This window comes from Chironomus tepperi, unplaced genomic scaffold, assembly GCF_022539635.2.
Source record: "Chironomus tepperi strain 1889 unplaced genomic scaffold, CSIRO-AGI_Ctep_v1 contig_81, whole genome shotgun sequence".
Classification (NCBI taxonomy): domain Eukaryota; kingdom Metazoa; phylum Arthropoda; class Insecta; order Diptera; family Chironomidae; genus Chironomus; species Chironomus tepperi.
In genome coordinates, this window is record NW_027226203.1 from 139080 (window position 1) to 210918 (window position 71839).

General features: G+C 32.1%; 7 protein-coding genes across 7 annotated transcripts; 5 read left to right on the top strand and 2 right to left on the bottom strand.

Moving 5' to 3' along the window:
- Window positions 1-5388: 5388 nt before the first annotated feature.
- LOC139085706 (leucine-rich repeat-containing protein 15-like) lies at window positions 5389-6431 on the top strand. The gene has a single exon (XM_070633835.1). The coding sequence runs from the start codon at window positions 5428-5430 to the stop codon at window positions 6352-6354; it is 927 nt and encodes a 308-aa protein (XP_070489936.1). The 5' UTR covers window positions 5389-5427; the 3' UTR covers window positions 6355-6431.
- A 9540-nt stretch (window positions 6432-15971) lies between these two features.
- On the top strand, window positions 15972-17282 carry LOC139085708 (TNF receptor-associated factor family protein DDB_G0279745-like). The gene is made up of 2 exons (XM_070633837.1): window positions 15972-16010; window positions 16063-17282. The coding sequence occupies exon 2, from the start codon at window positions 16357-16359 to the stop codon at window positions 17152-17154; it is 798 nt and encodes a 265-aa protein (XP_070489938.1). The 5' UTR covers window positions 15972-16010; window positions 16063-16356; the 3' UTR covers window positions 17155-17282.
- An 11417-nt stretch (window positions 17283-28699) lies between these two features.
- Window positions 28700-30259, top strand: LOC139085714 (leucine-rich repeat-containing protein 15-like). Its single transcript, XM_070633843.1, has 2 exons — window positions 28700-29672; window positions 29741-30259. Exons 1-2 carry the CDS (start codon window positions 28700-28702, stop codon window positions 30049-30051), a joined length of 1284 nt encoding a protein of 427 aa, XP_070489944.1. The 3' UTR covers window positions 30052-30259.
- A 6154-nt stretch (window positions 30260-36413) lies between these two features.
- LOC139085715 (toll-like receptor 13) lies at window positions 36414-40250 on the top strand. The gene is made up of 5 exons (XM_070633844.1): window positions 36414-37253; window positions 37402-37743; window positions 38182-38195; window positions 38891-39734; window positions 39893-40250. The coding sequence occupies exons 1-5, from the start codon at window positions 36437-36439 to the stop codon at window positions 40204-40206; spliced, it is 2331 nt and encodes a 776-aa protein (XP_070489945.1). The 5' UTR covers window positions 36414-36436; the 3' UTR covers window positions 40207-40250.
- Window positions 40251-41004: 754 nt separating this feature from the next.
- LOC139085700 (leucine-rich repeat-containing protein 15-like) lies at window positions 41005-42986 on the bottom strand. Its single transcript, XM_070633830.1, has 2 exons — window positions 41558-42986; window positions 41005-41409 (listed from the first exon to the last, which is right to left on the bottom strand). Exons 1-2 carry the CDS (start codon window positions 42372-42374, stop codon window positions 41087-41089), a joined length of 1140 nt encoding a protein of 379 aa, XP_070489931.1. The 5' UTR covers window positions 42375-42986; the 3' UTR covers window positions 41005-41086.
- Window positions 42987-51896: 8910 nt separating this feature from the next.
- Window positions 51897-53314, top strand: LOC139085710 (uncharacterized). Its single transcript, XM_070633840.1, has 3 exons — window positions 51897-52092; window positions 52916-53042; window positions 53119-53314. The coding sequence occupies exons 1-3, from the start codon at window positions 52007-52009 to the stop codon at window positions 53257-53259; spliced, it is 354 nt and encodes a 117-aa protein (XP_070489941.1). The 5' UTR covers window positions 51897-52006; the 3' UTR covers window positions 53260-53314.
- A 1820-nt stretch (window positions 53315-55134) lies between these two features.
- Window positions 55135-58471, bottom strand: kraken (serine hydrolase like 2 kraken). The gene is made up of 4 exons (XM_070633833.1): window positions 58308-58471; window positions 58173-58244; window positions 56903-57034; window positions 55135-56842 (listed from the first exon to the last, which is right to left on the bottom strand). The coding sequence occupies exons 1-4, from the start codon at window positions 58366-58368 to the stop codon at window positions 56130-56132; spliced, it is 978 nt and encodes a 325-aa protein (XP_070489934.1). The 5' UTR covers window positions 58369-58471; the 3' UTR covers window positions 55135-56129.
- Between the last annotated feature and the right edge of the window lie 13368 nt (window positions 58472-71839).

Here is a 71839-nt window from a genome sequence, read left to right on the forward strand (position 1 = left end):
ACAAGTGAAAATGACACAATTACACTATCGACTGTCGAATGGTTCAGTCCGCATGGATGTAACACTCCAAACTTAGTCAAACTCAACACATTCAACAAGACATCAATGCAATGGTCCACAAAACTCGAAAATTATGAAAAGTTCCTTAACTACCATGGATGTGAGCTAGTCATGATGTTGCCAGTACCTAAAAATGACAGCACAATTGATATTGTTTGTGGATTTGCAATTTATGTCAAAGAAAATTCAGAATTTGAAGTCATTGGAGTTACACCAGTTATTTTTAGACTGGCAGCTAAGCTTTATAATTTTAAACCTGAATTTCAATTAGCTAATATTAATTATCATTGGTTTGAGACGATAGTTCCGCGTGCTGTTCCTTTATTGATGATAAATGGTAAGTTTTTGGATGTTTGTAACATGTAGTTGTGGATCGTAAGACATGGATGTGGGACAAAAGGGGTTTTTGGGGTCAAAATTGTCACTTAACACGTAAATTGATTCAATTTTCTAGGATTTTTTGGGAATTTACAAACGCTTCTGTCTTAAGGTCAGAACAAGATCTAGAATTTCAGTTCTTCCTTTAACTAAATTGCAATAAATCGGTAAATCAATCTGTTCCAAGCCGGTGTGACTCTGGTTTAATGCTAGATTCTCTGTAGGGTCGGTTAAGACCCTACTCCATGCCTTTGTGACTCTGACTAAGTGCCTTTTTCGGTTGAGATCCAACTCCAGGTCGGTGTGATCCTCGCTTGATACTAGATTCGGTTTAGATCCGTCTCGTAGACAGTTTGATGCTCCTTTAGTGCTGGATTCGATTTATATCTAGCTCCAGATGGGCGTGACTATGACTAAACTATGACTAAATAACGGATTAGGTTCAGATCCGACTCCAGGCTGGTATGATTCTGACTTAGCGGTTATATTAGCTTAGTGCCGTATGATTGAGTTTAGATCCATCTCCAGGCCAACGATCCGGCTCTAGACATGGTTCCGACTCTGATCTGGTACCGACTTTTGGATTTATTTAACAACTTGTACTATTCAGGCCAATTCTGTTTCAATAAATCTCCCATTTTTCATTCCTCAGGTACCAAACGAACTCCAAATGTATATTTTCAAATTCAAGCCTTGCAAACCATCCATCCATTATTCATAAGAACATCTAGCGTTGTGGTAAATCTACATTCACATATGTTTGTCACTCCAGCTGAAAAGTACACGCCATATGAGAAATTTTTCTTGCCATTTGATTTAGAGACTTGGATCCTGTTGAATATAACGTTCATTATGACATTTCTATGCATTTTCATCATCAATCGACTGTCAAAATCGGCTCGAAGTCTTGTTTATGGACACAGAATTCACACACCATTTTGGAATGTTGTCAGCATATTTTTTGGAATTTCACAGACAAAATTGCCAAATAAGAATTTTCCAAGATTCATCCTGATCATGTTCGTCTACTTCTGCTTGGTTTTTCGGACATGCTTTCAAAGTAAATTCTTCGAATTTATGACAAGTGAACCAAGACGAGCACCACCAAGGACTATTGATGATGTAATTGAGAGAAACTACACAGTAGTAGCTACAAGAGGCACACACTATATTTCAAAGAGTGTTGATAGGCTGGCAGCATGGTAAGTTACATATTTTGTGATTAAATTGTCTTAATTTCATGAATAATTCTTAAAAAACAGGCAAAAATTCAAAAATGTCTCATTAATGGACTTTAAAATAGCATTTCGTACTCAATCTCAAAATGTTACAGCCAAGCTTGCACTTTGTGTCGATGAATTTAATAAAAATTTTATGGAAGCTGAAATGAGAGCGAATAACGATTGGAATCAATTGGAAGACGTCCTGTACACGCATCATGAAGTTTTCATGTTTTGGAATCAAGTTTATTATTTTCGGATGTTTAATGCTCTTATTAGAAATCTTATACCAACTGGAGCTATGCAGTTCTTAATCAGAAATCACTACACTAAAACATGGAAATTTGAAAAGACTCAAATTGGTCCAAAAGTGCTGACTGTTAATGATCTGCTGTTTGGTTTTAAGATTTGGCTTGGATGTTGTTTGACTAGTGGCTTAGTATTTATAATTGAACGAATTATTTATGTTAGGAAGTCCAAAAAAGTCAAATTTCTTAAAATTCATCCAGCAATTGAGAAAAATGGTGAAATGATCTTATCTCATGGAGTGTTAAAAGCGGAACTGAAGGCTAAATTTAGGGTTAAACATAAAAAATTAAAAAAGTTATCGATTATATTGAGTGACTTAAGTGCATTCTTGCCAGCAGCATATTTACAGCAAGATTTAAATGCATGATCTAGTAAACTATAAGACGCTATAAGAAGATTGTGGTGTCTGAGCAGAGTTGAATTTTGGGGTATCGAGTCATATAGACAAATCTGCTACTGTTAGAGTAAGGCCTCTGTGGCCGATGGACATGGCAACAAACCAGAAATCGGTATCTTTCGTTTATAAGTATGTGTGTTCGATTTTCTCCGGAGACCGATCACTCAATATATAAAGTTCTATCCAGAGTTGGCAGGACTCCAATGTGGAGGCGACTCCACTGGAGTCTGGACTCCGGACTTAAAACTTGAGTTCTATCAATTCATAAAACAAGGTTCAGTAAACTATCCTACCATGAAACAAGTTCTAGTAAGATTAAAGTCAGTAGGATACTTCGTTCGAATAAAGTTCTTACAAGTGGGAATTGATAGAGGAAGGGCGAAGTGCTTTGAACCTCTGTTAAAGACACAGTCATATTAATTTAGCATAACAATCTTCTTTAGCCCTAAAAGTTCACGACAGTAGCTTTAAATATCAATAAATCCAAGCTAAATCACAAATTAAAAGACAGTTTTTTGCTAAATCTTAATTTATTGAGCCTCATGATGAATGGTGGATGAGAGATTTCTTTATAAACAATAAATCAGCTCAGTCATGTATGCTAAAGCATATTTACTTTCAGTGGTGACCTTTTCCTTTTTTGTGATGATGATGGTGTCCATGATTATGTTTATGTCCATGTCCGTGTTTTTTGTGTTTTTCTTTAAAATTCAAAATATTTATTAGAAGTCATTGTCTGAAAAATATGTATAATAATAATACTTACTGTGTCCTTTAAGATGCAGCATTGGAAAGTAAGAAAATAAGAAATAAATAAATTTAATTGCATGTGAAGTATCCATAGATACAATAGTAGATACAAAATGATTACAGCTTAATTAATTCAATTTTCAGATTCACAAACTCATTAAAATATTGTCAGGCACTTACCAGGTTCTCTCTTTTGACGCACTAAATCAACAATCTGATCATCTAAACTACCATCAGCTTCTAAAGCAACAATAGTTAATGGTGAATCCACTTCGGATTTTTGATCGACTTCATCGACGGGAATTGCGTATGCAATAGCAACAAACAATGCCAATACCAAAAACAACTTCATGATTACTTCTTTGGATTTTAAGCTTCGATTACAAGTTTATCTAATGTGTCTGAAACTCAAAATGAGACTGATAATGTTTTGGAAATAGTCAATATTTATATTATTGGATAAAGCATTTAAGACCGGAATAAGTCAACTATTGGTGACCAGGTGCTAAACTAATGAAGAATGGTGCGGAGGGGGAGAATAGATTAACAAAAAACTGGAATTAAAATTAAGTACAAATCAAGTACAAGTGTCATTATTGAAAATTAATAATTTTATTTGGGTTTATGTCACAAAAGACTGCATTCTTGTGTGTAAATAAACAGCTTATGAAGAAAGGTCTAGGTCGTTAAAACCTGAAATTTGGGTAATAATTATTAACAGCTTAAAACCATTAAGGTAATTGCGAAATTGTTAAAAAAGATATTGTAAATGAAAATATTATAAACTAGAGTATCGGGAGTGCCCGTGGCGCCCATCGTAAGAATTTTCAGCTTCACATGGCTTTTGTTCTTGTATCAGAAAAGGAATTGGGTGTTTATAATATAGATGATTAGACTGGAATGTTAAGAAACGCTTACAAAGAATGAGAAGGAGCTCACAATTTTGTTCACAAGTCGGACAAATGAAGTTACACGCGTGGAAGTTGGTGGCTTTCTATCTAAGTCGTGTTTCTTATTTATCGATTCTTTGCACAGTTTCTTATCTTAAGAATATGATAAGATTTGTAGGTTTAAAAGCCAATCTGCGTATCTATGCCGAGCAGCACGTTTAAATTTTTGATTTTTTTTACAACTTGACAATTGATAAATGGAACTTGATACCTGGCAGACAAAGAGCGTTATCTCGAGAGCAATTTGCAAACTGAAAGTAAAGCTCATCTGGTAAAGTTCCTTCAATTTTATTTCGGGACATAATAACGATAATAATAATAATAATATCCATCTAGTATATTAAAGGTGATCAGCTATAGAGAGCATACTATTTAGATGTTAGGGATACCTTCCGTCGACAAGTTTTCTGGATCGTTCCGGAGAAAATGTCATTAGACGACCTTAGGTCAATTTAAAAAAAAAAAAAATAATAATAAAAAAATAAACATTAGCATTTTAGACCTTAAGGTCCATAGCTGCGCGTTTATATGCGTTTCAAGTTAATAACTAGACATTATGTTAGATGTTAATCTGACATTACTCGTTTATATGCGCTTTATGGCTATTGATAGTTTAACGAGTGAGGATTAAGCCATAATAAGCATATAAGCATAAGAAAATAGTTTATTTTACTGTCCTTAGACAGCAAGTTGAACCTTGAATTGCCAAGAATTAATGACGAAATCATGTCGGATTTCATTACATCCATCAACAACGTATGTTCACAAGTCAAACTTCATCTTTAATCTTATCAGGAATTTCCCATAAACATTCCTAATTTCATGTATCAATCACTACCTCAATTCAATTTTTATCTTTTTAAATGCCTTGTTTACTAAAGATAGTAGCACAACGTGATACGGAAATTGACTAACTTATGACTTAACGCTTATTACCTAAATTTTGATAACTCTTTCTTAGATTGGCAAGAAAAATAACACAAAAATGAATCATGTGCGAATTGTGTGACTTTCTTTTTAAATCATACGATAGTGTTCAATTAGTATCAATTCTTATCATTGGAATTTGGACACTGGTTGCGAATAGAAACTTCTAGAACAAACGTTTCTTATCATTAACACGCATTAATGACATCACGCGCTAAAACAGCTCATGGTGCAAAATAAAAAACTACTCAAAATCGATAAGAAAAACTGTATAAAAACGAATATAAATCCAGTCATAAGCATCCATTCATACAATAGTCGTCAAATTGACAAAAACATAGTAAAAATGAATCAAAAAGTTTTAATTTTAATTGCTTTAATTTCCATCAATTTCCACTTGATCGTCGGTCAGCAGGGGAAGGTCAGATGCTCGTACATGGACAGCATAGAGCATGGCTACACTTGCATCTTGAATGTTGATAAGAATATCGATGGCATTGAAGGTGAACACTTGCCTGGAAAGACTGATGAGCATGTGAGGAGAATTGAAAGCCACGATCAAGCTTTGGTCAACATTCCACCTGCAATCTGCAATATATTCATCAACATAGAAGAAATCGATCTTAATCGATGCTTAATTGAGAAAATCGACAACGATTCCTTCAAAGGATGTAAGAAGTTGAAGTCCCTAAAACTCGAGAGGAACCAAATCAGCCAAATAGACGAAAATGCATTCATCCAGAATCCTGATTTGGAATATATCGAGCTATGGTCCAACCAGTTGACAACCTTGCCTGAAAATGTATTCATCAGCCAGCAAAAGTTGCAGTATTTAGCTATAGACAGCAACAGAATTGTCAGCTTACCCAGCAATGTCTTCAAACCATTGAAAAGCCTAAAGACGATCAACTTGAGCAGCAACAGAATTTCAGCACTTAATCCTGAATGGTTCGAGACACTCTACGGTTTAGAGAACCTTTATCTCCACTTCAACCAAATCGAGGAACTACCAGAAGGAATCTTCACCCACCTGTCTCAATTGACACAATTTTCCATGTATTCCAACAGACTTCGTGTCATCCACTCAAATTCCTTTGGTTATCATCCTAATCTACAATTCGCATGGCTACAAATGAATCAAATTGAAGCTATTGATGAGCGATTTATACTTAATACAAGTGTGAGTGAGATAAGTATGAACTTAAATGTGTGTGCTCATGGGACTATTGTGGATACTACAAGGTCGAGGACGAGAATGAGGATGGCATTGAGATTTTGTTTTGAGAATTTTGAGAATTTGGAGGCTGACTCGTTGAAACAACTGCTGATTGATAGGATTCAAAGTCCAAGGATTAATGTTTAAAATTGAGAGTTTGGAAGTGATCTTATGGTGATTTAGTGATTAAGGGGAAGTGGGGTTGAATGATTGTTGAGTGTAGAGGGTCAGAGGGGGGTCTAAGGACCTGAACCCCCTTAAAATTGTAAATAATCTTGTAAATATTTGTATATATTATTAATTAAGTTTTTAACATTTAAATTGAACAATTTTCTATATTTTATTAATAAATTTGAACTTATTAAGCTAAATTTTGAATATAAATTCCATTAAAACTCACCTTTAATTCCAGTTCCACTCCAAAATCCCACACAAGTAACAAAATTCAATTATATAAATTCACATTTGCCTACACTCTTATTTATCTGTCTTAATCATCATCCATAAATCACCGCTGAAGAGGAAATGAAAATTTTTTAAGAAATCTGAGAATCTCTTTCAACTTCTACATCCACAAAAAAACTTTCTTTTCTTTCCTTTCACTTACATAATTAACTTTCCATTTATACTTTTTTTTTTTCATCTTCGTGCCAAGACTTGTTCCACTTTGACTTTATGTTTTTTTTTAGAAAAAAAAGGAAGTTAATTCTTAAAAGAAAATATCAAAGACGAATGGAAAATGTTTATCGACAAACTAAGATCAAATTTTCGAATTAAATTTATGGCGCTTAACGATAATTTTATTCGCAATGAATTTAATCTCTGTGAAAGGAAGCAGAAATAGCATGTTTTTTGGGGGACACGTTGGAAGTGGAGAAGGTTGGTTGGTGTGATTATTAAACGCATAAAGTAGAGGAAATTCGGGTTATAAAATAAGACTGACTGTTTCCAAGAATTACAGTTTGAGGACTATGATGCATAAGCTTAATGCAGCTTAGTCTGAAAAAATTGGATACACAGTCTAAGTATAGCTTTGCGGAAAAATAAGACAAGTTAATTTAAGGGGAATTTATTCATAAATTGCGATGAAGTGCTTAAAAAGCTCAGCTTTAAATGAAGACACTCAGCTTTAAAGACGTTTAACATTGAAATTCAGAAGCTTAGCCTAAAAGGAGCTCAATCTGAGAAATAAATTGATCAAAAAGTAAAGCGTACAGCTTTTTTGAAGCTCAGCCTTGAAAAAAATAGGACGCTCAGCTTAAAAGACGCTTAGCCTTAAAATTAGGATGCTCAGCTTTGAATAAGCTCAGCCTTAAAAATAAGATGCTCAGTCTTAAAAATAAGATGCTCAACTTAGATAGAAGCTCAGCCTTAGAAATTAGACGTTCAGCTTTATTGAAGTTAAGCCTTAAAGTAATTAGACTTTCAGTTTTAAAGAAGCTTTAGAAATGAGACGCTTAGCTTTAGAGAAGCTCACCGCCAAACAGAATTAGACGTTTAGCGTTAAAGAAGTTCTGCCTTAGGAATGAGAAAAAACTTTGGCACATTTTTTTGTGTGAATTTTCCGGAAGTAAAAAGGAAAATTCAATTTAGCAATTTTTTATTCGTAAGTATTTGTGCTTATTTATGTACATATATTGGTGATTTCTTCTCTTTAGGGTAAGAACTTTTTCCACAGCAAAGAAACATTTTTTTCCTTTTCACACATAAAAAAAAGAAAATTCCTTCCTAAAGATGTCGCCTAAAGAAATAAGACGCTCAGAATTTAAAGAAGTAAAGCCTTAATTATACGATTCTCAGCTTTGATAGAAGCTCAGCCTGGAAAGGCAGTACGAAAATTCAATTCACAATTGAGTGTAAAGCGGGTGAGAGAATACAATGAACACCTAAAAAACATTTTCATTATCCTTTTTAGCGCAATTTCAACTTTTCTTTTGCCAAACAGACTTCTTGACATCCTTCATTAACCAATTTGGAGATAAACAGCAAGACCGAAATAATAGAAAAAAAAACTTTACGATGCGACATTTTTAGTTCTTGTGAAATTTTCCGGAAGGAAAAAGGAAAATTCTGAACTTATTTTGTGAGCAATTGACATTTACTGGATCCTACCGTAAGTATTTGTGCTTATTTATGTACATATATTGGTGATTTCTTCTCTTTAGGGTAAGAACTTTTTCCACAGCAAAGAAACATTTTCCTTTTCACACATCAAAAAAAAAGAAAATTCCTTCCTGAACATGTCGATAAAGAAAAAAGCAAGAATATAAAGAAGTAAAGATTGTTATCAATTCCATCTTGATACATTAAGGATGGAAAAACGAACGAAAATTCAATTCACAATTGAGTGTAAATGCGGGTGAAGAATTCAATTTTCAAAATAACATTTTCATTTACTTTTTATCGGAATTTCCTTTTCTTTTGCCGTACTTTTTTGCTTCTTGAGATTTTCTTTTCATTTGGAGATAAAGAAGACGAAATAATAGGAAAATGTTTTACGATGCGACATTTTTAGTTCTTTTTAATGAAATTTTATGTAATGAGATTGGAAATTTCAAACTTATTTTGTGATAAATTGACATTTACTGGATCCTACCTGAAAGGTATGTACATGGTTTTAACACAAATTAACTAAGATATATTTTTTGCCAAAAATAGCAAAAAAAGGATTATTGATCCGGTTTTGTTTGAAATTGATACTTCACATAAAACGATAAGAAATGACTCTTTGAATAAATCAAATACAACGGCCTTTTTGAATAATGCATATTCGGCTCTATCGCTATTTTTTTGTCATATGCGAATATATTCGAATATATTCGAATATTTGCCCAACCCTAGTCATTATCGACAAATTCCTTTCAAGTGATCTTCAGTCGTCCATGAGTTATTTTACCATCTACACAGAAGGATTTCAAGACTTTGTTTAATGAAGCTTCTGCAGGTCTTTTAATAACATATCCAGCCATTCTATGGGCTGTTTTACCTGAAAAAGTATTGTTCCGATTAACATAATCTATCCCTACAATTTCTGGTCGCAGGTTCCTACCACCGAACACATTATTCTAATACAATTTATATTCTCATGCATATCAATGAATTAAATCTGACTATTTATCCTACCACCGAGCTATCAGGAATTACTCCACTATACGAAAAAGTTAAATAAATGAATTATAAATCTTCTGTACAGTTACAGGAAGTGGAGCTTAAGCTGTAACAAGAGATATGACTCAGATAGATGGCTCTTTATTTGATTTGCATGCAAAAACTAACTTATTAAAATATACAAAAGTTTCTGTCACATCAATGGTTCTCCCGAGCAGCACACCATGTTTACTTGGGCATACATAGCTGCGTCAGCGTATTAACAGTAAGACGCAATGTTGCATCACTGTGCACTATGGCAGCACTGTGAAAGCACTGTAACAGCTGATTTTGACTCATTTTTACGGCGTGAAGTGCAGTTTGCCACATTGTGCTGCTCGTGTCTTCCTTTGTCACACTTCTCACTAAGTATCTCAAGCTCAAGCTCAAATTCTAAATCTCTTGCATGCAAGAATCACATTAATATTATAAAATTACGTTCAATAATGCCATAATATCCAAAACTTTATGCATCCAATATCCACTTCCTACCTTAAGGTGAGAAAAATAAAACTCAAATTAGCATAAATAGAAGATTTTCTGCTAGTTACAAAAAAAGAACTGGAAAGTTCGATTATTAAAAACTTTCTCTACATCCAATTGATTTCCTTCCCATCGTAACTGCTCACTTTAGAGAGAAAAATATTATTTTTTATAAATACATAAGTTTGATATAATGTTGGAAGTTGAAAGTTCTTTATCCTGACAATGCAATCTGATAAGTCTTACAATTTAATGCATATCGAAAAGTCCTTAAAAAGTGAGCAAATGGGATGGAGTTAGAGGATATTAGATGTGAAAGTATTGCACAACTTTACTTTGTGCATTCAACAACTTAAGTCATTAGGAAAGTTATTTTTGTAGTTTTTCTAGATTTTTACTTTTGATGGGAAGAAAAAATGCTTTTTTGGGACTTATTTTTATGAGAAGGTGGTGCTTTGGCTGCAATTTGGTTTACAGGCTGAGCGTTATTCTAGTTGTAAATTTTTCAGGCTATGCTTCATTCGAACTGTGTATTTTTCAGGCTCAGCATCATTCAATATCTGTTTTTCAGACTGAGCGTCATTCATGCTGCCTGTTTTCAATCTAAACTTCATTCTTGCTGTGCAATTTACAGGCTGAACGTCATTCAAGATGAACACTTTTCAGACTGAGCGTCATGAACGCTGTTCACTTTAAGGCTGAGCATTCAAATTACCTACATTTTCAGGATGAACGTCATCCTTTTTGTACACTTTCCGGCTGAGCTTCATTCATGATGTACAGTTTTTTTAGACTTAGCGTTCCCGAGTGGATAAAAATGCATCAGTACTAGACATCGACTGAACATTGACTAACCATTAACTAGTTACATTTTTGTCTACTCGGGATCATTCAGGATGTGTCAGTTGAAGGCTAAGCGTCAATCAAATTGTGCACTTTTCAAGCTGAGAGTCAACCACGCTGTACATTTTTCAGGCTGAGCGTCATTCAAGTTGTACACTTTTGAGATTGAGCATCATTAATGTTGTGCAATTTTCAGGTTGAAAGACATTCAAATTATTCATTTTTCAGGCTGAACATCAGTAAAATTGCATGCTTTTGCGGCTGAGTGTCATTAAAGCTGTGTCCTTTTCAGGCTAAACGCTGATCATTTTTCAGGTTTAGCATCATTAAATTTGTACTACATTATGGCAGAGCGTCATTCAGTCTGAGTATTTTCAAGTTGAGAATCATGCAAGATATGTAACATACTTACTTACTTACTTTCTTGGCTTGGTACACAAAGGCCGATTGTCACGCGTAATGAATGTCTTAGAACAGTTCTATCCTTTGAAACTATCTGCCAGTTCGAGATATTAAGGATTGTAGCGTCGTTTCAACTGCTAAATTGCGTCTCAATCTTAAACACCCTTTAACACCACCATTACTTCCTACCTTAGCTAAGGTAAAGGAAAAACTTATTAAAACAAGATTAAGCTTTACTTCTCGTTCCAAAACATAAAGAACAAATTCTTTTTTTTTTCTTCTTTCCTATTCAGCTTTTGTCCAGCATGTACACATGAAATGGCTTAAAGTTATGCTGTGAATCAATAATAATAAAATATTCTTCACATGTGCATTGAGTTGTAAGGCAAAATTATGCTAACTAAATATGTAGAGATTGCAGTGCATTGCAATTATCCATAAGAAAAAGTATGGAAAATATTTTAAAAAATTCTTCAAGACTATTTTTCGTTGAATAAACAGATTGTCTTCATTGTTATTTCTATTCTATGGAATGATGAAGACAATGTAGTTGTTTGTTGGGGAAGTAGGATGGAATTGAAGGATTTTAGAGCGAATTTTGAGGAGTTTTTGATGTGAAATTGAAGGATTCTCCAATTTATTAAACAGACTCAAAATTGGCATGATTTGTTCAACTACTAATGAGCCTGCACACCAAGATCCATATCCAGACCCTTCCACAAAATCTCCACTTCCTCCTCAAGACAATCCACAACCAAATCATCACATTTTTCATCAAAAATTCAGTTCAATAAAAAAACATTCCTCATTCATTCATGAATATGTGTTCATGTATGTTCGAATGCTATTTCCGTATAAGTAGAGTATAAGAATTTTGCATGCATAAAATGAACTTCAATATTATCTCAAACTTTTTCACTCAATTTGTTTTTCTTCGTCTTATACCATTCATGTAGATTGTATATTGAGGATCCCTTGTGGGGGTTTTGAGGGGAAACAAACTTGATTTTTAGTTACTTACTTCCTTGGCTTCCAAGGCGCACTTCCAGGGCCCATTGCCGCATTTAGTGTTCATCGGAAGCTGGATCTGTCTTTAGATGGATTCTGGCAGTTCCTAATTCACAGCAATCAAGGGGTGAGAGCTCTACTCTACTCATTGCAATTTATTGCACTTGACCGTGATTTCACTGCACTTTATTGCAAATTCAGCACTTTTCTCTACTTTAGCGTTGCACTTTATTGCACTTTGTTGCACTTTATTGCACTTTATTGCACTTTGTTGCACTTTATTGCACTTTGTTGCACTTCATTGCACTTTGTTGCACTTTATTGCACTTTGTTGCACTTTATTGCACTTTGTTGCACTTTGCTGCACTTTATTGCACTTTTCTCTACTTTGTTGCACTTTAAGACTTGGTTGCACTTTATTGCACTTTGTTGCACTTTTCTGTACTTTGTTGCACTTTATTGCACATTTCTCTACTTTTCCACTTTGTTGCACTTTTCTCAATTTTGTTGCACTTTGCTTTCTTTGTTCACAAATTCAGAGTTGCATATTGCACTTCGTCCCTCAGAAACCAAGCGGTATCGACGGTATTTCAATATTGTATTTTCTAAGATTTTTTCTTTCTTACTTGGGAAACCAAGGTGGAAAATAGCGCCGTAAAGATCGGAAAGCTAAGAAAATAGTCATGAGGGTTCTCACCCCATTCAGAAAAATTGAGGCATAATTTGACTTTTCCAAAGGTCACCCTAATATAGAAAAATTGAGACGGAATTAGAATTTTCTTAAGGTTTTGCCAATCACCATACCATAGAAAAATTATGGCGAAATTTGGCTTTTTCCAGGATTTTTCAAGATGATATAAGAGAAATTTGGTTTTTTAAAGGTTTTTTACTCTAATATTGCAAAATTTAGGCCAAATACAGGTTTTCTGAGATTTTTTTACCCAAAAATAAGAAATATGAGGAAAAATTTTGTTTTCTGTTATTCAAATATAAAGCATGTACAGTGCTAAATTTCGTAAAGTTAGTTACAACAAAATGCTGCAATAAAGTAAAGTAAAGTGCAGTGAAGTGCAATAAAGTACAGCAAAGTGCATTGTCAAGTGCAGTAAAGTGCAACAAAGTACAGTAAAGTGCAATAAAGTGCAACAAAGTACAGCAAAGTGCAGTAAAGTGCAGTAAAGTGCAATAAAGTGCAGCAAAGTACAGTAAAGTGCAATAAAGTGCAACAAAGTGCAGTAAAGTGCAGCAAAGTGCAATAAAGTACAGGAAGTGCAATCAAGTGCAGTTTAAGTTCTGTAAAGTGCTCCAAGTGCAGATGTTTCAAAATAATGTAAAATTTTTCTGAAGTATAATTTTTAAATTTGTACAAAATTTTTATTTTTGTGACATATACTATGAATATTTGAGTGATTTGTTTTATAGCATTTCAAAATTTTAAAAATAAGTTTAAAATTGGTTGCACTTTAGTCTGAAACATCTGCACTTGCTGCACTTCAATGCACTTTAGTTGCACTTGATGACTTTTTTGCATTTTACTGCACTTTATTGCACTTAGTGCACTTTACTGCACTTTACTGCACTTTGTTGCACTTGATTGCACTTTGTTGCACTTTATTGCACTTTGTTGCACTTTATTGCACTTTTCTCTACTTTGTTGCACTTTACTGCACTTTGTTGCACTTTATTGCACTTTTCTCTCCTTTGTTGCACTTCGTTGCACTTTATTGCACTTTACTGCACTTTGCTGCACTTTGCTGCAAATTTTTGCACTTTTTGAGGAGCTCTCACCCCTTGACAGCAATTTTGCAACGTTGCCCACACAACAATCTCATTACTTATTTTAAAGGTTCTGCTAAGCTTCATATCTGGAAGGTAGACGATGTAGAGCTGATGATAAATCTGGCCTAAGACTGGTTAAAGTTGACTTTTGTCTTTGGATGGATTTCCATTGAAACTCGTCCAAAGTCAGAGTCATATAGCCTCAGATCTAGGTCGACATCAAACCAGCCTGATGTCTGAAAAAAGCGCCCTTACTTCCTTACTTCGGTGGTCGTAAATATCAACTAAGATCCATGGCCTCCCTCAGATGACGCCTAAGGCTGATTCTATTGTCGGTTTCCACCTGGCATTTACCAATACCCGTTTCATCTGGTACAAGCTTGATGCCTGAATTTTCGTCTTTCTTTGTCATTTGCTGTCCGGGCTAAATTCAATTATTCCTAAAAAGTAAGAATTCATCCAAAATTGCAGGCCTGCATGCTTAGACAAACTAAAAAGTACAGATTTTATTAAAAATATCCAAAACATACCCAAAATTCCCCACAAGGATCCCCTATAGTCCCTAGACACAATTCACATGATAAATGTGCCATGAAAATGATTCCATTTTTATTTCTTTGTTGAAAATTGAACCAATGATGTGATATGACTATTTAAATGAAATTATTTTGTCTTCGTTATTGAATGCCTGAATGAAGATGAAATCGACATCAAAAAATAAGGAAGAAATTTTCAATTTTATTGCTATCAAAACAGTATGCAAATCTGTATGTTTAGGATTGTTTTGTGAGATGAAAATTGAATGGAAAATTTTGTTAAATGCAATATTGATTGAGATTGTATTACAAAATTTATTGAGGATATTTTGTAATGTGCTGCTTTATTAAGTGATTCCTAATCGATAGATCGACTATCAATGACCGTTGACAATTCCTGTTTTTTTAGCTATAATCTTAACATTTTATGACAGGTTACACAAATGTCAAGTTAATAATCTGGGAGACACAAATGAAGAACGCTCTACTGCGGAGCTTATAAGGCTCTTGAAGGCTCTAAGCATCTTTTCACCCAAAAAGCACATGGGATTACTGTGTGAGCAACGATGTTGCTCAAAGATGAACTTTAAATACAGCAATGCGCCCTTGCGCGCCTTCGCCAAGGAAGTAAAGTAAGCCTCCCACGTTCAGCGTCTATATGGCTAACGAAAAAAGGTGCCTTCGATTTGTTGTTAACAATAGAGGTTTAGCGGAGCCTTAAAACTCCGTGACAAAGCCTTCTTCATTTATGTCACTCGAGTAACTAGACATAAAGATTAAATTCAGTTTCTTATCAGCACGTGTTTGAAATTAAATTTTTTTTTCATATTCTGGATTTTTTTATACTTAATATCAGTTGTTATGAATTATTCTGATCATTATTACTTTTATTATTCAATCTGTTCTCCTCTCATACTTTCTCATCATTATTTTACTCCGAGCAGCACAAAACAAACACGAGGACTTTGGGTCTTTGACATAATAATGTGGAAATACTCCATAATTGTCAGAAAGATGCATTTGGATACGTACCTAACTGTATAATGGTACCTTTGTCTTTGTCTAGGCATAACGAACAGAAAGACAAATAAACTTTCACTATTGCAGATTTGCCTGTGGAGGCTTTATTGTTAAAGGTATTTAAATCCGACTTTTTAAATGGCAAGAGATTGCGCTGTAAGCCAAATAACTCATGGAAAGAAGCTGTCGACAGAGATGGTGTTACACTTGAAATTGGTAATTGGCGAGCGGTAGCCAGCGATAGAGCCAGCTTCAAGCGCCGACTTAGGGAGGCCATGAATCAAACTTGATCTGTACGGCCGTCGAAGTAAGTAAGTATGTAGGCTTGTCTAGCCAAAGGCAATATCAATGCATTCGTATGAATTGAGCATACGACTTTGTCGGACTAAGGCTTGGTCTTGACTGAGTCTGACTAAGGATTGGTCTGGAGCAGAGTATGTACTGCTCGGGTGTTTTTACTGAATGTGAATAAAACTTTTTTAAAAGAGAATATCAGATTATAAAATAAATTGACATCATTGTATTAATCTCATTTGATTGCCGAAATTGTTGCTTCAAGCTGGAATCAAAAATGAAAGCATTTTAGTAAGTAATTTTGATTAGTGCAAGTCCATTATTAAAATTTATTATATTTTAGCGTTCTTTTATTCACAATCTTTAATTTAACATCATCAATTATTATTGAGTGCGATTACAATGACCTAAATTTCTATATAAAGGGCACAGCATATACTTGTAAATTAAAAACTAACACTTATATCATATCATCAGATTCAGTGGACATTTTATCAGCAAAAGGTACTCATACACATGGTAAAAACAACAATGTAGTTGTCGGAATCAGAGCTGATAATTCAAAGTTTTTGTATTTTCCACATGGATTGAAAAAAATATTTAAAAATTGAGTGTAATTTGGATTGAAAATGGTCAAATGAAGGAAATACATCAAACGGATTTGATGCTTTATCCTGATTTAGAATATTTGTTTATTGGTGGCAATGACATTGAGGTGATTGAAGAGGATTTATTCAAATATAATCTCAAATTGAAGGCATTTTCATGCTGGAACTGTAAAATATTTCATGTTGATCCAAAAGTTTTTGATAATTTGTCACAATTAACTGACATTTGGTTAGTTCTTAACCAATGCATCGATAAGAGAAATGAAGGTTCAGTGCGTGTTGGTAATATGATTGGCATGATTAAGGATAAATGTGTAAGTCCTGCGTTTTTGATTCTGAAGATGAGATTTGATGACTTTGAGGAAACACATAGAAATTTGCCATATGAGAAATTCAATGAAAAATTAGAACTTCTGGAACTGGAACTTAAAAGTTCTAAATTTTGTAATTTTCCATCATTTAAAAATAAAATTGAAGAATTAAAGATACAAAATATGCAAAATTCATGCAAGACTGATAATCATGCAGCTGATAGCTCTAATGCTGACGGAATCACAGCTTTAAACATGAAAATCAATGACATTGAAAGTGATTTGAAGAATTCAATAATTGATACATCAAAAGACTTGGAAAACTATGTTAAGAATCTAAATACATCCAAAGATGAAGAACTGCGTGATTTGAAAGATAAAATTGATGATTTAAAGTCCGCTAATGAGGCAATGTCCAGGAAAATTGACAGAATTACAAATAAATTTGATAAGTTGACTGAAATTTTGGAAAAAATCGACGAAAAAGTCAGCAAATGTGCAATAACTCAAGTTTAGGAGCTGAACTAAAGAATAAACAGGAACAAGACCTAATTTACATCATTTATGGATTTTCATAAAATTTTCAGACATCATTTGTGGACGATTCCTTAAAATTCTAAGAAATAAATCCAAAAAACCTCTCAAAATACATTTCAATGACAAAACTATTCATTTTAGCATCTCTCAATGCATAGTCCATAAACCAGCATGCCACACTTCTATTTCAAAAGCAACCATTCTTTCCCATTAAATTATGCAATTGTTACAACAATACAATGTATGAAGTTGGTCATAAAGTCATGTAGAATTCTATTCCATTTCAGGTTATCTGTATCTTGTATTTTATTACTGCTTTTTTTGCTGGTCATTCTATGCAGGGCACATCTGCTGTTCCTCTTAATTTTATTATTTTGCATGAAACTTACTCTTTTTTTGTTGCTATTTTGTTTTGGCTTTTTTTGTATACTAAATAGGTAAATGATTGTTTTTGGGGTCAATTGTGTTATCATTGTTTTGGGTATGTTTGTATGAATTTCTATTGAAATTTAAGTGGTTTTTTTTTGTGTTTTTGGTGAAGATGAGAATGGATGGATTTATGGCGCAATGTTGAGAATTTGGAATTCTTTGTGGACAGTCTGAATTGAAGGGAATTGTGAATATTGTAATTGGCAAGCGGATGCCAGCGATAGGGCCAGTTTCAAGGGGCATTTGGGGGTGATCATGGATCACTATTGAACTGTACGGCTACCAAAGTAAGTAAGGAATTAATAGGGACGATTTTAGTATTTTTCATGACTCGAAAATGCCATTTTATGATCTATTTACGAATTTTTGGAAGACGTGCAGCACTGGCTCATTAAGAGACAAATTTAGTAGGTTTAAACCCTTCTTCCAGGCTCAAAGCTCGTCAAGTTTATGCATTTACATCAAAATTACGAAAATAATGTTCAATTAATACATATTCAATGCCCCAGCAACACAAGTCTCCATTTGACATCATTATAATAGCCATACGAAGTATTAAGTCCATTAGGTATGCATATGCACTTCTTTGAACCTCTCTAGATGCTTTAAACAACATCTTATTCAAAACTAATATCTTCGGCTTGTTTAAAGTATTCAAAATCAATTCCTACAGACAAGATAATCTTCAAGTAACTTCGTCAAGCATACAAGATCTTCTTATATCCAAAACTATTCTAATAAAAGACAAACAAAACTAATATGTATGCAAAAAACTCATTAAACTGTAAAGAAGGCGTGATAATCTAGAACAAATATGAACAATCTATGCCTAATAACCCCTACTTAAGTTCAGAATTTCGCAACAAAACATTTTCCATTAAAACTCACAAAAAGAGCTACAAAATGTTATTTTTTGTGATAATCCTTATCCTATTGTCCTTCATTGCCAAATCTGTATAGAATTACACATTATTATTGGACCAAAGAGCTGCACAGCTAATGATTCTTATGTTATGCATGATTTTATCTTTCATTGTTTATTTATCTCTTTTTCGGCATGATCACAGTTCAATGTTATGTATTTATACACACATAAGGTCATACAACAAAGAGAAATGAAATAAATGAGATGCGCGGCAAAAAAAAGGTTTATTTTTTTGAAGATGAAATGGAAATGTTTTTGTTTGTGAAGAGAAAATAGAATGGGAAGAATGTTTTAAATATTGGAAGTTGAAACTTGTTGTGAATTTTAGCATTTTTTGGGTTTAAAAGATAGTTTTGGAATGGCTAAATGTGCAATTCTTTGATTTTTTCATGAATTTTTTGAAATATAGTTTTGAATATTAAGTCTAGGGCTTGCAATATTTTAGCATTGTATCATTTCTTGAGCATAATGGTACCTTATTGCTACAGTATAGATCGGTATGTAGGATATACATATAGGTTTTATCCAGTGTACACAATCAGTCCAATGTGTTCAATAAATCACTTCTACATCACCCTATTTCTTCGTATAAGTTTAGGGTAAGATACAAATTTAAGACAACAAGATGTCAACATGTTGGCTGATTTTATGGCAAAAAATGTGGTTCTCCGTTAGCAGCGAAAAAGCGGCAATGGTCTAGTTGGTTTGGAAGTCGGACAATCGACTCAATGATCCCAGGTAAAATCTAGTCGAATTCGTGTGCTTATTTTCAGTTCTAATCACTCCAACTCGGTTTGTGTGATTCGCGATTTACAAATTGTGCCTAGATACGTTGCATTGATATACCAAAGATAAATCCTGGTCCATGCATCGTGCTGGATTAAGAAAGACAAAACGTCCATTAGGACAAAAAAGAGTCATCAACACAAATCATCGTCTTCAAAAAGGCAACTGTGGTTCGCAGCATTAGGCCGCTGGGATGATATTCACGATCAAGTGGAAACTGTTCACATTCTGGCCTACATAAGGTTTGTATAAACCTCAATTTGGTATGATACTGAGACGAACGCTGTCCTCTTGCCACATTTCTAGTCATTTTACTGCCATGTGTCATTTAAGGCAGCTCCAAGCTATAGAAAATATCCAAATTATTTTTAAAATGTTTGGAAACAATTCAGCATTCTACAGACAAAGTGATACCTCCCAACAAACCCTAAATATCTTCAATTCCTAAATTAAAGAGAAATGAAAGTAAGAAAACAACATCCAAAATCCCTAAAATAGCAAACAAATCGTCATCATTCATTGCACATTTTTTCCATCATCTCACAACATTCAAAATGTTTTCATTGCATACAGACTGTGAAATGAGGAACTGCTCATCTCGGCTTATTTCGATTATTTTAGGAGATGAGAAGTGGCATCTAAAATAACATATCGAAACACGTGTTCATGATCTTTATCAAAAAAAAAGAGAGAATTAAATGACTGGATGAATTAGAATGTTGATGTTGTTGCATGGCATTGCGTACGAGAAAGAAAGGAAAGACGTAAAAATATTTTTATTGCGCAATTATTTTCTTTAAATTTTTGATGTGAGGATTTTAGAATGCAGCCCCAAAAAAAATAAGGTATGGAAAATGTTTTGACAGATTTTATGAGGATTTGAATTGAAAGTCTTAAATTTGTAATTTAAAAGATATAAAATTGTTTTTTTGAATAGAATGGAATATTTTATGGATGGAAATCTATCTTTATGGACTGTAGATGAAATTAGCAACTTTTTATTGCTTTGTGTCGTTAAAAGTTGATGTAATAAAATTTAGGAGATGTTTATTTTGAAGTTTTTAGGAATTTTAAGTGTCATTTATTGATACATCAGTCCCTAGTTCTCAGGATGATATGTAGGATCGTTTACTTATTCTGTTAGACAATCATGAACTTCATTTTATTCTCTTTTGCTTCCTTTCCTTATGAACGTAATAAATGAATGATTCCTAGCTCAAATTTGACTCTCGAATTTGACTCGAATTTGAAATTTTATATGGAATCGAATCAAGTTGACTTGAATAAACTTTCAAATGCTAAATCCGAGTCGACTTCGAGCTCTGGTTCCTAATCACAATCTAAATAGTTTTAATCAAATAGAATCCAGTGATGGACAACCTGTGTGCCGCGGCACACTGCTGTGAAAAATCTCGCGTTTGCTACGAAAAATATTCAGATAATCCATGATCAGGATTGATTGCTCTCCTTAAATATACTATGGACTTAGTTGAGCATGCTCGCGAATCTGACTGGCATCTGGATTACTCTTGAGAAGACGCTCTTTGCCTTTTAGAGATATTGAACTAATTTATTCCCGAGTCTACAAAAATTTGTTAGAATTAGGCATCGATTGGACAATTTTGTCCATAGGGTATTGTCGTAGTGTGATGTTTAGGTGCGCTTTTGTCCACCATAGCTTTAGATATTAAGTTTTCACCTAATTTTCAGTAACTCAAGTGCCTGACAATTTTCTCATTTTGTTTGTAATTCAAAAATCGTAAAAATCATGACTTTTACAACATTTACTTGAACAAAATCGTTCAAATTCAGGTTCAAATTACGACATTTTGTTCCAAAAATAAGTAACAATCCCAAATAAATTCAAAATATTTTCATAAAACCGAACAGATTCCATCAAAATCCTTCAAAATTTACAATCAATAAAATTCATTCAATAATTCACACTGATTAATGTTTTACAGCATGTACTTTTTATTACTAAAGCTATATAATATAGTACTACATATGTCACACTTAATCTCAATGGATTAATTCTCAAAACAAACTATTTGGGATGGTTATTTTTAATTTAATTGAGTTTTATTTAGAATTGGGAGGATTTTGGGAGTCTGGACTGAAAAAGTCAACAAAAGGGCGCTTCCAGTGGAGTTTGGACTGAGAAAGTCCACGAAAAGGGGTCTCCTTTGGAGTCTGGACAGCATTTAAGTACGAAATTGACCTTTTTTGGAGTCTGAAACTTCAAGAAGTCAATTGAGGCATTCAGACCGTAACAGGCAAAGAGATCGCTTTTAGGTACAGTGGACTTTTTTGGCCATGAAAGCATGCTCTTTGTCTGATTGGGCACATCTAAGTCGTGTTAACTCTGGTTTTGTTCAATATAATTACATTGAATAATCAGAGAAGAAGCTACAGTAGCGATTTGATCAGCAGCATCATTGGAAGCTTTACTGACGCTACCAAATCCATCATCCAGATCAATTCAGAACCTTTCACTCAATTCATCCAAAGATCATTGCCCTCAAAACTTATTTTTTCAAAATCATCGCATCGATAAATCAGCAGATGATTCCCTCCATCCATATCATTACGTACAGCTACCAGCTAAAATATTTCAAATATGCAATCTGCAGACTATTAACAAATGCAACACTCAACATTGAAATATTTTTAACAAAAGAAAAAATTTGACGCGTGTTTTTATTTCATTTTCATTTTTCATTATCTTATTTTCGTTTCAATTTGATTTAGATCCCTGCCTAACTACTTTTTGTTCTTTTTCCGATATGGCATGTAGTTTTTAAAATGTAGAAACAAAGAAGATATAGAATCTCATCGATCACTCTTAGTCTTTTTTTTTGGATATTTTTTTTTTTGTGCATTAACTGGATGGAAGAAGGGAATGGAAAGTTGGAATGGCAAGAACATGGAGAATATAGCGCATTTTTTGAATTTTAAAATGGATTTGTTTTTTTTTTTTGAATATTTGAAATAACTTTAGATATGATTTTGATATAATTTAAATTTAAGATAAACAGTAAGTGAAGAATTTTTAAATTTTACTTTAGGTGAAAAAATTGGAAAAAAATAGAAAAACTGAATTAAATTTCGATTTAAAATGAATATGCTGTTTTTAAATTAAAAAAAGTAAATTTAATTTTTTTTTCATATATTAAAAAATTGATTTAATAAAATTTCTGATAAAACTTAAAAATTAAATTAAATTTAAACTTTAGTAAAGCCTTATAGAAATTAAAAATTATTAAAATAAATATAATTATTTTAAAACATTAATAACATTTTAGTTTTTAAATTTTTAAAATTTTGTTTTTTCAAAAATAATTTTTAATTTTTTTTAAATTCTTAAAATTTAAATTTGATTTTAAATTTTTTAATTCTTAAAAATTAATTTTAAATTTTTAAATCTTTAAATTTAATCATAAAATTTTATTCTAAATTTTTGAATCTTAAAATTTCAATTTAAATTTTTGAATCTTAAAATTTTAGTTTAAATTTTTGAATCTTAAAATTTTAATTTTAAAGTTTTAAATCTTAATTTAAGTTTTTAAATTTTAAAGTTTTTAAATCAAAAATGTAAAATTTTTAATTTTAGTTAACTGTATAAAAATTTAAAAATTCAGAAGTGAAAGTTTAAAAATTTTATATTTTAAAGTTTGAAGTTTTTAAAATTCTTAAATTTTCTTTAATAAAATTCTATTTAAGGTCAATGTGAACCCATCATTTGAAATTTGTTAACATTTATTCCAAAAACAGCTACCGATAAAAACTTTAAGTAGCTGTTTGACGCATGCATGTGTCGACCTTTTAATTTTCCATTTAGAAAAAAAAAAAATCTTAAATACGAGAAGATAAACATGAAGATTAGTTTTGAGTTAGTTATGTTTATCCAGGAGCATTTAAAAGATTCTTTTTTTCATCTCTTTAACTTAAATTTATATCTTCGTCTAATTAATGGTCGTAAATTTTCGTACCTAATATTTGTTTCCAGTTGTCTGGACAGATTCTTTTTCTATGTTTTGTAGATATTCAGTCAAGCATAAAACTTTTTATCAATGTCATTATCCATTTTCAATATGCACGAATTTTAGAGCATTTTAAAGCATTTCTTGTGAGCTATGCTCGGATGAAAGGAATTAAATCTGGAATTTATCATTTAAAAAAGGGCGCATTTTATGCTCCAAAAAATCTTTTTCTACAATTTTAAATTCTCTTTTTTTTGCTGATTAAAGATGTGAAATTTTTGAAAAGTCTAGGGGTTCACTCAGAGAAAAAATTCAAAAAAATAAGGAACATTCGGAAATTATGGAAGTGGGTTGTTCAATTATCACGAATCTCCAAAAAATTGGCTTCTTGACTTCCCTTCCTCAATCTTATCATCCTTAAGAATAAACGTGAAAACTGATAAATTCCCATAAATCTCCTAGTGAATATGCCCCTAAATGAAGATCATTTACTTACTAATTTGCTCCCTTGGCTAAAGTCCACGAGGTGCCCATTGTCGCGCATGGGCGTGACAGCTTCATCCTTCGAAACCTTCTGCTAGTTCTGGATATTAAGGACGATAGCGTCTTTTTTAGGGTTGGGCAAATATTCGAATATATTCGAATACGATTTTGCCCAACTCTAGTCTTTTTCAACACTACCAATTCAGGAATTCTTCGATGTGATCATTTAACATTTTAAACTTTATTTCCCACGAGACATTAAAAAAACTCTCCTGTCCATGCCTCTGTGCTTTTTAAACCTGTTTTTTTAATTTGTTCATAATTTAATCTGTTTTTTATAGTCTCCTTTATTTACAGCCTTCAGTACTGAAAAATAGGCCGGAACAATTGCAATTGTTCATAAATGGTGTGGATCTCATTTATATTTTGCTTACTTGACTTAATTGCAGCGAAATTGTAGCTTATTTGCAGCCAATCTACAGTATAATTGAACCCCTTTTTCTCCATCAACTCTTCTATGACCCACAATCAAACATCTCCTCAGTGTAACGCAAACCTTTAATTTCATGCGTTTTTTTTTCATATCTTTTTATTCTATTTTTTTCTCTCTAGCCATTCTCATTCTGATTAGGCGCCCGCATTATCATCAACATGAACTTCATTACAAGCATAAAAAGATGCAAGAATTTGAATTGATATCCTTTTTAACATAATTTAACAAGAAATAAAGTAAGAATCTAAACAGCCTCAGCTTGTTTGTTATTTATCTTATGCAGACATATTTAGATATACACACAAGGGCATTAAATAAGAATAGAAATTTTGTTATTTATGAGTCTCCAATAGCGTCATTCAAAGTGAGAAGAATTGAAGTTTGTTTTGTATTTTAGCTTAGAATGTTGGAATAAAAATGGGAATTTAAAATTTGTATGGAGGCATTGAAATGTGGCACGATTAAATGGCATTAGATAGATTTTATTGTTGTCTTGCTTTATTTTGGATGCGTTTGGGGTTTAGGGGTTCTGAATTTTAGAAATTTGAATTTTTGAAAAAATCTCAGATTTAAACAATTTACAATTAAATTAAAATAAAAATATAAATAATATATATAAATTAATTTTTCATAACTAAAATAAAAAAATTAAAAATATTTTTAAACATATAAAAAAATTAAATATATTTAAAAATATCAGTAAAAATTTTGTTAAATTGGAAAATTTATAAAAATTTTAAATTTAAAAATTTAAATCAAAAAAAAATTAGTTTAATTTAAAATTTTTTTAAATTTAAAAATCAGAAAATTTTTAAATTTTTTTTTTAAAATTTCAAAAATTTATTTAATATTTAAAAATTTTCAAATTTAAAATTTAAAAATTTTTTAACATTTAAAATTTTAAAATTAACAAAATTTAAAAATTTATTTAAAATTTAAAAATTTTTTAAAATTTAAAAATTTCTTCAAATTTGAAAATTTCTTTAAATTTTAAAAATTTATTTAAAATTTAAAAATTTGTTTGAAATTTAAAAATTTTTTTAAAATTCAAAAATTTATTTGAAATTTAAAATTTAAAAACTTTAATTTAAATTTCAAAAATTAGTTTAAAACAAAAAGTATTCAAAATGTTAAACATAAAATTGAATAATTCAAATAATTTAAACCTTAACACTATTTTTCAACCCTAATCAACTCCAACAACAATAAAGACCCCCAAAAAAATTCCATCAAATCCATTTCATTGTTAAAAATTTGTTTTTGTTGTTGTTCTATATAAAAATTAGCTTCAGGGAACCTTTTAATCTCCTCAATAGTCAACAGCTTTCAATTTTTAAAATGAAAACAAAATTTTAGAAATTGTGTAAGTAAGTGGCTTCCATTCTCATCTCAATCTTTATTCTTGAATACTTCTTGCTGTTTGTTTTGATAGTTCGGTACGATTGTTACCTTAAGGATTTATTATTAGCCCTTTTTTGTAATGCTTCACCGGGCAACGATAAAGAAATCCTTTTTTTCTTGATGTTTATGACGATGATGATGATTATCTCAAGTGCTTGATTTTGTACTTGTATTAAACATTATTTTTCGAATTTTAGAGGAATTATTAGTTGAAAATATTGAGTTTTTGTCTAGCTGGCTGCAAATTGAAATATAATTTTGTGAAAAATTGACAAAAAAAATATATTTAAAAATTGTAAATTTAATAATTTTTCACAAAAAAACCTTCAAAAAATCCCAAAAAACCCTTAAATGCGCTCTATGCTCATCCTAACTTTATATATTTTCAAATAATTTCTAATTCCATGTGAAAGAGTGAAGAGATTTATGATTTTTATCATAAACAAAACAATATATTTCAACAACAATTCCTTTTATGATGCTTTATTACGTTATATGCTTCATGAATAGAACAAAAAAAGCAAAAATTGGCATAGCACAAAAGCGACAAAACAAAAAACTAAAAAAAAATCTTTTTTCTTTTGTTCTTCACTTTTTGATAGTTTTTTGAAGGATAGATTGATGTCTGCCAAAAAATAAAACCAACAGTTCATCAAACTAGCAAAAAAATAGACATGAAAATGTGAGGGATGAATGATGATTATGATGATCGTAAAAAATGAGTAAAAATTAAGAGATTTTTGAAAAATAGTAAATGAAATCTCAAGCATTAATAAGCATTATGGACGATTTGATGGATAAATGAGATGGAATATTTCATAAGAAATTTGGGATTTATTGGAATTTTTTTGGATTTTTAGGCACATGGAATTTGAAGTTGAATGGGATATGATGAGACTATTGTTAGATGTTTTTGACATATTATTGCAAATTAATTCATATTTTTTGGGGAAAAATAATTTAAAATATCATTAAATATTTGCAAGGTTCGTTCAAGACTATGGGTATGGACAAGGGTCACACCAGAATTGGCAGGACTCCAATGTGGACTAGGTGTCCATTTTACTCCAAATGGCCGTACTTGACTCCAAATCCGTTAAATGACACCATCCCCAATAAGAACAAAATATCATTAAAAATAGTGCATCTTTTGTCATCGACGGATTTTAGGCCTAAACTTTAATCTAGATTCAAATTTTATCCATATATCGTTACTTTCTATATGTAAATCTTGTTTAAAACTTAAAATTGCGATTTTTCACCAGCTTCGGACTTTGTAAAAATTCTCAATTTTGGACATCCAACATTTTCCGGACTCCAAAAATAGCTACAATAATTAGGAAAAATTCCTGTCCATACCCATTTACTACATTTCGATTGATGTCTTCCTCGGGTCAACACTGGATATCACTTTTCGCAGCTTAATTTACATTATTACCGAACAGCACAACATGTTCACTTAGACACCACTACGTTACCGTATTAACGGCAAGGCGCAAAATTATCCTGATGCAATCATAACGAGTGACTTTGTCTCATTTGTGTCACAAAAAACCGTCTAAAAATACAAAAAGTATGTCATATCCTCAAATTTAACAACCACAAATTCCTATATTCATAAAAAACAATTTAATGTTCATAAAAAATCGCAGTTATTTACTGCAAATTGTAATTCCAACTCATTTATAAAACATAATATGATAAATTTGTCTATCAAGCATCTATTGTCTTAAGACAATCTCATTTATATCTTCAAAAAAAGACTAAGAAGAATGAACGGGATTACTATATCATAAGAAATGATTATTTCATGCATGCGACGCTGATAAAATAAATAAAATAAAAATTTTTTTTTTGGCTGAAACACTGCGTACAGATTCTAAATAAAGAAGACTGTATAGAAATTGGGTAAATGTTACAGCATAATAATCAACGATATGTTCAGAATGAAAATCCACCCTCATTCATCTCGTCGTCATATTTAATGGTAACACATGTTTTTTGTGCTATTCAACATAAATTTTCTTATGATTGCCATTTGACGGAGATGTAAAGAGAGTAGAGTAAGGGATGAGATGCAAGTTGAGAGTGATGAAGATGTTTAGGGGATCTGTACTTACTTACTTACTTACTTCGCTGGTCGGATAGATCAATTGAGAACCAGGACCTCCCAAGGGAATCTGTAAGATTATTTTATGGACAAATTTAAAATTTCATATTTATTTTACAGAATTTTTTGCAATTTCTAAGTTTAGCATTATTGTCGTACTTTTGGACTTTTTTGAGTATTAATATTTAACAGCGGTACACAGCAGCAAGGAAGAAAAGTACAGCAGCGTCCCGACAAAAATACAGCAGATGGCAACCTTAATCAAGACTTAGAAATTAGTCAATACTTTTCAGTATTTGAAAGAAATTAGCGGATATCACAAACCTGTTTCACCGCGCTTGGATGGAATTCACAAGCAAAGGGACGCCCTGGTGCTCCAAAGGCAACTTGGCGTAGAACAGTAATGCGGGAATGTCAATTAGATGTCAAAACAGAGAATTTGTAAAAGCTTTGTGATGTGGCCAGTAACAGAGTCAGATGAAAGACCTTTTGTAATAACCTAGGCTCCAAGTCGGAGCATGGTTCCAGTAAGTAAGTAAGTAAGCGGTATTATAGTTTCCTCGCCTAGATTTTTATGGTTTTGTTTTTCAATAATTTAAATTATCTTCAATTTAACTCCGATAAGTAAAAATCCCCTTGAAATTTTATGTATCATAAATGTCTACAGGTGCCAATAAGTGCAGCTACAATTGCCAAATATTTGTCATTATCTTTAAGTATTTGGTGATTCCCTCTTACATGTTTGCAATAAATTTCATAATCTATTCTGTTAATTGAATTGTAGGATTGTAATCGACATGATTAAATGTTATAAATAAATTAACTTGATAATGAAAATTGTATAAAACCCTTGAAATTTTTTACTTATATTCAGTCACAATAAAATTATCAAGTGAAATTAACAGGATTCTGAAATGAATTCAACAGTTTTAGTTATAATTCTCATAGTTTTGGTTAACTGTCGTGCAAGTTTCGGTCAAGTGTTGACTTGTAGTTATAGAAATAGTAGTTCATATGGCTACACTTGCGATCTTACAATACAAAACCCAAATGGTCTTAATAACTTCACAACAATTAATGGAACGCATTTAGATGGCAAAAATAACAATGATGTACGATATGTAGTTGGAGCTACTGGATCAAACACAAAAAACGTTCCATCGATTATTTGTGAGACTTTTCAATACGCCACAAGTATCGTCTTAGAGTTCATTGGAATCCAAACTGTAGATGAGTATTCATTCAAAAATTGTAAAAATCTCTTGTTTTTGAGTTTGTCCAACAATAAAATTACAAATGTTGACGAGAAATCATTCAGTGACAATTTAGAACTTCAAACGTTATATCTTTATTCAAATCAGTTGTCAACTCTACCAGAAAATGTGTTTACAAATCAGCAAAAGCTAGAAATATTATGGCTGGATGTTAATAAATTTTCTGACTTGCCAACAAATATCTTTATTAATTTAAAGAACTTAATTAGATTGGATCTACAAAATAATCAAATTAAAAATTTAAGGATTGAATGGTTTGAAAAGCTTGAAAAATTAAAAACTTTGTATCTGCATTCAAATTTAATCGAAGAACTTCCCAAAAATGTTTTCATCTCACTTAAAGAGATAGCCTATCTAAATTTGAGGTCCAATAAGCTCAAAGTCATTCATTCAGATTCATTTGGCATTTCGCCGAAATTAACCGAAGTTTATTTTTTAAATAATCAAATCAACGCAATTGATGAAAAATTCATTGATAAAATTGGAGTACAAACTTTAGATATGAGGGGTAATTTATGTGCAAATGTTTCTATCTTTGACAATTCAACATCAAGACAATCAATGAGAAATCAACTGCAGACATGCTTCAATAATTATGCTACGTTATATCCTGGTATGTGATTTAATCTTTTAACATTTTTCATCTATTAATTGTCAATTATCTTAATTTTAATAATAAAGAAACAACAACAGTAACTCCAACAATGACTTCAACTTCTACAACACCAACAACAACTCCAACAACAACACCAACAGTAACAACAACTCCAGCAATAACAGCAACGCCACCATCAACACCACCAACGACAGATCAAACCTTGCCACCTGGTTGCAATGATGGCAACATAGATGAAAGAGTTTGCAGACTTGAGGACAAAAATGAGAATTTGGAGCAAACCATTAAGGATTTACAAAAGAATTTCGACGATGCACTTGAGGAACTACAAAATCAAATCCTCATTTTATCAACTCGTCCTTGTTCGTGTCACTAGAAATAGAACACTAAAAAACACTTCAGTTCTTACCTAAAATAAAAAAAATAATTAATAAGTTTAACATGGACATAACATTTAAACATGCTATGGACATTTCAGTGTCAAAAAAAATCGACCTTGTGTGTCGAATTTGGAATATTTGCATATTTTTGTCAAATTTTAACATTATTAATCATCTATTTTAGCTAAAGATTGATCTATAAACAATAATTGTTCAATTAAACCTTGTTATTTAATGAAAATTCACTAAAATTAGTGAATATTTTAAAATTCAAACGAAAAAATAACGGCTTTTTTTGACATGTCCGTAACATGCATTTAAACCACTTCAGCAAAGCAGTTGACTTAATTGTCTGATAATATTTTATAGCCATGATTATATGCACTTGAAGTGAGTTATGTCCATGGGGAATCAATATTAACAATGATTGTAAAATTACTAATTAAATTCTTAATCCTTTTTAAATATTAATCAATTTTCATTCAAAATTATTATAAATATTATTAAGGGGACGTTCACTAATTACGTTACGCAGAAAACAAATTTCTAGACCAGCCCCCCCCCCTGTTTTTACCCGTTTGTGCTGTTACAAAATCTTAGAACCCCCCTCCACCCTTAAAAAGCGAGCGTAATAGGTGAATAATTTTATCAATATTTTTTAAAATAAAAAGTTGAATTAAAATCTTTAAAAATATTCTTAACATTTAACCCACTACATACAGCCATATAATCATAAATTTATTTATTTTCTCCTTTTTTAATGAGATTTTAAAAACTTTATTCAACATCTATTAAGTCAAATGACTTTTAAGAATTTCATTTCCTTATCTCAATTTCAAAAGAAGGACAGAAAAAATATAAAAAAAAGTAAAGTCCATTAAATCTATTATCTGGCGTGAGATGTTAATTTAATTAAACTTTATATCACTTTTAAAATTTATTTTTTTCTTGTTCTGAGACAATAAAATAATTCTAAGATAAGTGCTAGTTTTGTACAGTTTTAAGGCGTCAAATAAATTAGTTAATGTCTATGAGGAATTGTTTTATGGATGCAGGCACTAATTGCTTTGAAGACGGCAAGTCTGTGAGGATTTATTATGTGTTATTGATTTTTATTTTGGGAATTTTTATTATTTTATGTAAAATTTGGTTAAATTGATTTTTGGAAAATTAGAATTTTAAAATATATTTTGGAAAATTTAAAAATTTTAGAAATCTTTAACTAAATTTAAACAATTTTTTAAAAATTTAATTTTGAAATTAGAAATTGAATTTAAATTTAATTTTTTTTACATTTTTTGGCAATTTTAGATTTTTTTGAAAATTAAACAATTTTTGAAATTGAATTTAAAGAAGAAATTGAATTTGAATTGAGGTTTTTTTAAATTTTTTAGCAAATTTTAGATTTTTTTGAAAAATTTAGAAATTGAATTTTTTGGTTTTTTCTTTGGTAAAATCGTAAAAATTGCAAAATTTTGTAAACCTTTTTCATCAAAAATAGTCAAATTTATCAATTTCAATGACTTTCACATAAAATTTAAATAAATCACAAAATTTCAAATTTCAATTCAGTTCAAAATTCTACTCATTCTCCCCAAACACATCAACCCCATCACTAAACAGATGCAAAAATTGAAAACATAAATCCTTCAAACAAACATCACAAAAAAAGGAACATTCTCAATCTGATACGTGTTCAATTTCTGTAAAGTTATAAAAAGCAGCTTTTTACATTTCGTCAAGAAATAAATAACAAAAAAAAAGAACTTTTCTTTGTCACGTTTTTGTCGCAAAAGAAAAAAAAAATTGAAATTGAATCGCAAAAAAAAGTTAAAAAAAAAAAATCAATTGAAAAACTATAAATTTTTGTGTCGATTACATTCGGATTAAGGAAAGTATAAATTATTATCTGATTTTGGAATCAATTGAAGGTGTTGCACTGGGGTGGTATTTGGGGGGTATTTGTGAGTTTGAGGTACTTTAGGGGGTCATATGAGATGTTATACCTTAAAAAACATCAATTTTACTTATTTTAATCTGAATTTCTAGTCATTGCATCCCAAAAATCATTATTCTCGTCATTAAACCCCAAAAATCCCCAAATCAACCCCCAAATACCATCCCTGCAGCCCCACTTCATCACATCCCATTCACAAACATCACATACACATTTTCTTGATGAAATTTATCATTCTAAAACATAAGAAATGATCCAAGTCAAGTATCTTGCTCGCTAGTATCATCCACATCTGCTGTCGAACGTGATTATTATGAAGATAGATTCATAAAGTGCCTAAAAATTGTGCCTCGTATTAAATCTTATATTTTTTCATTTAGTATGTGCTTCGTCTTATCATCAAGCCTTATGCTGCATTTTCTTCATATATATTGATAACAAAACGATTCATCATGAACAGCATGTTGAAAATTCATTAAGGATATATTTTCATTTCTTTTGCTTGCTTGCTCCATTTGTGGCAATGACAAATTATTGTTGGATATTCGCATGGAATTTTATTCTTTCTTCTTCTGTGGATCCTTTTTTGTTGTTTGGGGATGAATTCGAAATTTATCGTTCATAATTTGGGGATATTTCTAATCCTCATACCAATTGAGAAGTTACACTGTCCACTAAAATGATAAGAGATGGAGAATAAAGTTAGAAATGTTAAATTGTGAATATTTTCGGAGGTTACAAGGCGCATATTAGTTATATTTGACTAACCAGCTGCTTATCTAGTTCCAAAGCTCAAATTCTACTGAATTAGGTCGATTTAAGTCGAATTCTCTCGACTTTGAGGTCTGTCCAGTTCTAGGAATGGCAATTGTCATTGTGGTGTGGTTTATCCTCTCTAAAACTTGATATACTTACTTACTGCCTGGAACCATGCTCCGACTTCGAGCCTAGGTTGCTACAAAATGCCTTCCATCTGACTCTGTTGCTGGCTGTATCACAAAGCTTGTACAAATTCTCAATTTTGACATCTAACTGGCATTCCTTCATTACTGTCGTACGAAATGTTGCTCTTGGAGCACCTTGACATTTTTCCTTGTGGATTCCAACCAAGAGCAGTATAGCAAGTTTGTGTCTCGCCCACAGCTGCAACACAAATTTGATATGCAAATGGATGATTATTAGAATTGATTGAAGAAATGCAGGTCGACATTTTCTGCATTTTAGAACCGCTGACCTGCAGTTTGGGGTCATTCCTTACCGTAACAGGCCAAGATACCGCTTTTACCAAAGTTGTATTTCTGGACCATGAAATTATAGTTCATCGAAGGAAAAAGCGTAATTCTAGTGGAAGACTGAATCTGGCTCGATCCACGTCAATTTTTTGCCCTTCCAATGCCTCTCGTCATGAGAATTGATTAAATTCGTCCAGATTAAGAGAGATACTGAATAGTAAGTCTAGTTTTGAAGCGATTCCTTGATTGTTTTACAGTTTAATTCTTGTATTAGCTACAAAACTCTCTAAAGCAGCTATGAATCTACCAGAGTTGAAAAGTTACAAGTCATTTCAGGAAGATAGGCTCAGCATTAACAAGAGACATCCAAATTAGAGACAAAAACACTAAACTTCAACTGTAGAACCCAATATGAAGCTATCAATAGACAAATCATACCAAAATCTACCCAAAATTCTTGCTCAAAAACATAAAAAACAATCTCATCCAACTTACGAAAAAAAAATTGAGGACAACAAAAAAATGACCAGTCGTTAATACCCGAAATGTCCCCCATCTAAAAAATAAATAAATTTCATCTTCCCCTTTTTTTCATTTTTAATAGATTTTCATTTCCAAACATCTGGTGACTCCATTTAATGCCATTTGAACTCGTTCGCCATCTCTTCCTCTTGTGCCAAACTTATGAAGATTGAGGAGCACAAAAAAAAACTTTCTTTTTTTGCCTTTTTATTTAATATTCGATTTGGAGTTTTTTCCTCTCTTTTTCCTACTTCTTTTTTTTTCTTTACGATTATGCGACATGCGGAAAAATGAGAGATAAAAAAGTTACGTTTTTGATTAAATTTCTTTTCGATAAATTTTTGGGTTTTTGGAGTTTTGTGGGGTTGATGGGGTTATTTGTGGATTAATGGAAGTGAGAATGACTGATTTTGGTTTGTCTGACTGTCAAAAGTTTTGAATGTTGAAATTGTCAAAAATCGAATCAAAATGTTTTGAATAAATTTGTTAAAATTCAATAATTTTGAAAACTTTTAAAAAAGTTCAAAAGAATTAAATTTTTTTAAGAAATTCAAAAACCAAAAGAATGCAAAAATTTCAAACAAATCAAAAATTTTAAACAAATCAAAAATTTGAAACAAATATGAAATTTGTAAAATTTTAAAGATTTGAGAAATTTTAAAGATTTGTGAAATTTTAAAGATTTGTGAAATTTTAAAAATTTGTAAAATTTCAAAAATTTGTAAAATTTCAAAAATTTGTAAAATTTCAAAAATTTGTAAAATTTCAAAAATTTGTAAAATTTCAAAAATTTGTAAATTTTCAAAAATTTGGAAATATTTACTTTTGAAAACCATTTATTTAATTATTTTTAGAATTTAAAAAATAATTTTTTTTTTAAAATTCAAAAAATGTGAAACAAGTCAAAACCTAAAAAAATCAAAAATTTGAAATATTCAAAAATTTTAAAAAAAATCAAAATTTTTAAAAGATTCAAAATTTTAAAAAGATTCAAAATTTTTATAAAATTTAAAAATTCAAAAAATATCAAAAAATTTTAAATTTTAATTAAAATAAATTTTTTTGAAAATAAAAAAAAGTCCTCACAAAATTAGTAACTTTTCATTTCGATAATTTCATTTTCCCTCAAATGCATCCACAAGGACATCAACCCACCCACTCACATGCACCCACACAAATATGACAACCGAAAAAAATTGTCCAATTTTATTACAAAAAATCGAAAGAAGCAAAAAAAAAATAAATAAAATTCCAATCACGAATAAGAATAAAAAATTCATATTGACCAGCTGTGGACAAGGCAGCAATAAATGTTAATGTTCATCTCCAGTCGACTTTCTTATTTTTTTCTATCAACAACGATAATGATGATGATGAAGGCATTCATAAAATGACACAATACGCATTATGTCTCGAGAATAAATATGTAAAATTCTTTGGAGATTTTTTGTCCTATTCATAAAAATTAATGTCTCGTAATGTTCCCAACTGTAACGGACTCAAAAAGAAGTTAAAGTCTAGAAAGTTGGAAAAAGAATCTTCAACTTTTGTAATTGAAGTTTTTCTTCTTGTTTGTTTGAAATCAGAAGCCAAAAAAATGAGAAAAGTAGTTGAAACTCAGTATGATAGTTTGTGGCTCTTCTTCTTACTTCTTGCTCATTTTTCCATAGTTTAATTCAGATTTTGAACTTATTTTAGTTTTGATGTCATGCAAGTTTTATGACTTTTTTGGCAAATGTACCTTTCGTGATGATTTTTGTGGATAGAAATGGATCAGAAATTTTATGTTTTTTTGGATGAATAAAGTAGAGTCTAGTCAGGAGTTAAGTCTAGTTGATGACTAGCTTTAACGTATTTTTGTCCACTTGGGTTTGTTTATTATGCTTTTGACAAATTCACTTCACTGAATTTCACATTAAGGCAAATTACCTTGATAAATATAGAGGCAATGATGAACTTAATGACATTGATCTGTATTTTTTCTGGCGAGCTCACTATCAGGCTGCGATTGGCTGGACATGTAATTAGAAGACCAAAAGAAACTCCGTTAATTGAGGTCTTCAAAGCTGATTTTCTGGACGGTAGAAGAGCTCGTGGACGGGCAAAGAACTCTTGGAAGGAAGCTGTACCTTGGTGTTGGAAATTAGCAAGTGGAATCCAGCGATAAAGTCAACTTCAAGTGACTCCTGTGAGAGGTCATGGATCACAACTGAATGCACTCTTTGCCTGCTAGGATCCACTATTATTAATACTTGATTTAATGCACTAATTGAATTTCAAACCTTTACTATACCAAGTTTAATCACGAATTGCTTACACCTCCTTTAAAACCACAATAATGTGACTTTTCTTTATTTCTTCTAATGATTTTACACAAAATAATCTTGACTGGTGGTATGACGAATGGCTGATAAATATAGCAGGCCGATAAATATAACACGCGTCCACTGATTCACACTTAACCAATCACCATGATTATTATATTTTTATCACTAATCAACAACAAGTTCCTTCCTGTCCAAAAATCTTGATTTATTTTAAAGTGTTGAATAAAAACGACATGAAGCTTAAAATAAGCTAAGGCTGATAAGGAAGTTAAGTATAAATTCATTGAAAAATGCTCTTAAGCCATTAGTAATCTGTTCACAGTTTAGGAGCAAATATTACAGAATGTATTCAACCTTAATTTTCGTCTTTTTGGTGATCATTCAAACTACTCACAGTCAATCGATAAGTTGTGAATATATCTATGACTTCCAACGAGTATATTCATGTCATATTGAAACTTTTAATCCAAATGGATTCAACAACTTCACTTATATAAATGGCACGCATTTACCAGAAAGGACAGATGATGATGTTTTGATTGTTGGGAGAAATCCATCATATACGACAACTGTACCATCGATAATATGCAGTAAATTTAGAAATGTTAGGAATTATTATCTTCATGATACTGGAATTGTACGAGTCGACGTAAATGCTTTTCATAACTGCACTAATTTGCGATATTTAGATCTCGAAAGGAACAACATTACAACATTGCCAGCTAATGTCTTCGATCATTTAGTGAATCTGGAAGGATTAAATTTATCATATAATAAAATATCAACAGTTTCTGGAGAGTGGTTTAATGGTTTAGAAAATATAAACAGATTAGTTTTAATAGGTAATGAAATTGAGGAAATAAATAGGAATGCGTTTAGTTCCTTGAAAAATTTAACGATGTTATATATAAACGTGAATAAGATCAAAGTCCTCCATTCTGACTCATTTGGATATTTGTCCAATTTAACCAATATCATTGCTAATCACAATAAAATTGAAGCAATTGATGAAAGAATAATTGACATGACTGGAGTAACATCATTTGCCATGATAGATAATGTATGTGCAAATTTAGAGGCTCAAGATACATCAGATTCAAAATATATGATGAGGTTTAATCTGAGACAATGTCTTGATAAATATAAAGTTTTGTTTCCTGGTAAGAATTCTGATCTTAGAATAATCTTAGATTTATGAAATACAAAATGAACCCTAAGGTTGGCGTGACTCCGTTTCTATGCCAGAACCACGCCAGCCTTACTTAATCATACTCTTACTCATAAATTTTTACTTACTCTTCAATATAGAAACTACATCAACTGCTCCCATAACAACTACTCCTACTACAACAGTTCCTTCAACAACAATAACATCAACTACTAATGAATCAACAACCACAAGACCAACACTACCACCAGGATGTACTGATGGTAACATAGATGAAAGAGTTTGCAGACTAGAAGACAGGAATAGAGACTTGGAAGAAGAAAATAAGGAACTTACCAATGTCACTACAGCAATGCAAGAACAAATCGATGATCAAAGTAAATTAATCGAGAATTTAGAACAGCAATCTTTAGGTTTTAATTCAGCAATTGAAGAATTAGAACGTAAAATTCTTGAACTAAGCCATCGTCCTTGTGCATGTCGTTAAATTAGTTGTTCATACTTATTATACTCAGTTCATCAAGATGGAAGATTTATAATAAAGGATTTATATTAATTTAATCACTAAATACTTTTAATTAGAATTTTAAATCAAGTTTGATTTTACTTCAATCAAATACATTGTTATTTTTAGTTATGTTAAACAAAACACTTGAAATATAAGTGATGATCAAAAGAACACGTATTGAGGCTGTTACTGAGATCAAGACACCTCGTGACATTTTGATCTTGTCCTCGTCTCGAAGGCCCAGAATTGGTACACATTGACCTTACTTCTTATTTACTTACTTAAAATTTATCTGACTTTAAATTTGAGCACATCTGTGCTCACAACTTCACCTTAAGACAAAAACATGGCATTGAGACCTTGCTGTATTTATGCTGGCGAGTTTTACTTTCAATTGTTCCACTTTTTATAGTATACTACTTGCCTGTTAGTATCCATTGATATTTATATTCTTAAGTTCAGACCTTAAGATTTATAGCTGCGCGTTTATTTATGTTTCATGACTATTGGATAGTTATACGATTGAGGATTCGCCATATTTTCCGTTCAAGCCTAGAGCACCAGTTACAGTGGAATCCGAACCATCTTCTTTACTTTGATGATATTACTGCCTGGAGCCTTCAAAGGTAGCCGCGTTTTCGCTACATATGGTTCGAAAAAGGACATATGATCGCTGGATCGATGTTGCAATGAATATGTACTGAGGTTTAGTAAACCATTCTGTCACCGAGCCATCTCAAATCACTATTTAATGAACTAATTAAATTTTCAGCCATCACTATTTTAAGTTTAATCACAAATTGCTCAAACCTGCTTTTAAACCACAGCTATGTGACTTTTCTTTATTTTTAATGATTTTGCATAAAATAATCTTGACTGGTGGTATGACGAATGGGCTGATTAATATAGCACGCGTCCACTGCTTCACACTTAACCAGTCACCATGATTTTTATATTTTTATCACTAAACAACAACAAGTTCCTTCCTGTCCAAAAATCTTGATTTATTTTAAAGTATCAAATAATAACGACACGAAGCTTAAAATAAGCTAAAGCTGATAAGGTTTTTAGGTATAAATTCATTGAAAAATTCTCTCAAATCATCAGTAATCTTTTAACAGTTCAATAGCAAATATTACAGAATGTATTCAACCTTAATTTTCGTCTTTTTGGTGATCATTCAAACTGCTCACGGCCAATCGATAAATTGCGAATATTTCTATGACTATACCGCCCAAAGAGGATATACTTGTAGTATAGAAATTATAAATCCAAATGGATTCAACAACTTCACTTATATAAATGGCACGCATGTACCAGAATATACAGATGATGATGTTTGGCTTATTTCAAAAAGACCGTCCTACACCACAAATGTACCATCGATAATATGCAGTAAATTTAGAAATGTTAGGAGGATTTACCTTGATAATGCTGGAATTGTACGAATCGACGTAAATGCTTTCCATAATTGCACCGATTTGCGATATTTGGATCTTAGAGAAAACAACATTACAACATTACCTGCAAATGTTTTCGATCATTTAGTGACTCTGGAAGGATTAAACTTATCATTCAATAAAATATCAACAGTATCCGGAGAGTGGTTTACTGGTTTGGGAAATTTGCATTTTTTAAGTTTATTAATGAACCAAATTGAGGAAATAAACAGAAATGCCTTTAGTTCCTTGAAAAATTTAACAGTCTTATATTTAAACTTCAATAAGATCAAAGTCCTTCATTCTGACTCATTCGGATATCTGCGCAATTTAACCAATATTTACGCTAATAACAATCAAATTGAAGCAATCGATGAAAGAATAATTGATATGACTCGAGTTATATTTTTTGTTTTAAACGAAAATGTATGTACAGATATAGAAGCTTATGATCCATCAGATTCAAAAAATATGATGAGGCATCAGCTGAGAGAATGCCTTGATAAATATAAAGTTTTGTTTCCTGGTAAGTTATTATTATTCTTAGGCTAATGACATAGAAAATGTGGACCAAGGCTGATGCGACTCATGTGGATTTCACTGAATTCGTTTCCATGCCAGAACCACGCCAGACTTACTTGATCATACTCTTACTCATAAATTATTACTTACTCTTCAATATAGAAACTACATCAACTGCTCCCACAACAACTGTTTCTACTACAACTGTCTCTACAACAACAATAACATCAACTACCAATGAATCAACAACCACAAGACCAACACTACCACCAGGATGTACTGATGGTAACATTGATGAAAGAGTTTGCAGACTAGAAGACAGGAATAGAGACTTGGAAGAAGAAAATAAGGAACTTACCAATGTTACTACAGCTATGCAGGAACAAATCGAGAATTTAGAAAAGCATTTTAATTCAGCAATTGAAGAATTGGAACGAAAAATTCTCGAGTTAAGCCATCGTCCTTGTGCATGTTAAATTTGTTGTTCATACTAATTGTATCCTGATCATAAAGATGGAAGTTTTATAATAAAGAATTTTTTTTTTTATTAAATTAATAAATATCAAGTTTTAATTAGAATTTTCAATCATTTGTGATTTTACTACAATCAAATACATTGACATTTTCAGTTAAATTAATTAAAACACTTGAAATATAAGGAATGAGTAAAAGGACATATATTGGGGCTGTTACTTCAGTTTGTTATGCTTTTAACAAATTCACGAGATCGAAACATCACGTGACATTTTGATCTTGTCTTCGTCTTGAAGGCTCAGAACTGATAAACAGTGATCTTACTTCTTATTTACATACCATTTGAATATCCTTACTTCTTCTTCCTACTTCCTTGGCGAGTGCGCACGTAGGATAGCATGCGAGCACATAGGATGCGCCCATTGCTGCGCGGAAAGAATGTGCGAACCAATGGACGAAAGGAATGTTGACAACTTTACCGTTCTTTTTTGAACATTAAATAAACCAATTCCTTGGTCTTTCTTAAGAGTCTAGACTATTAAGCTGATTCCACAAGTTCAAGTGTCCCATTCCGGGAATAACACAATGCAATCCTATCTGACATGAGTTATTGCAATCTAATGCACCTCATCCTTTTGTAACTACATTAATATTAAGTCATTCGACATCAATGAATCTCATTATTGAAGTAGGCAAATCATCACTAATATTTCAATTGTTTTGTTCAATGTTTTGAAAATTTTAGTGTATTTGATTGTAATGAATTTAATTTGATTTAAAATTTTGATTAAAACTTGATATTTATTAATTTAATAAATAGGAATTCTTTATTATAAAACTTCCATCTTGATGATCTGAATACAATTAGTATGAACAACTAATTTAACATGCACAAGGACGATGACTTAGCTCAAGAATTTTACGTTCCAATTCTTCAATTGCTGAAGTAAATCCTAAAGATTGCTTTTCTAAATTCTCGATTTGTTCCTGCATAGCTGTAGTAACATTGGTAAGTTCCTTATTTTCTTCTTCCAAGTCTCTATTCCTGTCTTCTAGTCTGCAAACTCTTTCATCAATGTTACCATCAGTACATCCTGGTGGTAGTGTTGGTCTTGTGGTTGTTGATTCATTGGTAGTTGATGTTATTGTTGTTGTAGAGACAGTTGTAGTGGAAGCAGTTGTTGTGGGAGCAGTTGATGTAGTTTCTATATTGAAGAGTAAGTGACAATTTATGAGTAAGAGTAAGTAAGGCTGGCGTGGTTCTGGCATGGGAACGGATACAGTGAAATCTTCATGAGTCACACCAGCCATGGTGTTTTATAAATCATTAGCCTAAGAATAATAACAACTTACCAGGAAACAAAACTTTATATTTATCAAGGCATTCTCTCAGATGATACCTGATTAAATTTTTTGATTCTGATGTATCTTGAGCCTCATAATTTGCGCATACATTATCGTACATACCAAAGTATGTTACTGCAGTCATATCAATTATTCTTTCATCAATCGCTTCAATTTTATTGTGATTAGCAACGATGTGGGTTAAATTGGACAAATATCCAAATGAGTCAAAATGAAGGACTTTGATCTTATTCACGTTTATATATAAGTATGTTAAATTTTTCAAGGAACTAAAGGCATTCCTGGATATTTCCTCAATTTCGTTACTTAATAAACTTAGAAAATGCAAATTTTCCAAACCAGTAAACCACTCTCCAGAAACTGTTGATATTTTATTGTATGATAAATTTATTGTATCCAAAGTCACCAAGTGATCGAAGACATTTCCTGGTAATGTTGTAATGTTGTTACCTTCGAGATCTAAATTTCGCAATTTAGTGCAGTGATGAAAAGCATTTTCGTCGATTCTTACAATTCCAGCTTTATGAAGATGTAAGTTTTTAATATTTCTAAATGTACTGCATATTATCGATGGTGCATTTGTGGTGTAGGACGGTCTTTTTCCAATAATCAAGACATCATCATTTGTCCTATCTGGTAAATGCGTGCCATTTATATAAGTGAAGTTGTTGAATCCATTTGGATTAAAAATTTCAATATGACATGAATAAACCCTTTGGTAGTCATAGAGATATTCACAACTTATCGATTGACCGTGAGCAGTTTGAATGATCACCAAAAAGACGAAAATTAAGGTTGAATACATTTTATAATATTTGCTATTGAACTGTTAAAAGATTACTGATGATTTAAGAGCATTTTTCAATGAATTTATACCTAACGTCCTTATCAGCTTTAGCTTATTTTAAGCTTCATGTCGTTATTTTTCAACACTTTAAAGTATATCAAGATTTTTGGACAGGAAGGAACTTGTTGTTATTTTGTGATAAAAATATAAAAATCATGGTGACTGGTTAAGTGTGAATCAGTGGACGCGTGTAATATTATGAAATATTTATCAGCACATTCGTCATACCACCAGTCAAGATTATTTTGTGCCAAATCATTAGAAATAAAGAAAAGTCACATTACTGTTGTTTTAAATGAGGTGTAAACAATTTGTGATTAAACTTAATATAGTAAAGTTTTGAAATTTAATTATCATGTTTACTGCAAAGTTAAAATTCCCAAATAATCGAAGGACTGAGCCGGCTTCAGACGTTTCTCCGCGTGGCAATGGGCCCAAATGTCAATATATACAAGCCAGTGCTTGACGCTTGCTTCTTGTTCTAATACAAATGTAAGCGAAACACTGATCTCCTTCGTGCTGATCGTAGCGCAATGTAATGACGAGATATCCACGACATACTGACACTACACCATCTAAACTTAACTTAAGTATCAGTGGCTCTATACAACATGTGATGTGTAAGGTATGCAGACTTTGTTATGGACGGCGGTCATAAATACCACATAGATATGCCGCGAACATCAAGCAATTGAGATTGTCATCTAAATGGATCACAATTTCCACAAAACTACTTAAGAATCAGATCCACAATTGCTGCTCCATCCAAGTCATAAAAAAACTTATTTCTCACTTTTTTTTATTCAAAAATAACTTTTATTTCATTCCGAGAATTTAATGGCAAATCATCAAGCGAGAAAGTTAAAAAAAACTTCTAAATGACACAAGCGAGAGCAAAAACTTTTCAATTCCAACAAGAAAGACAGAATTAAAAATTTGTTAATGCATTTCAATTTTTCAATGTCGCAACCCTCACCAGATAAAATAAAGTTTTTTTGTGTTCAACAGCAGTTGAGAGAATGAAAATGAGTCGTTAAAAGTCATTGAATAGCTGTTTAATTAAAGTGAATTACAAAAATTCAATGAAATTATCGACAACATCGTAAGTGAGACAATAAAAGTGAAAAAAGGGAAACATTTGTCGACTGAATTGTGTGATATTGATGACACTTTTGATCATTCATGCATGAAAATCGAAAAATAGCTTCTTTTTCTCTATCCATTGGATATGCCCTAATGTGTTTTATTGACAAATGTTAAACATTTGGGAATTAAAATTTGTTAAAAATTTCTTAATTTTGTTGAATGAAATGATCATGGCTGGAGTGGCTTGATGTGCATTGATGTAATTAATTTTTATTTTAAATTGATATGTAATTGGGGTGTCGAGGGATGTTGACTTGATATTTTGTTGAGGACATTTGGGTAAATTTCAGTTAGATTGATGAATGAACTCGAATAGCACAAATCGGTGATTCCATTCAAAACCCGGACTGATATGATGCCGGATTCAAATCGATCAGACTGACGTGACTCTAAATTAGTGTCTGAGTCAATACAAATCCAGCCCAGGCCGACTTGACTATGACGTGGTATTTGAGTCAAAAAAAAAAAAAAACCGGCCCTGGGTCGATGTAACTTTGACTTGTTGTCTAAGTCTTGTCTGGGTCATGTCAGAGACAAGTCACCCTGATACTGAAATTTTGATTGATTGTCCAATTTGTGCTTTTCGGGAAAGTTGAAATTTAGTTGGTAAAAATGAAAAAAATTTACATTTTGTTGAAAATGTGCACGATTGTCATGCCACGTGGAAGAATAAGCATCAATAGTCGTATTTCGAATTTTGCCGCATGATATGAGCTTGATCCTTAACTTCTTCTCATATTCCTTATTGATAATCATCTTATACGCTTATGTAGCTTTTCCTAAACACAATAAATCCTAATTATTGATGATTATCCAATTTTTAACCATCCACGTGGCAAATATGAAGTCATAAAACATCGTACCTGAGTGAACAACTTGACATAATGATTAGTTCATAACTAGATCCTCTTTTAGTTCAAAAACTATTTCTGATTCTCGCAACTTGCTCTAGTTCTAGTAACTAGTTCTAGTTCTAGGCAAGTTCTAGTTCTAGTTCAAATTCTCGTCACTAGTTCTAGTCTATTTGACTAGATCTTTAAGTAAAGGACTAGAAAATGTCATATCGGTCGATAGTCTAGTTATTAACTTGTCCAATCAGGCTACATATTCTTGTACATGCAGCCCTTTTCACCATCAAAACCAAAGATATCCTCCAATAACTCAACTTACACACCCCAAAGGACAGCTAACTTTCCAAATAAAATTCAAATTCCCATCCCATAACTAAGTTAAATCATGTGTAATTAAAATGTATAGTCATTGATTAATTTAATTAAATTTTATCGTTCCCAGAAGTGATCAGCCATGAAAAAATGTTCACGCAACAAATCATGTGAAAAATTGTCTCACCTAATTTGGTCAATGGATATGCAGATCAAGTCAGGACACAGAAATCGATGATTAAGCAGAAAATAATGACTCGAGCCAAAACGAACAAAATTTTTTTTGTAAATATTCTTCATAGACAAAGACACAGTTTATTCGTTAGGCTTAAGTTATTCGATTTCTGCTGGATGATTTCTACTTGAGATCAGACTTGAAATTCTTCAGAAGTTCCAACACAACATTTCACATAATTTTAATTATTTTTTACACTTGCCAGATCCACTTGATAACACTTTGAGCACCAGACTGAAACTGATCGTTGACGACAGACTTTATGTTCCACATCATCATCATCGTGTCAAAGTAAAGTCGACTTCTATCCAATTGCAGCGAATAGAAATAAAGTTTGTCGATATCTGTTATTTTGTTTACACATTTTTTAAGTAGATATTGTCACTGCTATTATTACTGATGTGGCTTAAATGTAAGGTAGCATAATAATAAGAATGAAAATGATGTGGAAACAGTTACTGTGTATGTCTGTTCCTTTTGTTTGCTCCATATATTATATAGTGGGGTAATAAGGCTTTTTTATGAGGTTCGTTCTGCTCGTCTGATATGAATGTATAATGAGTAGTTCGGATAATACACAGACAAGTGTCATTTTTCTATTTCCTAATTATTATGAAGGTGTTGGAATGTGTGAAAGGTTTACACAGGTTGGATGGCAGCGGAAATATTTCCTAAGCCAGCCTACATTCATTTTTGGGTTTGAGAATGTTGGTGGGATATGGTAATTTTTGGGACTTTTTGTTCCATTTGATCATTCTGTCTAAAAATATCCTCGAATTTTATAAAAAGATCCTTGAACAGCACAGCATGTTCGCTTACGGTCGCTGTTCTAACTAAAAGACGCAAGGATTCGTCTTTGGTAAGTCTTGACTGAAACAGTATACGGCAGACGGTTCATGGCATTTCCTATAAATTTCGGCGGTACACATGTTGCCCATCACTGCCCTAACGGCTACATAACGTCTGATTTGAACCCATTTTTATGCCAAAATATGGTTCCCCACATTGATATGCTCGGAATTGCTCATCACATGATCATCCTCATTTCATTAGAATCAAAACCACATCAATTGTTCATCATCTTCAATTCGATACATTTTATGATATTCACACGAGAACGATTAGTGATCGAAGACACCCAATTGAAATATGATGACTTGCAATAATTTACCATAACCATTCAGTCAAGGAATAAGAATTGTATGAGCATATTTTGATCGGAATTTATTGATAAATCTATGAGAAAGAATGTGTGTGTTCTGAAGAATTTGAGAAAAATCCTGAAAGGAGATTGTTAAGAGCAGATGTAGGAATTGATTGATCTTGATATCATTGGCTTAAGAACATCAACAATTTTAAATTGTATTATGATGATCTCATCATGCTTAAGCAAGCAATGGGATTTTAATGTGCTTATGAAATGTGATTTGCTTACGCATGTTTTGATGTATCAAGGAATTGTATGGTAAAGACCCGAATATCACAAATTGGTTAATTGATCAACAATCCAGCCCCAGACCAGCATGTCTCTGACTTGACGCTAAATCCAGTTTAGAGTCACATCAACCTACATATCACAATCTTCTTTATCTACAAACACTTCCAAATAGCACAATAGACTAGAAAAATTTTGCGGTTTGTTACGAAATCCTCACAAATACTGTTGGAACTAAATGCAATGTTTCACAAATTATTCACCTCAAAGTTCACTGATAAGGCAAGTCACGATTCCTTTCAATTGAAATAATTTTAGGTGATGAAACTATTACAAAAGTCGTGATTGTGTAATAAATGGTTAAAAGTGACCGTTAGTCATAATTATTGTTGGAGAATGGATTGGGAGAAGGTGACACTTACATATATGTTGGAGATAGAACTTTGGGGTTTGGAGATAGACATCTTAACAACACAAATCGATTAATTTATAAAAATTCTTGAAAAATTCTGAAACTTTGTCATCGTGACTCTGACATGATGCCAGAATTAAACCGAATGTGTCAGCAAGTCTCTTGTGGGAGATCATTGATCACAATTGATCTGTTCGGACAGCGAAGTAAGTAAGTAAGTCAGCAAGTCAGAGTCATTGACTAACCTGTGGCAGAATTCACTGATCGTTTAACCGACTAAAGTTGTTTGTAGACATTAAGATGAAGACTATTCGTGTCTGACTTTGTTGTATTTGAAGCTATTAATTCTTGGATGAGTCGCACGTGAATCATATGCTGTGCTCAAATTTGGTATGAAAATTTCGATTTGATACTATCAAAATTCGAAAATCTTCGAGATCTAAATATCACGAACTGGCAGAAGGTTTCGAAGGAAAAAGCTGGCTTTAGACTTTCCCTGCTCGTGGCAATGTGTCCTCGTGCGCTTCAGCCAAGGAAAAAGAAAAAAAGAAGAACTTCTAAATCTGGTCATTAGTAAATGAAGAACATTAAGTTGTTGAATCCAGTCATTACTGTGTCTAAATGATTCTAAAATTATGAAATACTACTAGAGGAACAGACTGCAATTATTTTAGTTATAAACTTGACATTTGTGGATCTTAGCATGAAACGTCAATCCTAACAGGCAAAGAGTATGCTTTCAAATTACAGAAAGACCACTACGGTACCTGAAAGCAGTCTGTTAGGGTTTAAGTTAATAACTAGACAAACAGTCGACTTATCGAATCCAATTCCACTCGCATTTAGTTTCCAAACTAAAATTCCTGAAAATAATATTTTTTGACACACGACGCAGTGTGATCAGATCCACAGTGTCTTAATTTTTAACCACATTGCATCGCAACTATCCCTATTTTTGGAAATCTATTCAAGCTTTCATTAAGTTACATTTTAGGTATCACTAAGGATCTTCAAAATTAACTCCAATTTCATCATTTCCCAAAAAATTCCCAATTTAATCATCATAGTCAGCATACCGGCACTAAAGTACAAACAATAATTTCAATTCCATCTTCCATATTGAAATTCATATTTACTCTAATTTGAGCAAGAAGTTGCGACTTAAAAAAACATTTTTTTTTCACCTGTTCTAACAAGCCATTTATTTATGTCGCTTCTATAGCTAAGGAGGTGAGAAATAAAAATGTCTTTAACGACACTCGAGTCTATTCACATTTTTTATGTTCAATAGTCATGTATGTGGCTATGTATAGTTTATTGTTCCTATTGCAAACAATATTTTAAGTGCTGTTTATCCATCAATTGGATATAGAAATATCAAAACTAAAACTTTTTGAAAATTGATGATGAAAATTTCCAGGAATTTAAGATTTTTTTGCGATGTACAAAAGAGGACATTTGAAGTTAAAAATAAATAACTGAAATGGATATGCCACATTAAATAGCCATTCGATGCACATTTTTTTTTTGTGACTTTTTTTCTGCTGTTTTCATTGTTTGCGATCAGAACAAAGGAAAATGAGCTCTCGAAGGTGTCAATTCTTTTCACATTTCAATGGGATGGCAAATATAAATCATGTTAAGGAATAAGATTTTTTTTTGTGTATTTTTTGATATTTCACTTTTTAAGGGGATGAAAAGAACACCTTTTGGAGATTTTTAGAATTATATAAAAAATTTATTTCATGATGCAACGGAATTTCTGTTGACAATTGGAATTTCGGGTATATTAATCATGTCATTTTAAAATATTAATCAATGTAACTTATTATAAAGATATTTTAGGATATTTTTGAATATATTTTAAAGAATGATTAACAAAAATTTACTTTAATTGTATTGAATTTGTACCCCTTTTTATAGAGTTTTAATAAAGGACATTTGTACTAAATAGTTTGAGTCTGTTTAAGGTATCATAGGGTGGTATTGTTAACTTGAACAAATACATGATTTGGTATTGAAGATTTGGGTAAATTTGTATATAATATAAAGATATTTTTTGATTCTTTTGAGACAAAAATGGGGTCGCAAGATGCAGGATGATGTATCAAAATTGAATGATTAATGCTCATTGAATTTGAGTTTTTTAAATTTGATCTATTTATCCTGATTTTGAATCATCATTTAACCACATTTAACCTTAAATTGTTAGATGTATTTGTAATTAATGAATTTCGAAATTGTCGATTGTAAACTTCGTTGTCGTTAATTTAGCTGAGAGGACTGAAAAAGTTTGGTAAATCAAGATTTCTTGGCATATAGAGTCTAAAATCGCAAATTTGTCAGTCTCTTGCAAATAGAGTCTTTTTTTATTTCACTTAAATCTAACCCGAATAGCACAAATCGGTAAATCGATCAAAAATCCAGTCCTAGAACTAGGACTATGACTTGGTGCCAGTTTCGACTTAAATCCAACAACAGGCTGACATGATTCTAGCATGTAATTTTGAATCGATTAACTAACTTGTGCTGTTTAAGTGAATTATGTCTTATTTAGAAAATTATATCTGTAATTGATATTGTGCCATATAATAGAATAAATTGTTGGGTTTGCTTAATAGCAAAGAAGCACTGCGATCATCGATCTGTTGTACTATCCCATTGTTGCTAGTTCAAAATTTCTATGTCTTTGATGAAACCCATACTAGTCTATTTTGCCATACTAGTCATTGAACACATAATTGACAGAGCTCTATTGGTATCCAGACTCCCAAAGTTTTGCAAACTCTGATTGATCATTGATCATGATTCAAAGTAATGTGTAAGAGTTTCGATGTTTGCATATCCTGAGGTTGTGTTGGTCTCGACTCTATTTTGATCTTGAGGTTTTTTCAAATATTTTTTCGAAATTGAGACATCAATAACCATTAAAAATGAATCTTTTACAAGTATTCAGCATCCAATTATGAATTAATTCTGTTAGCAAATATTCCAAAAAATCATTTCCTTCCTGATTCATCGATATTATATCTCCAGATACCATATCAGGCTCCAAATATCATCTAATAACACATTTCTGTATCAATTCCTTCAATATTTTGTGAAAACTTTCCATTCAGATCTTAAAATTCCTCTCACATGATATTCATATTTGAACAATTGTATATGTAGCAATATGAAGGGTAAATTGAGGACAAATTTGTTTCAAAATTATATTCCAAAGTCTATTTACTTACACAATATTTGAAAGATCTGGAAAATATTTCGATCAATTTTATAAACAATAATTGAGAAACGTGTCGTCGAGTTTTATTGGCTGTAGAAAGGCTGTAAAGATGTAAATGGTGGATGTTGATGCTGTTAAAGGTGGAAAATCTGGGACTTGATGAATTCTCGCAATTTCAAGTTAATCTTTGACATTTTTCTCAAGACTTTTGTCAAAATCTCATCAATAACTTCATTATTTAGTGATTAAGCTACATGAACCTCCTTCAAATCTCTCATTGTCCCCAAAAACAGAATTACCAACAAAATATTCATCAATATCATCAAAAGCAAATTTCAAGGAACCTCCATTATACTCCCATCAACTAAACGAAGGCATTGAAAGTCACCAAGTATGAAGTTCTTGTCAATTATTTAGGTACAATTCCATCGACATCAATAATCCATTAGAAATGCATTTTTGCCATTGATTCTTGGACATTTTAAGACGAAATTCTATTCAATATTTTGCAGGAATTAAGAGAAAATGTGTAGCACAAGAATGACTATAAATCCTACATACTCGAAAATGGATTTTTTTTTTTGTGACTGGAATAAGAAAAGAAATGAAAAATTTTTAGTCAATAAAACCATTTGAAACACTTTATTAAAAAATAATTTAATAGCATTTCTATTCAATATTATTGTGACATTGTTCAAACAGAAGGTACTCGAAAAAGGAATTGAAAATCTCTTTTGTTGTTATCATCACCTGCGCCCGGCAAACATAAATTTTTTTTTTCTTTCATTTTCTACACTTTTGTCCCTTTTTTACGCCAAAAAATGTTCTTATACACTTTTGACAATTCTTCTTCGAGTTTGTTGCGATTAGATGAAATTGGAAGTTGAGGATTGCTTGGATGGATGATGTGGATAAAGCGACTTAGTGAAATAGCTGGAAACAATTCAAACTTGACTATGATGATTTGAACTTGACTAAAACAATTCGAACTTGACTGAAATGATTCGAACTTGACTAAAATAATTCGAACTTGACTAAAATAATTCAAACTTGACTCAAATAATTCAAATTTGACTCAAATAATTCAAAGTTGACTGAAATATTTCGAACTTGACTGAGATAATTCAAACTTGACTTAAATAATTCAAAATTGACTAAAAAAACTTGAACTTGACTTAAATAATTCGAACTTTACTCAAATAATTCAAACTTGACTCTAATAATTCAAATTTGACTCAATTAATTCAAATTTGACTCAATTAATTCGAACTTGACTCAAATAATTCAAACTTGACTCAAATAATTCGAATTTGACTCAAATAATTCAAAGTTGACTCAAATAATTCGAAATTGGCTAAAATAATTCAAAATTAAGTTCAACAATTCGAACTTGACTGAAATAGTTCGAACTTGACTAAAATAATTCAAAGTTGACTCAAATAATTCGAACTTGACTCAAATAATTTAAACTTGACTGAAATAATACAAATTTGACTCAGTTAATTCGAATTTGACTCAAATAATTCGAACTTGACTGAAATAACTCGAACTTGACTGAAATAATTCGAAATTATCAAAAATTGTTCAAAATAAGTCCTGAACAGTCGATTACAAAGATTCCACATAAACAGACATCCAGCCACAAACAAACATTCTACCGACACCACCCCAACTATCCTAGAAACCATTGTACATTCCTATCACATAAAAAAAATCGTATTCACATGGCAACCGAAAAATATCCAAACAAAGGAAGCATCAACTCGAGCAGAGCGCATTAAAAAGTGTCTTTTCTTATTTAAAAAAATCCATTTCATCTCTTTTTTAAGCCGACATTTGACACAAAATAAAGGAAACAAAAAATTAACAAAAAAGTGCTGCCACTCGAAAAAGAAACTATTGAAAAATCATTAAAGACGAATATACCGACAAGAAGTGCAAATAAAAGGAGCTCTCAAGTGTGAAAAATCATCATGAATGCCAAGATCGATTTTATTGAGGATATTCATATGCGTTACAGTAGCTTGGAGATCGATTTAGATAAAAAATTAAAGTCAATGTGAGTTTAAGTTGTTGATTGGATTGATGAATGGAGGTATGGCAATTTGGTGGATGTTTTTATGGTGATTTTGTCAGATTTTTAGGAAATTATTGAGGATCTGTATAAATACAGCATGGACTTAGTGGTTCTGTTCCCACTATAAACTGTATATCTATTGAGTGCAGTGGTCTGGCGCACCCTCACTCGTTAAACAATCAATAGCCGCGTATCGCCCTAGCGCAGCTCTGGATCTTAAAGATCAGAATAGCTAAAAGGTTTTTTTCATGAACTTAGGGATTAAGGCAGCTGTAATTAATGCAAATGGTTCAAAGGATGTCTCTGAAGAGCCTCAAACTAGTCATCAAGCTAGGTTTGTGTGAATTACTCTCTAAGCGGCACAGAACGGTCACCAAGACTCCTCTAAGTCTCCGTCTTAACGACAAAACTCTTGAATGACGTTGCGTACTTACTTAATGCAATTATGTTGATTTGTGGAGACTCTAAGACTATGTTTCAGGCCCTATCACATAATTTGTGAAAATTCTATGTCACCACATTGTGATGACATTCTTCAAACACTTCTCTGTACCAAGTAGTTCTCCAGAATGAAGTAGATGTCAATTAAAGGCAACATGACGGGTGTAATCAGACCAATCGTCTATTCTGACAGCGAAATATCAAATTTCCCATCCAAAATCACAATAAAATCTGACAAAATGACCTTAAAGACCTCCCAAGTCTCCAAGTCACCCCCAGATCACCCACAATACCTTCATCCTTTAATCCATTAATTCCAAACTCAAACAAAACTTCAAAAACCATTAAAATCATAATTTTCCAGTGAAGCAGCAGAAACAAATTTAGACGAGCAGTTCGACACATCAGATGCCAATACTGAGACTAATGAATTAGACTCATATCCACAGACACTCAACGAGGCGAGAAAGAGAAATAGAAAAATTATTGAAGTATGCTGTAAAATTAGGCATATCCACCCAAAACATATATTTTATGATTAATTCTATTTGTGTGGTTTTTTGTCAGGACTTGGAGAAAGTAAAGGCACGATTGCGGATGAGAGTTATGTTTTCACCATTGGATGAGATACACGAAAAGGCACAAAATAATTATTTTGCGGCAATTCAAACTCCTTTAAAGAAGAAATATGGACCAATTTTTGTGTGAGAAATTTTGCAGCTGAGACAATAAATTTACAATTAGTTCTGCTACCTATTTTTAATGAGTGTGACATTTTATGTAACGGTTTTGAAAAATTCAAATTTGTCTTTTGAGTTTGAAAATAAAAAAGTCGTTATTTTTACAAGAGAAATTGGAATTTTTTTCTTTTACGTAATTCCATCAGCAAAATTGATCTTTGAACCTTACGGACGGTAAGTAGTAAGCACGTCATTAACGAAAATAAAATTTGATAATCGACGTTGAATGTATGTAGGTTGTGTGCGTTTTTCGGCTATTTTGGAAGCACTTGATGGACTCTTTCGTTGTTAAATGAATTTTTTAAGGTCATTAGATTGAGTAATAAATGAAATAGTACGAACGAAAGACTGTCTTTGTTGTCTGTTGCAATGCATTAGACATCACGCAAGTGCTTTAATTGAATGCAAGACAGTTCATAATTTGTTGAACGTAATGAAATGTTGATGAACCTAGGTCAGAACTTTATCGTATGATTATCAACTGATTAGATATTGCTAAGAAATTGGTGGAATTAAAATTGAAATTCTAGGCTAAAAAAGCTTAGACATTATACGGTGCCATTAGTGGTGGGCAGCCTTTTATTTTTCCCGGCTTGGTGGTAAGCCTCAACTGGGACCGGACACGGTATACAATTCAAGGCATTTCCAAACGTCCTTGGCGACACACAGGTTGTTGCATTAGACCCTACATTAGACAATTTATAGATTGACAGCCCATCACGGCCCTATTCGACTGAAATATTTCCCAAACATGCCAAGACATCGATTTTAGATACCGCAGTGGTCTTTCTGAACCATGAAAGCATGCTCTTTGCATGTTGAACTTTAAGAACAAATCAAATTTGCTGTTGTTGTTCATATTTTCAAACCGATAATCAGCAAGTAATTCTTATTTTCATAACATCCAAACACAAAAGTCAAGTTTAATCAACCTTCATTCCAATTGACTCATAATCAAAACCGCAGACTAAGATAACGTCAGAATGTTCAGTTATTTTGAAAAGTGCAAACTTCAAATGTGAATTTTTCAAGGTTTAAGATAACGGGATAGCTATAAATGGAATTAGTGATACATTTATTGTGAGCGTCTTTATGGATGATGTAAAATTTTGAACTTTTTGTAATTTCTCGTGTATTTATCTTGATAATGAAGATGTGGAACATTGACATTGCAACTTATGATTGCTTAGTTGCTGTTGATAGCGATATTGACCGTGTTATTGAATTTCCAGAGAATTTTCTTATATTTTATAGATCAGAAATGGTAGTAATCAACTCAATGTGTGTAATCTGATTAAAATATGATAAACATTTGATTGATTAGTTCATCAGCACTTAGTTTCTAGACCGGAGCTCGAAATTGATTCAGATTTTGTATGAAAAAATCAACTCAAGCCGACTCGACTCCATATAAAATTCAAGTTGGCTTCTGAGCTCTGTTTGAAAAAATCGTCAAAATTTAATATCGTGACAAGATTTCCCTAACAAACAATGAGCATACTCCCCTAAATGAGCGTACTTATGAGTATATTAAATCAATATAGTAGAGTATGCATCCGGATGAAAGTGGATGAAGAGCGTCAATGCCTTGGTACTCATGAGAATGCAGACTTTCTCTTCGGTAGTTTCCTAAAAATCACTCAAAAAATGTCAAAAAAATATTTTTTTTTTTATTTCTTTGAAATACTTTTATTTTATTTTCTATTTTTTCATTTTTTTTTTAATATCTTCATATTCAATACAAAAATAAATTAAATTTTTTTACTTATGATAACCACCCCAATAGCTTACAATATTAGGGATATAAAATTAAGGAAAACTTAAAAATAATAAATGAATTAAATTCATATTTGATCTTTTATGCTTTATTTCATTATTTAATGAAGGTTTGACATAACTAGGAGAGAAAATTTCAAAGATATTGGACAAAATTTTGAAAATTCATTAAAATTGTTAAAAATTTACTCATAAATTCCTCAAGTTTCTCTAACAGACAATTGACTTACTCACTTGGTCCTACAATAGCCTCACAAAACCATTTGAGCATGGTCATTGTCTGTTAGGGTCCAAATCAACTTAGTCAAAAATTAAGAATTTTTAACTCAAATTTTTCCAAAATTGCCATAATATACATAACCTAATAAATCACCTTATATCCCAAAATTATTTTAAAATCGTCAAACTTTAAACTAATTTTACTTACATAATCAAAAATAAATAAAAATATAAGGAAGTTCCATCGACCAAAAGCATAACATAAAGTTTTAAATTTACGAAAAATTTGAATAAATTTTTTTTTTTCATTTTAAAGTACGTAAAAGAATTTGAATTGGTAATAAATTAGACATAAGAATTTCTAATTTTAAACGGATTGACTTTGTTGTTTATCACACAGCAACAGGTAATCGTGCGATATAATTGTTATTTAGGTGTGCTAAATTTAAATATTAAGTTAGCGACCTTTGGAAATTGGAAACTTTATTGTCAGAATTTAGTTGGAATTTTTGGATCTGGATGGTCAGTAACAGAGGCGCATTTGGGGATTGTTTGAGGGGTTGGGGGTATGGAAGGGTTTAAAGAACTTTGGAAGGCTTTTTGGATTATTTTCTCAAAAAATCCTAACAATTTAATGAATTTTGTTCAAACTGTGGCTAACCTCCTCCCCTCCCCCCTCTGAATACACCCCTGCTCAGTATACCCTATGATACAATCCAGACTACCCCAAGCAATCAATCCCATGATGCATATCCTGACAAAATCTCCAACAAAGGAATAAAGCGTGCTAATATTGAATTTTTATATACTAATATCCAGCTATGTCCACAAACTTTACATCGTCTATGACATCAAAAAATCACTAACAATATCACTGACTCGTTCTGGATGCACCAAATGAACATGATGTGTACCTTCAACTTCCTCATAAACAACACGTTTAGCACCTTCGCGCATTTTATCAATAACTTTTGGATAGACAGTTGGATCACCGAAATTCATGCCAGGAACTGCGCGGATATTAAGAACTTCTGATCTAACTTGTGAGGCATAAATAAGCACTTGCTCCTCATTAAACATTCCCATCATGCTGACTTTAAGTCTGAGATCGCGTGAAAAGTGATATCCATTTTTGTGCAGATGCTCTGGTGCTGGTGCCATACCACGTTTCATAAGAATCTTAACCGACTCACGATCAACTGATCCTTGATATGCATCTAATACAATATCAATCATATCCTCATATTTATAGCAAGGCATCTTTGATTCCGGTAAACTTTCATAAGTCAACATTTTATCAATACAGTCTCCAGTCTTTGATGCCAATTGGACATGATCACGTACCGTTGGTCCAGCAATATCAAATGAGATAAATTTAGCCGTCTCATCGGGAAAGCATGCAGCATACATAAAGCTCAAGGCACCACCAAGTGAATGTCCCATAAGGGTTATATTTGACCATCTATGATGTTTGACAATACGACGTATTAACGTTATTCCATCCCAAAATAAAAAGTATTGCATGCCTTTTGGATAATGTGAACTCTTTCCATGACCTACGATTTTAAAATTATCAAATTTTTGGATATAATTCTAATTAATTTTAATTTATTTACCCGGCAAATCAATCGCAAGAATTGGTATATCTTTTGGAAGTAATGGAATTAGTTTATCGAATGTTCCACAATTGTCCTGCCATCCGTGGATTGCGATTATTGGTTGACGAAATCTTGTGCCCCACCATTTGCCTGAAAAGTTATTAATTAACATTTAATTAGATTTCATTTTTGTTGGAGATAAATTTGCATATTTTTTAAAGGAATTAATGATGTATTTTAGAGGTATGAATTGGTATTGATTGCAGTCAGAGTGTCGTTGGGTTTTTTGCAATGATTATGCAAATTTTTGAGGATTTATATTGATTTTAAAGAATGACATTGGATAATTTAGTCGTTTAACATTCTCAATTGAGAAATTTTTTGGTATTTTTGGGATTCAAAAGATGCATCTTATCAAATACTGTCATTTGAGTGAGGAAGTCACGAATTTGCTTTGTTTTAATTTATTCTATCTTTGAGTCCAAGTCCAAGTCTAATTTTAAGGGAAAAAGGGGTGTTTAAGAGACTGTTATCAACCCAAATAGCACAAGTTGGTTAATCGATCCAAAATCTAACTTTAGGTCAGCTTAAGTCAGTTCCCAACCAGCGTGAGTCAGGTCCTAGGCCACCGTGAGTCAGGTCCTAGGCCTAGCATGAATCAGGCCTAGGACCAGTGGAAGTCAGATCACAGACTAACGCGAGTTAAGCCCCAGGCCATCGTAAGTCAGTCAAGAGAACAGCGTGAGTCAGGCCATATACCAGGTAGAATCAAGGCCAAGGCCAATGTGAGTCAGGCTTCCGGTCAGCGTGACTCTGAACCTAGACTAGATTTCATGAAATCCTTATTTTGCAACTCTGGTTCCTAATTGTCTTAATTAAGACTTGTTCCTAATTTTTGTGTATTCAGTTTAGTCGTCAATGTGCATTTTGCTAGGGTTTTTCGTGAAAAAGATCCCCAAAACCCAACCACCTAATTTAATTAAGCACCGATGCTTAATTTTTGAAAGCCGGCTTTTCAAAAATTCGCAAATTTATTTTTGGCAAATATGTAAATACCTCCGAAATTACTCAACAATACAAGTCATTATTCAATTAATAATTCACTCTCTTTACATGTGCTCCGATCGCTCTGACGTCACGATCAGCTGAGTATATGAATTTTGTGTAGTCATACTCAACAGACGAAAAAATTCCTCATACGATATATGCAATAAAAATCAAGGTCGATTTTCCATGTTTTGTTCAACTATTTGATATTGATTTAAAGCATTGATTATGCAATATTTACCTGACACTTTTCCCCAAGGCATTGGAATCTCATAGTCAACCCAGTCTCTTGCCTCAGTTCCATTTATTCCATCTGAAAAAAATTGATTTTTGATGTAATAATTTTTTTCTCGTTTTGTTGACTTTTCATCCTTACTTTCTACTGTTTGTTCTTCCTTTTCGTATTGCATACCGTTAGTAACTTTTGTTGCTGACATTTTTTGATGATATTTACAATTTAATTGCCGGAGTTCACAAATTTTAATAAATTGTCTGCTTCCTATTCAACAGACATCAATTGCAGAACTGATTTTCAATTGTGGACGTTGATTCGATGTCGATGATGGTGGATTTTTTGGGAAAGTTTTTTTGTGGAATGGAAATTGGTTTTTTGAAAATTTGAAAGCCGTTAGGAGATGTTTGATTTGTATGAAAGAGAATTGAATGAATTTATGACAATAATGAGCTAAAATTGTGAATTTTCTGCATTTTATGATGTATTACTGACAAAATTTGTTAATTTAGGTACCTCTTTAGTTGATGATTCCTTAATAATTTACAAAAAGATTCAATTTGACAATTTTACAATGAATTAAAATTTCACAAAAAATGTTAAAATTGAATCCAATCAAAAAATGGTTGCTTTGATTTAAAAATAAATTTATTATGCTCTTTAATCAATTGAAGCTGTCGAAATTTGTTAAGATATGAATGACTTTTTGTGCACTATCTTCTGAAATTGTAAAATTATTTTAAAAGCAAATCGAATGTTTATTCAACTGCTGTTTATATGTTCAGCTGTGTAATTTCACCATCTTATTATTGCAAAAAGGGCAATTTAATGTAGTACAAAATGATCAATTGTGCTAAACATTGAGTAGTTCTTTGGATTTTAATCACTTTTTGAAGTTTCACTGACTTCCAGCAACAATAAAAGACAAACCCGAAAGGACAAATATACGTTTTAACTAGTTTATGACAAGTTAATCTCCAGTTGATGTCTAGTTCTAACGTATTTTTGACTATAGCTGGAGATGAAAGAGGGATCGGTACAATCCCAGATTGTCTCAATATCAAGAATATCTGGGAGTCGAAACATTAGGAAGCCATATTAACAATCATAGCACAACTCGGTAAATTAATTTAAAATCTTGCTTGAACTACGTTGACGTAACTTTGACATGAAACCGGATTTAAATCAAATCCAGAACCAAACTAGACTCATGTCGGCTTAGAGTCAAATTATTGAAGGATTGACCAATTTGTGCTGTTAGGGAGACATTTTGAATGAATTGTGGAAGTGCAATGGTACTCAGTATTGAGTAATTATAAATTTATAGTCATATGTTAAACTTTTACTGAATTTTAGCCACTGCCAAGCCTTCAATGATTTCACGAATTCAGCTTGACAAAAGACACGCAATAAACGTTTTTTCTCTCTTCACATTTACGATTACAAAACAAGATTTCAGCATGAACTGAATTTCCGTTACATTACACCATTACAATCATCATCGTCATCATTAAAATCATCAGCATCATCAGCATGTCATTTTATCTTTTACGTGATAATAAAATAATACAAAATCAAAGAAATTTCATCATTTCGCGAAATGGACTAATATTCAAAATTTCTACGACATCCCATGCCTATGAACATTAAAATTCCCAATAATTTACAACAATTTTAAGTTCAATGATGAAAGATTTCATAAATTATACAACAGGATCCTTTTTTATTACGCAATAAAAACTTTGTTTTTTTTTTCTCGAATCCGCTTGTACGCAGCTCAAAAAATCATGTGCCACAAAGCATCGATTCTGCATTATCGACAGCATCAAAAAATCACGTAGATTCGTAAGCTTAAAGTTTGTTGTCTACTTCCTCACAGATGGCAGCACATCCAATAGATGCTATGATTCATTCGGCTTCATTTCAAATTCAAGCATTTTTTTTATAATTTTTTATAATTAAACACCATGCGATCCTTCATTTACAGTTCAAGTATCCGAGAAGTACTTGCTGTTGAGCATTCTGATTAAATTATGGACAGACCAGAAATAGAAATTCTTGAAACTTTTAAGACATTAAAAATTGAACGGAATTTAATTCTCGGTAAAAATTATCACGAACTGATGTAATAAGCTGCAGGTCTGCTTTCGTGATTTTTCTTTTCTTTTCTTTCTTTAGATGTAGCTTCATGTGTAGTGCTGATGGGATGAGTATAGGGAGGCATTTTGGGTTGTGATTCGAAATTTCGTGATTTTTTGTAAGCATTTCCCGGACAGACGAAAAGTGCACTCAGAGTGCACTCACTATGCATAGTGCACTCACTTTGAAAGTACCATCACTACATATATCAGAGTGATGAGGCTACTTGACCGCAATGATGGCACTTTTTGATGGTACTTTGATGGTAGTTGCATGCAACATGAACGGGACCTCATGTTGCGCTTAACGAGTGCACTCTGAGTACACTCTTTAAGTACCATCATGAGGTTACTATATGAGTGCACTCTGAGTACAGTTTTTGGGGGTCATGTGAGGATACTTTTTGATTTTTTGTGATGGCACTTTGAGTGCACTCTGAGTACACTCTTTAAGTACCATCATGAGGTTACTTTATGAGTGCACTCTGAGTACAGTTTTTGGGGGTCATGTGAGGATACTTTTTGATTTTTTGTGATGGCACTTTGAGTGCACTCTGAGTACACTCTTTAAGTACCATCATGAGGTTACTATATGAGTGCACTCTGAGTACAGTTTTTGGGGGTCATGTGAGGATACTTTTTGATTTTTTGTGATGGCACTTTGAGTGCACTCTGAGTACACTCTTTAAGTACCATCATGAGGCCACTTTATGAACGCACTCTGAGTACACTCTTTAAGGTGCTCTGGAATGTGGTGTGACATGAGACATTTTTTTTAAAAATGTCATGTGGCATCATAGACTTGAGCATGCTCAGAGCATACTCAAAAGAATGCTCAACGAGTGTACTCAAAATACACTCACTGAGTATGCTCAGAGTGTACTCACTAAGAATGCTTAAAAATGCAATATTTAAAAAAATTAATTAATTACAACAATGGGAGGGACACACTTTTTTAATTATATTATATTTGTATTTTTAGAAATTTGTTTTTGTAATAAATTCTGTTTAATTATATTCTGAAAAACCAAAGTTAGAAAATTTCGCTTTTACCTAGATTCGAACCCGTGACCGCTCGTTGCTATCTGCTAAGATTAACGCCGTAATTATTACTCCACCAATATTCTGAAAAAATCAAAGTTAGAAAAATTTTGCTTTTACCTGGGTTCGAACCTGTGACCGCTCCGCTGCTATATGAGACCATCGCTTTAACCATTGCTCCACCGCTGCATTTTACCTATTAATTTATGATTGGCTAAAAGCATATATTAATGTTATGTATTTTATCGATAAATTTAAGGAGTTTTTTGGTTATTTTTTTAAATGTTACACTTAGGAGTATCGATTATTTGGGTTTTCAGAATTTATACAAATCCCAAATCCCAAATCATGAAAAATAGCAATTTTTTGCCAACGCTTTCAAGACAAAGGTGAGAAACCCTGGAAAATGGCGATTTTCTACCTTAAAACTCTTAACTTAATGTAAAAATTCATGAAAAATTGTGATTTTTTTTATTTTTTATATTAGGGTTTGGACGCAAATAACGTTCCATTTTTTTTTTTCAAAATTTCAACAGAAAAAATAATTTTTTTAAAAAAACAGATTACTAATTATGTTAATTAAACTAATTTAAAGCATAATTTGCGTCCGTAGAGTAATCTAATCTTAAAAATGAACATAAAATCTTTATGCTCCCACAATTTAAATCATAATAAACACATAAATTTAGCGATTTTTAATAATTTTTCTGAAAAATTTTAAAAAATGGAACAAAAATTCACGATGATTTTATAAATTTCTTCAATAATAACTGTCAAAAGTGATCCTTAAAAATCCCAAGTACTTGGGATTTGTAATCGACACCCCTAGTTACACTATGTAACAGATATTGAAGAAGTATTTTTTGGGTAGTTTTATGGTATTACACTGTGTAATTGGTGTCTTCAGGTGAATAATTTTCATATACTTTTCGTAAAAACTTGAAGTTTTTCGTTATAATTTATAAGTTATAACTTTAGCATATCTTAACTAAACATGTTGAATTTTGGTCTGGAGGCTCAGTGGCCGTTACTGAATATGGAGTCAATGCCATAATGTATTTCGAGGGGCATACAATTACATATGGCTCTATGTTTCATTAAACCGAAATTATTAAGGACTATGAACGATTATTTTGCAAAAATTAAAGAGTAAAGTATCCTCGGAATTTCACAGTTTATCACCGAAAAAATACAAAAAATACTTTTCCAATATCTGTTACATAGTGTAACAGTTAAAAATAACCCAAAAACTCTTAAAATTTTCGCTCTAACTTGATGAACCACATCTTCTCGTTGTGCTCAGAATGTGCTTTTGAGCATGCTTTTTTTACTTGCTTTTTGCAGAAGCTTATCGTTCGAAGGCCAATCATTTGGATTTCCGTTCCACCAAAACCTGAGAATCATTCTATAGCAGCTATTGACGAATAATTGCAGTTTGCGCTTGACTTCATTTGTCACAAACCATGTCTCACAACCATACAGCAGCACTGATTTGACGCATGCATTAAAGATTTTAATCTTTAGGTTTTTGGTGATGCTAGTGGACTCTCATACATTTGAATGCTTTGCAAAAGCTCCTCTTGCCTTCTGGATTCTCATACTCACGCCTTTCATTGCGCCTCCATCAGCTGATATTTTGCTGCCTAGATATGTGAAATTTTCGACGCGATTGATGGTTTCGTTGCCTATTAGCAATGGCCGATTATTTCGGACATTTACTCAAATCCCTTCTGTGTTTTTGTTGTTCACGACCAGCCCAACTTTTGCTAATTCAGATTCAAGGTCTTTTAACTTCGCTTGCATATCTTGCTGTGTATGTGCCAGTAAACATGGATCATCTGCGTAATCAAGGTCTTCAAGCCACTTATTTTGTATCCTAAATCCTTTTTGGCTTGTTCCATGTAGCTGCTTTATCCATAATAAGGAATAGTAATAACAGCAGGTCTCCATGCCTAACTCCTGTAAGGGACACGAATGGCTCAGATTGTACACCGTCCTGCAGTACTCTGCATCTAAATCTGTTGTAAGCTTCACTGATGAGCCTTATAAGCTTCTCCGGAACAGCGAGATTCCGAAACTCCGTCCAGATACACTCTCTGGTTATGGAGTCAAACGCTTTTTCGTAGTCTACAAAAACGAGATATAATGCTGATTACCATTGTTCAATAATGATCCTCAAAGTGCTAATTTGATCAATGCACGATCTGTAGGGCCTAAATCCCGCTTGTTCCTTCCTTAACCGCGTCTTTATTGGAACCATTATCCTTTGCACTGAAATAAACGTTTTACTCACTACTGACAAGGTGATTCCTCTCCAATTTCCACAGCTACTTACATCTCCTTTCTTAGAGGGCTTTACTATAAGACTCTATATCCAATCCTCTGGGTACTGCTCCAGAGTAGCTCCTCCTTGAAACCAGATCTCGTCAAACAGTGGCTTGAGCATCTTTGCCATGGCATTTGCATCCACTTTAAGGACCTCACCAGGAATTGCATCAACACCTGCGGCCATGCCATTCTTCAGTCTCTTTCCTGCCTCAAAAATTTCTTTCATGCTTGGGGATTCCGTTCTAATCGGTAAATATGGAGAATTGTCAATTGCTTCATCAACTATTCCATCTCTTTGGATATTAAGCACTTCTTCCTTCCACCTAGCAATCTGTTCATCGAGGGTGACCAAGACTTTTCCTTCTTTTGATTTGATTGGCGCCTGTTTTCTTGCCGACTGTCCACCAAGCTCTTTGATAGTGTCATACCGGCCCTTCATATTATCACAATCAGAAGCAGCTTGCGCTTTTTTAGCCAAGATGTTCAAAGGATGCCTCCAATCCTTTCTGACTTCCCTTTTGACATAGTTTTTACGCGTTCTCCTCCAATGCACTTAAGAGCATTACATACAACTCTTTCCTTAGGTCAATTGTCTTCCAGGTACTCTCTTGGATATATTCCTCACTTTTCTTTCTGCTTGTTTCTAATGTGAATTGAGAGAAATAGCTTAGAATGACTTAAATAACATGGCATTCACTAGAAACGGCATGCTAATGATTTTGTCGCTTTATTAAAGTTCACTCAAAATCTGCAGAAAAACCCGAACGTACAAAGAGCGTGCTCAAATTCATCGTTTTACGCGCTCACCTTAACATGTTAGTCTGAGCACATCGTTGAGCATGTTCAAGAGCACACCCTGAGCACAACGAGAAATTTAGAACATTTTGGAAAAATCTATGAAAAGTGTCCACCTAAAAACACCTGTTATACAGTGTAACTCCGAAAAAAATAGCCAAAAAACTTTTAAAAATCAATCAGTTAAATGCATAACATTTATAGGGGCCGTTCACTTATTACGTTCGCTTTTTAGGGGGGAGGGGGGTCTAGGATTTTGTAACAGCCTCAACCAAAAAATTTTTTTGTAACGACATTTTGTAACGAGGGGGGGAGGGGGGGTCTAGAAATTCGTTTTTTTGCGTAACGTAATAAGTGAACGGCCCCATATATGCTTTTAGCTAAATAAAAATTATTAGGTAAAATACAGCGGTAGAGTAATGGTTAAAGCGATGGTCTCATATAGCAACGGAGCGGTCACAGGTTCGAACCCAGATAAAAGCAAAATTTTTCTAACTTTGATTTTTTCAGAACATTAATTAAACAGAATTTATTACAAAAACAAATTTCTAAAAATACAAATATTAAAGAATTGTAAAAATAAATAATTTTTTTAAATTTTGCATTTTAATGCATCCTTAGTGAGTACACTCTAAGCATACTCAGTGAGTGTATTTTGAGTACACTAGTTGAACATGCTTCTGAGTGTGCTCTGAGCATGCTCAAGTTTATGATGCAACATGACATTTTTCAAAAAATGTCTCATGTCACACCACATTTCATAGCATGCTCACTCATTCATAGAGAGTGTACTCTGAGTGTACTTTCTGTGGACGACAAAAAACTGACTTCAAAATTTCAGTAGAAATTGTACTCAGAGTACGGTTTCTAGGATATCCAGAAAGTGTACTCAATAGATTCATACAGAGTGTACTCTGAGTGTACTTTCTGTGGACTACAAAAAACTGGCTTCAAAATTTCAGTAGAAATTGTACTCAGAGTACGGTTTCTAGGATATCCAGAAAGTGTACTCAATAGATTCATACAGAGTGTACTCTGAGTGTACTTTCTGTGGACTACAAAAAACTGGCTTCAAAATTTCAGTAGAAACTGTACTCAGAGTACGGTTTCTAGGATATCCAGAAAGTGTACTTAATAGATTCATAGAGAGTGTACTCTGAGTGTACTTTCTGTGGACTACAAAAAACTGACTTCAAAATTTCAGTAGAAACTGTACTCAGAGTACGGTTTCTAGGATATCCAGAAAGTGTACTTAATAGATTCATAGAGAGTGTACTCTGAGTGTACTTTCTGTGGACTACAAAAAACTGACTTCAAAATTTCAGTAGAAATTGTACTCAGAGTACGGTTTCTAGGATATCCAGAAAGTGTACTCAATAGATTCATAGAGAGTGTACTCTGAGTGTACTTTCTGTGGACTACAAAAAACTGACTTCAAAATTTCAATAGAAACTGTACTCAGAGTACGGTTTCTAGGATATCCAGAAAGTGTACTTAATAGATTCATAGAGAGTGTACTCTGAGTGTACTTTCTGTGGACTACAAAAAACTGGCTTCAAAATTTCAGTAAAAACTGTACTCAGAGTACGGTTTCTAGGGTATCCAGAAAGTGTACTCAATAGATTCATAGAGAGTGTACTCTGAGTGTACTTTCTGTGGACTACAAAAAACTGGCTTCAAAATTTCAGTAGAAATTGTACTCAGAGTACGGTTTCTAGGATATCCAGAAAGTGTACTCAATAGATTCATAGAGAGTGTACTCTGAGTGTACTTTCTGTGGACTACAAAAAACTGGCTTCAAAATTTCAGTAGAAATTGTACTCAGAGTACGGTTTCTAGGATATCCAGAAAGTGTACTCAATAGATTCATACAGAGTGTACTCTGAGTGTACTTTCTGTGGACTACAAAAAACTGGCTTCAAAATTTCAGTAGAAATTGTACTCAGAGTACGGTTTCTAGGATATCCAGAAAGTGTACTCAATAGATTCATAGAGAGTGTACTCTGAGTGTACTTTCTGTGGACTACAAAAAACTGACTTCAAAATTTCAGTAGAAATTGTACTCAGAGTACGGTTTCTAGGATATCCAGAAAGTGTACTTAATAGATTCATAGAGAGTGTACTCTGAGTGTACTTTCTGTGGACTACAAAAAACTGACTTCAAAATTTCAATAGAAACTGTACTCAGAGTACGGTTTCTAGGATATCCAGAAAGTGTACTCAATAGATTCATACAGAGTGTACTCTGAGTGTACTTTCTGTGGACTACAAAAAACTGACTTCAAAATTTCAGTAGAAATTGTACTCAGAGTACAGTTTCTAGGATATCCAGAAAGTGTACTCAATAGATTCATAGAGAGTGTACTCTGAGTGTACTTTCTGTGGACTACAAAAAACTGACTTCAAAATTTCAGTAGAAATTGTACTCAGAGTACAGTTTCTAGGATATCCAGAAAGTGTACTCAATAGATTTAAAGAGAGTGTACTCTGAGTGTACTTTCTGTGGACTACAAAAAACTGACTTCAAAATTTCAGTAGAAATTGTACTCAGAGTACGGTTTCTAGGGTATTCAGAAAGTGCACTCAAATTTTGAACAAAAAGTGTACTCTGAGTGTAGTTTTTGAATCTAATGCGACAAATCCAAAATGTTGTACAACATGAGTGCACTCACACTGCACTCTGAGTGCACTCTTTGTAAAGATGGCACTGTGATGGCAGTTGTGAGTGTACTCACAAGTGCCATCACTACAGTGAGTGCACTCTTCGTGTGCCCGGGTTTTATAACATTTTGAGGCATTAATCAGTCACACACATACGTGATGTCATTTTGTTTTACTTTTAAATTGACAAAGATGCTAAATTGATTAAATTGACAAAAATTAGTCAGCATAGAAATGATATACTCAATTTTTTGAGGCTGTTTGGGGAATTAAGTGTGTCTTAAATCTGGATTTACTGTTTCTGGACATTTCTTCTTGTTTTCAGCACTTTATGAGGTTTTTGGTATCTTAGTCAACAGCTGGAGGTCAAAGGTCATCTTGACAGAGCTGTACATCCTGGCAACAGCTGCCATGCGTCAGCCATGTGATGTTTTGCACCCATGTGTCAACCATGTGCTCCATCATTGCCATTATTGTCCGTAAGCAGCACTAAACCACCAATAATCCATAAAATTCCCCAAAAAAATGCGTCACATCCACCACGTCACCTCAACAACAATTCCATCATCCATCAAACTCGTTACTTTAAATAAAATAAAAAATCCAACTCATTGGGAAAATATAAAGCAACAACTATAAAAAAATACACAAGTAATAAGTTCCATAGTCGACTGAACACAGTTGTAAAACTTATCGTACGTATGACTAAGCTTTTCTTTGCCTTTTCTTCTTGTTCTTCATCAACCGACGCTGTTCTTTTCATATAAAACCGAATGCGGGGAAAGAAATGGAAATTGAAGATCGTTGACTTTCTCACACATGAAATGGAAACTATAAATGATGTGGTGGAATGATCATGGCTAATTAGCACAATAATGGCTAATAGAAGCGTCAACATACGGGCATGAAGGTTTTGATGCTTGATTCTGGATTCGAAGAATGATAATGTAATTAAAGTTTGCAAAATTTAAGCTGTGGTTGCGATTTTTTGTCGTTTTTAAAGTTTATTTAGTTTGATCGGCAATAATTTTGTGAGCAGCACGTAATTGATTGATCAAAATCGAGCGATTAATGAGTCATATGGTGTTTTTGAAGTGTTTTAGTAGACTAATGACCTAATTTACTATAGTAATTGTGATATTTTATTGGATATAGGTGAATTTTTGGGGGAAATGACTTGAAATTACGTAATTTTAGGCTAGACAGTTGAAATTAAATTTTTCAATATAAGAAAGCTTGAAAAAAGAAGAAGAAAATTGCTTTAATGCGGCAGAAAGTAAAGCGTTGCGGTCAAAAATTAATGCAAAAATGAAGCATCGAGTTCAAAAATGTAAAGCATTGCTGCATTTTGAAGCTTTTCAGTTCAAAAATTAGAAGCGTTGTTGCAACAAAAAAGCGTGGATTCAAAATTATGAAGTAAAGCTGCACATTCTGATACTTTACTTCAGCCTATGGAAATCTGAGAATCGAAATCCTTCGACACTGAATGTCGAAAAATAACGACCAACTTCGACATTTCCACAGTCTGCTTAATTCAAGCTTAAATTTGAAGCTTAGCTTCCAAAACTATGAAGTTATGCTGCAAATATAGAGCTTAGCTTCTAAAAATTTGTAAGTTTATTACTGAAAAGTTGAAGTTTAGCTCCAAATATGATGCGAGGCTGTAAATATGAAGCTTGGCTTTTACAGGTTTGTAGCTTTACTTTTGAAAAGATGAAGTATTTCTTTAAATCTAAATCTAAGCTGTAAATTTCAAGCTTAGCTTCTAAATATTTGCAGCTTAACCTACAAAAATATGGAGTTTACTGCAAATATAAAGCATTGCTTCTTGAAATTTGATGCTTCACTCCAAAATTGAAGCATGAATTTTGAATGTTTAATATTTGTTGCAAATAATAAAGCGTAACTTTCAAAAACTCAAAATTAAAAATTCAGTTATGAATCTTAGCTGCTAAAATCATAAAGCATTGCTTCAAAAACTAAACAAATAATTAAATTCATCCACAAATCGACAGTATTCAATCTAAAAATTCTTAAAAATAAAAACTCACCTAAAACATATTTATTATTTTCTTTTTTTTGGAAAAAACAAAATTCTTTTATTTCAATTAATTAATTAATTAATTACTTTAATTATTATTCTGTAAATCTTTTGCATTATAACTCCGTTTTATAAAACACAAAAGATTCGTTATTTGTTTTTTTTTTTAATTTATTTTCTATTTTTTTATTTTTCATTTTTTCGAAATTATAAAAAAAAGTTCTTTTTTTCATTTCATTTTCATTTACTCATTTTTTAAGAATTCTTTTTTTTCTCATTTAAGTTATTTGTTGGACAAAACAAAAAATGATAATAATTACAAAAAGAAAGTCGTATATGTGTGTGTGATTTTTTTTTTTCATAATTTTTTTTTATTTAATTACTTTGTGTTTTTTTTTTAATATTAACTGCTAAATCGAATGGAAAAAATTAAGAAATTATAAAAAAAAATCCGTTTTACCGACACGGAAGTTATTTTTGTTTTTCCCGCGCGGAAGTTTTAAAAAAAAGATTTTTGTCAGTTAAAGATGAAATTTTACAATTTTACAACACCATTTTCTAAAAGACAAGACAAAATGAAGAAATTTTACAATATTTTTTTTTACTTATTTCATTAACTTTTGCATTTTTTTGAGGTTGTTTTATTTTTCATGCTGTAACTGGTTGTTATCTGTGTATATGTGTGGCTGTATTCCCTTATTTCGGATGTTTTGGTTGAAAATGAAATAATTTTTTAAACTTTCTTTTCTTATTAAAAAAAAATTTCAGCAAAATAAAGATCACAAAGTCGGACGATGCCCAATTTATTATCTAATGACTGCCGCTTCGAGATGTTCATGCTGCATGTATGGAGAATGTGTGTGTTGGGGGCACAAGAGATTGATTGAGATGGCGAATGAGGTTGGTTTTTTTTTAATGATTTTATTTAAAATTATTTTCAATTTTTTGTGAGCGACTTTGACTGAAGAATTTTCTGCCGTATTTTTTTTTTTTTTGTAGGTTTTTTTGTCTCGATAATCATATGAGTAATAATTAAATGTCTAAAAAAGATTTTTAATGAATTTTTTATAAAATTTTTTAAAATGAAAAACTATTGGAAATTTTCGTTTTTTTTTATATCAAAACACAAGTTTTTTTTGTAATTTTTATGATTTTTTTTTCAGTTTTGTTTGTTATTTGTCTATGAAATATCTGGTGGATTCTTTTAAATGGAATTTTTTAAACGATTTTTTTGTGAATTTGGCGGGAGAAATGGTTGAGGGTCAATTTTTTTCTGACTTTTTTTGAGAATTTTTTAGAAAATTTTTAAACTTTTTTGAGAATTTTCGATAATTATCCTCAAAATAAAAGGGATTTGGGAGCCTACAAGGGGGTATTAGGGAGTGAGTGAATGACAGTTCAGCCTTAAGACTTGAATGTCCACTAAGAACAGCCCTTATCCAACAGCAATCTAATTTATTGCTCCTCGTTAAGATTCTTGTTTTTAAAAATTTTTAACGGTCAAAATTTGAATTTTAAAGTCAATACAATTTATGAATCACAACGCTAGTTCCTATGGTGCCGTGTACGTACTAATGAACATTTAAAAATTGTCAACGGTCGAAATTTGAATGTTAAAGTTGGTAAAATTGCAGTACAGTTCACAATGCAAGTTCCAAGCGTATTATCGCGGACGTACTATTGAACATGATGCCTTAACTTGCTTTTTCATGTGAACCGTCTGCGGAACATTCCAAAAATTCTATTTTTCGTGTTAAAAATTTTCCCTTTTTGTCAAAAATTCGTGAAGAAAAATTGAACTTTTTGAGAATTGTCGATAATTATTCTCAAAATAAAAGGGATTTGAGAGCCTACAAGGGGGTATTAGGGAGTGAGTGAATGACGATTCAGCCATAAGACTTGAATGTCCACTAAGAACAGCCCTTATCCAACAGCAATCTAAATTTATTGCTCCTCGTTAAGATTCTTGTTTTTAAAAATTTTTAACGTTCAAAATTTGAATTTTAAAAGTCAATACAATTTATGAATCACAACGCTAGTTCCTTTGGTGCCGTGTATGTACTAATGAACATTTGAAAATTGTCAACGGTCAAAATTTGAATATTTTAAAAATTGACTTTAAAGCCAGTACAGTTCAAAAAGCATATTTTCCCTTTTTGTCAAAATTTCGTGAAGAAAAATTGAATTTTTTGAGAATTAACCTCAAAATAAAAGGGATTTTCTTAAGAACAGCCCTTATCCAACAGCAATCTAATTTATTGCTCCTCGTTAATTTTCCCTTTTTGTCAAAAATTGAGAATTTTAAAGTCAACACAATATTGAGCGAGTAACCTTGTCTTGCCTTTTCTTGTGAACTGTCTGCAGGAATAGTCAAAAAAATTCTAATTTTCATGTTAAAAATTTTCCCTTTTTTCGTCTAAATTTTCTTAAAAAATCTCAATTTTTTGTTTATACAGTCGTGTCTCTTTCGTAAATGCAAACACAATCGCAAGAAACCCCGCCAGAAAAAAGCCTAATTTTCCCATCCATTTTTCGCATCAATTCCACAAAAAAATGAGCTTACAAAAGAAAAGTTTTACATTAAATTATTACCATTGATTTCATATTCTTGTGTTTTTTTCTCTTTTTTCATCGTGTTTTTTTTTCTTCTTTTTTGTTTTATCTTAAATATA

What these genes read in the sequence shown, in the direction of transcription:
- LOC139085706 (XM_070633835.1), top strand. Translation starts at nt 5,428, where the DNA reads ATGGACAGCATAGAGCATGGCTACACTTGCATCTTGAATGTTGATAAG.
- LOC139085710 (XM_070633840.1), top strand. Translation starts at nt 52,007, where the DNA reads ATGAATGCCAAGATCGATTTTATTGAGGATATTCATATGCGTTACAGT. An exon ending in GATAAAAAATTAAAGTCAAT is followed by an intron (nt 52,093 to 52,915) that starts GTGAGTTTAAGT and finishes ATAATTTTCCAG; the next exon opens with TGAAGCAGCAGAAACAAATT. An exon ending in GAAATAGAAAAATTATTGAA is followed by an intron (nt 53,043 to 53,118) that starts GTATGCTGTAAA and finishes GTTTTTTGTCAG; the next exon opens with GACTTGGAGAAAGTAAAGGC.
- LOC139085714 (XM_070633843.1), top strand. Translation starts at nt 28,700, where the DNA reads ATGAATTCAACAGTTTTAGTTATAATTCTCATAGTTTTGGTTAACTGT. An exon ending in TTATGCTACGTTATATCCTG is followed by an intron (nt 29,673 to 29,740) that starts GTATGTGATTTA and finishes TTAATAATAAAG; the next exon opens with AAACAACAACAGTAACTCCA.
- LOC139085708 (XM_070633837.1), top strand. Translation starts at nt 16,357, where the DNA reads ATGAAGGAAATACATCAAACGGATTTGATGCTTTATCCTGATTTAGAA.
- kraken (XM_070633833.1), bottom strand. Translation starts at nt 58,368, where the DNA reads ATGTCAGCAACAAAAGTTACTAACGGTATGCAATACGAAAAGGAAGAA. An exon ending in GGAAGAACAAACAGTAGAAA is followed by an intron (nt 58,245 to 58,307) that starts GTAAGGATGAAA and finishes AATTTTTTTCAG; the next exon opens with ATGGAATAAATGGAACTGAG. An exon ending in TCTTGCGATTGATTTGCCGG is followed by an intron (nt 56,843 to 56,902) that starts GTAAATAAATTA and finishes TTAAAATCGTAG; the next exon opens with GTCATGGAAAGAGTTCACAT.
- LOC139085715 (XM_070633844.1), top strand. Translation starts at nt 36,437, where the DNA reads ATGTATTCAACCTTAATTTTCGTCTTTTTGGTGATCATTCAAACTACT. An exon ending in ATATAAAGTTTTGTTTCCTG is followed by an intron (nt 37,254 to 37,401) that starts GTAAGAATTCTG and finishes TCTTCAATATAG; the next exon opens with AAACTACATCAACTGCTCCC. An exon ending in ATATAAAGTTTTGTTTCCTG is followed by an intron (nt 39,735 to 39,892) that starts GTAAGTTATTAT and finishes TCTTCAATATAG; the next exon opens with AAACTACATCAACTGCTCCC.
- LOC139085700 (XM_070633830.1), bottom strand. Translation starts at nt 42,374, where the DNA reads ATGTATTCAACCTTAATTTTCGTCTTTTTGGTGATCATTCAAACTGCT. An exon ending in ATATAAAGTTTTGTTTCCTG is followed by an intron (nt 41,410 to 41,557) that starts GTAAGTTGTTAT and finishes TCTTCAATATAG; the next exon opens with AAACTACATCAACTGCTCCC.